Below are 72,089 nucleotides of genomic sequence, written 5' to 3' on the forward strand. Positions count from 1 at the left end.
ACCACCCCGAAGACGACGACGACCCCGGAGACGACGACCCTAGAGACAACGACCCTGGAGACGACGACCCTGAAGACCGAGAAGCAGAAGAACAAGAAGCTGCAGAACAAAGAGCAGAAGAACATTAAGCATAAGACTAAAAATCAGGGCAAAAGATATTATCTAAATTATAAGCAGAAGAAGACTAAGCAGTGTATGGCGGTAAGTCCGTTCCTCCTCGTGGTGCCCCTGGAAAAAGCCTGCTGCTGCAGGCCTAACTGAACGTGGACAAATCCTGTTGTAACTCTTTTGTGACAGGCAGAACGGAAGGTGTAATCTTCAAACTTTTATAGATAACTACTACAGGAATGCCTGTCACAAATAAGAATATGATGAAGAAGTAGAATATGAAGAAGAAGAATAGTTGAATAGAAAGAATATGAAGAATGTAACAAAAAAGAAAAATAGGTAGAAGATGAAGAAGAAGATGAAGAAGGTGAAGAAGTTGATGTAAAAGATGCTGCTGCTGAGGATGATGAAGAAGAAAGTGTCGGAGAAGTAAAAAAGAAGGTGAAGAACATGGAAGTAGTGAAACATCAATATCTGACAAAATATAAAAAAGCCTAACATAGTCAATATCTTTGTAACTCCGAACGTCTTTAAAAAAAATTAATTCCTGCTATTCCATTTGATTGGGCTAAACCTCTATGCCTTTAATGTCTCCGCCACCTCCCCCAATACATCCTACATTATTCTTAGTTGTTTTCCTTCATGTAGAATGAACCTACAAGGAAAGAAAGGGTTTATTTTAATTCCGATATTTTCGTCCCATTGACTTGCATTGGTATCGGGTATCGGTATCGGCGATATCCGATATTTTTTGAATATCGGCCGATCCAATCCGATACCGATACTTTTGGATATCGGAAGGTATCGCTCAACACTAGTTATTACCTCATAAAGGGACAGTGGTCAGAATTGTAAAAATGGCTGTCACTAAGGGGTTAAGTTTGTGGGTGTAAAGTGAAAAAAATTGGAAACGTTATCAGGGTATGAACACTTTTTCAAGGCACTGTAACACTCCATGTTTTTATTAATTTAATATCTTTCTCATCTCTATAAAGGTTGTGACTGACAGCCATCATAGGACTTGCTGGGACTTTTAGTACATCGCTTACAATAAACTGCATTTTTTTTTGTTTCTTTTTTTTCAATCAACTTTATTGTCCGCGCCTTGCACGAACACTCTGTGAACTTGTAGCATGACGGACATGCGCTCTACGTAGTGACGTCGCACGTACGTCTCAACGGGGGTCGAAGGGGAAGGAAGGACTCTCGGGCCTAGCGTTCGTTCAACATGAAGGAGATGTCAAAATAGGAAGATTATAGAGGAGCTGGCAGCGGGTGAGTGTCCGGCGGAGGCGGCCATAGGTAGTGTGTGAGCGGGTGCCGGGTGTTGGTGTATATGGGGGTGGTCGTCGGGCGGCTCCAGTAATGTATGTTATGGACGGCACAGAAGTACAGGCTGCTGCTGCCCCTAGCGACCAATCAGATCGAGGCTTTCATGTTTCTAAGGCAGGTTTGAAAATGAAAGAAGGGTTCTGATTGGTTGTTGTGCTCCTGTAGTGATCAGTTCTGCATGGTCACACCTGAGAGATGCTCCTGGCCCTGTCAGTCCTCCCTGCAGCTGTTGTAGACTGAATGCAGTCTATTGTTCTCTGGTATCATCTACATTTTCAGAAGTGGAAGTAGGCAGTGTATATTGTTCCTCCTGTCCCTGACGGTGTGATGTGTTCTGGCTATTAGCAGCTTGTCATCTGTTCTGTAGTCCTAGAAGATGTCACATTTAGGGTCAGTGGCCCTTTAACCCCTTGATGCCCATCCTCTTTTGGGCTGTTGACGTGGCTGTATAGGACTTTGTTTTACACAGGAGGATTTGTAGTATTAATTGTGCTACTGTTTGAGGGAACTGGGCTGGTTCAGTCACCGCTCTGACTGTAGAGAGCATCTGCTGTAACCGTGCCCCGACCCTGACTGACAGCCACCTGTCCTGGCACCGGCTGTCAGTAGACGGCTGACAGTATACTCAAAACACTGACTAAACCAGCATCGGTGCAGCCCCCATGACTGAAACCAAAACGCTGCTGGGGGAATAAAGTTAATTTTCTCTCTGCATCCTTCGACTACTTGCAGGCGCCAGCCGCTTCACAACACTATTAACCTTCAGATTAACCCCATAGCTGCAGGTTAATAGCATTTTTTCTGCTGAAAGGATCCCTTTAATGTTTTTTGTTGTGAGATTAAGAACTTTATTTTTTGTTTTTTAATTCTATACACATTTCACAATAAATAACCTAATAATGGAAGGTTTCTGTTTTTAGCTAACACTTGGGAAGAAGGGTCCCTATTTTATTTTATTTTTTTAAATAATTTATCACCTTAGAGTTGATGTGAGTCTATTTGCCACGTCCATCCATCTATTTGTGCCACAGTCGCTGAACAGCAGCCCTGAGAACCACCTCTTGCCTCATGGCATCCGCTGCTCTCATTACGATTAGCTGCCCTGGTGCGACATTATTGCTGCGGCGTGATGCACATGTGTCGTCGCGCCAGGCCGGGTAATTAAAAGAGGAACTCAGGATGCAGTCAGGTAGGAGGTGATTCTCATGGCTCTCGCACAGCAGCCACAGATTACTGATGAAACAAGCACTGCAAATCAATTCGATCCAGCTCTAGTGTCTTTCCAATCATGTCTATGAGACTGACAGAACTGTTCTCTCCTTCAGTCTCATAGAAGTGAATGCCAAAGTTCACATTTAAACCTCACTCTTTTTGTCGCAGCTGGGGTCTTAAAAGCTGTGTAGGTACCCTCCCTCTATCATGTCCACATGCATTAAAAAGGTACAATGGCTTAAAAAGTTGCTGTACCAAGATTGAAAGTTATCTCCTAGCCATAGGATTTGGGATGGTTTTTTGATCACTGAGTTCCGACTCCTGGAATACCTACTAATCCCAAGAATGAGTGGAGATCGGGTTTACACATCTACACTCCATTCATTGTCCATGGGACAAGGCCAGATCAGATACAGCGTTCTTTTTCGGGATTAGTGGGGGGTCCCTGCGGGCTGACCATTAACAATCAGTAAGTTATCATCCATCCTTGAGAATAGGTGATGAATTTACTAACAGTGCTTGCACTTTGCGCTTATCCTGTCAGGGCTTGCATCCAAATCACCCTGCAAAACAAGTTTTGGACGTATGTGCAGACTGGGCCATAGACTATAATGATGCTGGCAGAGCGATCGTGGGATCTAATGTGCATCATTTTAGGGCGTGTACGCCTACTAGAGATGGACAGACACCCAGATGCAGTCTACTACGTCTGAGTGTCTGTCTGCAGTACCTTCCTACCAAGACTTGCATCTGCCGAGGTGAAACTGTGGACCCTGTAAAACTTACAAAATGTTTGCACCGATGCCTGAGTAGCTGCTTTACAGAGCTGTCGATGCCTGATGATGAGCCGCCCAGGAATCTCCCACCGCTCGCATGGAGTGCGCCCTAATCCTAAATGAGGCCACCATTGCCTCAGCCCTTTATGCCTTGCCTTGATCTAGCGGGCAATGGTCGCTTTAGAAGAAGCCTGACCCTTACAAGGGCCTTCTGATATAATAACCAAGGAATTAGAACCCCATGAATGAGGCAGTGCCCGATAAATAGTACCATACGGCTCTAACAACGTCCTAGCTATACAGAGCCTTCTCAATATGATGAGATGCTGCAGGATAAAAGGGAAGGTAAAATAGTATCTTCATTAAAGGTGAAAACTAGAGACCACCTTCGGGAGAAAAGAAGGAACTGGCATCAACACTACCTTATCCTGATGAAGAATAAGGTAAGGAGCGTGACAAGACAGAGCTGCAAGCTCTGAGACCCTCCTAATAGAAGTGATGGCTATAAGGAAAGCTACCTTTATAAGACAGAAAAAGTGTAGATACCTCTCTGTTAGGCTCAAAAGGTGGAGACTGAAGAGCTTTCAACACAGGATTTAGATCCCAAGGATCTGGGGGGGGGTTCTATTGGGAGGCCTAACGAGCATCACCACCCCCTGGAGAAAAATTTGAACTTGGGTTTTAGATTCCCAATCCCTCTGAAACAGAATAGCCAGGGCAGACACTTGACCCTTGAGGGAGTTAAGCGCCTGCCCTGCCTACAATCCAGACTGTAAGAAGGAGAGCAGCGCTAGCAAACAAGAAGACATTGGCGAAGTACTGGTATACTCTCACCAACATAGATAAGCCCTCCAAGTGCTATGGTAGACTCGCAATGAGGATGGCTTCTGAGCTCTTATCATAGTCTGGGTGACTGATTCAGACAGACCTGCTGACTTCAAAATCATGGCTTCAACAGCCACGCCGTCAAATTGAGTGCCCGTAAATTCGGATGGCAGAATGGACTCAGGACTTGATTCTGAGCGCTGGTCGAAGAAAATTCCTTGAGGAGGGGTCAAGGACCTAGGCGCCCCCTGTGAAGGTGACCTGAACGAGGGAGGTAACCCAAAGCCATCTGGAACGCCTTCATGACCGGCCATATTGGTTCGGTGTGAACCCGAAGCCATCTGGAACGCCTTCATGACTGGCCATATTGGTTCGATGTGAACCCGAAGCCATCTGGAACGCCTTCATGACTGGCCATATTCGTTTGGTGTGAACCCGAAGCCATCTGGAACGCCTTCATGGCCGGCCATATTGGTTCGGTGTGGCTGGAGGATCCGATTTACTGTCAGCAGTGATCGGAGTTCCTGGGGTGCTAGTAGTCACTAGCAATCGTTCCACAACTGTAACCAGCGTTTTGGGAACCCTGGTTAATTCAGACACAGACTGAGCTAAATCACGAGCCCAGTCAGGAGGGGCCATATTTTTCTCAGATGTCATAGAGGTCACGGGGGTGGCTACCAGCAATGAAGCAGGAGGGGTACAGGCGGCACAATAGGCCACAGACCGACCGGTAGAAAACTCACAATTACAAGTCACACAAGTATAATAAGTGACCAGTGCAGACTGTGCTAATGGGCGTACACGATCCTCTCTAAACTCAGACATTATGAGTGATGGAGAAAAGACAGAAAATAGAAGACTCCATAAAACTTAGTGCTTAGTATCGGCCCCCAGAAGCCAACAGCCTACCACATCCACGTTGCAGGAATCTGTTCTTCCTGTGAGTTTGCTATCTCACAAGGAGAAAGACGCGGAGGTTCTTCTGGGCCCCACACCACTGAAAAAGTGCCGTATCGAAACCAGGAAGAGGATGGGGCAGAGCCAGAGGGGGGGGGGGGACCCGGCATGCCTGGACGCTGCCATTAATTTGTCTGAAAGCCATCCGCACTGTTAGGCCAGCAGTAACACGGCTATCGATTGGCTAGAAAAGTCCCTCCTGATGATTGTCTGGAAACATTCTGCTAGCCAATTGGACGAGCGCTCCTACAGCTACACAGGTTTTCGGCCTGCCTGCTTGAACCGTGCCAGCACCAACAGCATCCTGCCTGCTACCACCCGGCCCACAGAGAGGGACCGAGACGCCCACAAATACACAGGTAGCCGCACTGTACTTCTCCAGCCCACCAACCTGTTTAACCTCACCCAGATAAGGCCAAGGGGAGCTCACATAGACAAGTAGAACAGTCAGCTTCAGCACCTGGCCCCGCGCAGTGACCGTTCCCTTCTCTCCCCTGAAGCCGTACAGCCTTTGGTAACTACCACCCCAAAAAAAGGCATAGAGGTGAGGTAGGAGTGGAGGGCTGAGGAAGGCGTGAAGAAAGGGCTCATGACAGGGTTATAATTACCTGTCCTGAAGATCTGGATCCCTTTACCTTCTGCTCGATGCATGATGGCTATATGGGGCGGCGGTGAAGATCTAGTTGGCTTACGGACCTCCTCCCTAGCACCTTACTACCGGCAGTGTTAAGGTACGTTGGTCCGGCCATATTGACGCAAGAGTATACGGACTGAACCGTAATTGCCTGTACTCTCCGTTACTACGGGGGTGAAACAGACTGCACAGTTACACTCTTGTTACCCAGAGACATTCATCTGAAAAGCAAAAAAACAAAATGATTATCGTCTAACCTAAGACAGGTCTGAGACAGCCCTTGCTTCCAACTTGCACTACTAAACTGAGGAAGCCTGACTCCAGCAGGCGAGGGATAATCTGCTGGGGAGGAGATAATTTTATTTATATGCAATAGTAGTGGCAGTAGACTATCTACATGGTTTTGTTTCCCAATGAGACAAACGGGAAATCGGACGTGTGAATGAGGCCTTACTCATTCTGCTACTTGTATATATTTTTTTTAAATGCTGATACATAAATCTTATACTTTTTTTTTTTTTTTTTTCCTGTTTTATAGGTTCTCCTATCCCGAAATACATTGGTGCAGGCTATTCTTTTACACGATGGAGCTGCCTAACTACAGCAGACAGCTCCTACAGCAGGTTTACACCTTGTGCAAAGAGCAGCAGTTTTGTGATTGCACAATATTTGTCGGCTCCTTACATTTCCGCGCTCACAAACTTGTCCTTTCCGCTGCGAGTTTGCTCTTTAAATCCCTACTGGAAACGACTGAAACCATCTCTATAGATGCCTCAGTCGTCACCCCCGATGAGTTCTCCCTGCTCCTAGAGATGATGTACTCAGGAAAGTTACCACCAGGGAAGCACAACTTGACGAAAATTATCTCCGTGGCCGACAGCCTTCAGATGTTCGACGTGGCTGTAAGCTGTAAAAACCTCCTGACCGAACTGATGAATCACTCTACCCAGAGCCAGAAGAAAGAAGTACCAGTCCAGCCATTAACCTTGGTTAAGGCCGATATTAAACCCACTGTCCCCAGGAATAATATAGCAAGTGAAACCATTGCTATTGAAAAGAAGTTGTCCCCCATGAGTGCGGAAAGTTCCTCCGTCCTATTAGCTCAGGCGCAGCAACAAGTGAGCAAAACTCCAAGTCCCACTTTGCTTACCAAGAAGTTGGACGCCAACAGCAATCTGCAGCCTGCATACCTGACCTTACCTGATGGCTCCACAGAACAAGACTTGCACGATCATACGGTGGAGGAGAGTTTTATGGAGTCCTCTAGTACAGATAGGACTCTATCCCCAACACAGATAAATCCAGAACCTTTATTCATGGAACCCGATGATATTTCAAGTCCTGAAAAACCTGCAGTCAGAACAAGTGACCCCTTCGTAGATGAGATCTGCCAACAGCAATCGTCAGAGGAAGAAGCTGCTGATCAAGAGGTGGATGCCGACCCTGTAGCTACAGTTCACAATGCCATGTCCTGGGGCTCAGCACAAGATGGTAAAGCAGCTACGGAGGAGACTGCGGAGCCCGCTGCCAAGAAAAGAAGACTCGATGATACCGGTAATCTTATGACCTATTTACACATTCAGGGTGTATTCATATGTGACGGTCATCTAACAGAATGACGGTTTATAGGGTCCATAGGACAGTGTTTATATCTCCGATAGTTGGTTTAATTATCTTTTAATGGTGTGTTTCCATCTCATAGGATGCTTGATATCATCTGATCCTGAGAATGACGGGGACACAGATCTGGTTTAACACTGTGTTCCGCTATAACGTTTCTTTGCACAGCAATTCTCTCAGGCTCCTGACTGCAGAGAAACGGTAGCAAATAAATGAGGCCAGACATTGGTCCCTGCACAGCACGCTGCTCGTGAGCGCCGCTGCGCAGTGATACACTGCAAATGGGGTGTAACACTGGGTCGTCATTCAACTTTCTTCAATCCCAAGATTTTGGAGACCACAGAGGTGTAATCCCCACCAACCATTAAAGGGAACTTGTCACCTGAATTTGGCGGGACCGGTTTTCGGTCATATGGGCGGGGTTTTCGGGTGTTTGATTCACCCTTTCCTTAGTGCATGCGCACTAATGCTTTTCGGCTTTGCCCGCAGTTGGGCAAAGCATACTGCGCGTACGCAAGGCAAGATTGCCTTGTGCAGGCGTGTACTACGGAGGACAGAGCATGAACTTCAATCCAATATTACGGCCAGCATGCAGCCAGCGGGTAAGGAAAGGGTGAATCAAACACCCGAAAACCCCGCCCATATGACCGAAAACCGGTCCTGCCAAATTCAGGTGACAGGTTCCCAGGTACTTAATTGCACTTTATAAGATGTAAATGCTTTATCATGACATCTGCTGAGCCCACCAACCTTCAGCAATAAGCTAATACCGCCAGCGTGTAGTTGTGGCTGGTCATAATAGCAGTTTTGCTTGTCGGCCATTCATATGAATGAATGGTAATGTAGTATTTTCAAGTGGTTCTCTAGGCCCTGAGTTAAGCCTTCCCACCTCCGTGTTGGTGACGTCCATATGCAAGTTGTGTATCTAGTGTTCATATTGTACGAGCTTACTAAATTAGTCTCCTCGCTTACTTATTGCTTCCTGACTGTAAAAGGGGTTGTTCGGGATTTTAACATTGATAGCCTATCCTTAGGATAGATAATGTCTGATCGGTGGGAGTGCGACACCCTTTACCCCCCACTGGCCGGTGGCGGCAGCGGTGGACAGAACTGCTTAGTTACGGAGCTACGCAGCACAGTGGCCGCAGCCAGGTACTGCATATTCACCCCCTACAGATTTGAATAGGGGACAGATGTGCGGCTGAGCAATTCCGGCTCACACTGGGAACAACTGATCAGCGGAGGAGCCTGTTATCAGACCCCCATGGATCAGACATTGATGACCTATGCTAAGGATAGGCCATCGATTTTAAAGTCCCAGAAAACCCCTTTAATTTTGAGCCTGCTAAACTTGTGTTCATAAATAAGGTGGAGGGTGAGCTTTTTTTAAAAAAAAAAAAATTGAGACCGACTTACACAAGTATTTGTCTCGCGCTCCAATGCTTTCTGGTCCCTCGACAGTCCCCACTTACTGCAGCAGCAGTGATGTCCTGACTCAGGGACTTGTGACCACTTCAGTCAATCACTGGATGTAGGAGCAGTTGGCTGCAGCAGTCACACGTCCCTGAGATCAGGGCATCATTGCTGCAGCAGTAAGTAGTGCGGTCAGATAAACGGTGAAAAAATATATATTTAACAAAATTAACCCGTTGCGCATGTAGCAAGGAATTTCTATCTATGGGGAAAGTCCTGTTAGGCTATGTGCACAGTGCACACGTTGCGGATTTGCCTGCGGATTCGCAGCTGTTTTCCATGCGGTTTACAGTACCATGTAAACCTACTGAAAACCAAATCCACAGTGCCCATGGTGCGGAAAATACCGCTCGGAAACGCTGCATTGTATTTTCTGCAGCATGTCAATTCTTTGTGCTGATTCCACCTGCTCCTCAATAGGAATCCGCAGGTGGAATCCGCACAGAAACCACAGGAAATCAACTGTAAATCCGCAGGTAAAACGCAGTGCGTTTTACCTGCGGATTTTACAAAAAAATCCGCACACGAATCTGCAACGTGTGCACATAGCCTTATACTTGACAAATGGTTCATATCAGCTTGTTGCAAAATTCCCTTTAAAATATAAGCACGTTACGTCTCATTGAAACAAAATGTTGATATAGACAAAACTGGTGCAGAGAGGAATCTGAGTGCTACTGTGTTGTTAATTTGCAGGTTAGCTCCCAATGCTGCACTTTTTGGACTTTGAGGGCGCAGTCAGACATCCATGCAAACCAGTCCAAGATCGTAGCACAGTGCACGGACTGGCCACGGATCTCCTGACCCAAAGTGACTGTTGTGATTTATTTTTATGACGCTGTGACGCTCGAGTGAGGAGACCTGCAGCCAGTCTGTGCATTGTGGTCTGATATCGGACAGATTTGCACCCTGACCCGGAGTTTGGGGTGCCCCTTGGGAGAGGGAGAGGTCTGTTAGTACCTGTATCACATTTCTTGAAGTTGAAGTCTAAAGAAAGAAGTAACAATAACTGCTCATAAATGCATGTAACAAGCCGGTAACCACTTTTCTGATTGTCGTTTGCTGTTCATTAATCTGGACAACGTGTGTTTTGCATTTAGAAACTGAGAAAACTTCCGGTGAGTTGGATTTTCTTATCCGGTATGAAAGTATCTTCAGCGAGGCATTGTCAGACCCACAGAGCGTCCTAGAAAACCTAAGCAGGTGTCAAGAAATCAATGAGGCGGAGAAACAGGTGAGAGCCCCTATAGTCCACGTCCGGCACCCCCGAAGAGATGCGTGTGCACTTGTACATGATGGCGAAAACCACAGCCGAGATGAGTACGATAATTACAGGTTCTGATTTCTACCTGGGTAATATTGCAGCATTATTTCTTGGCTGCCAAGGGAAACCTTGCTGGATGATTTGTGCACATACCTGTTCATCCTTTCCACATTCATGCCTATTTTTTCCCTTGTTGCACAGTACAGTCTTGTACACTCTATGGGGTAATTTCATTAAGACTGCTGTTTTTTTGCATGAACAGCTTTATTCTTTCCCTCTATAACTTGTGGTTTCTACCTGCCGTGATAGAGAAGGTCAGTCTTCAGGGCCTGCACAGCGTAGGTGTATTATCAGCAGCCCCTGAAGTTTTGCTTTCTGCTCATGTGTTTTGCACTAAAGGCTGTGGTGGAGTGCTGTCAAGCTGAAGAAGGGAGCTCAACATTTGCAAAACTGTTGGAGAAGGTTAAAGACGGCCAGAGCATTGTTGTGGAGACCGTCCTGGCTTTACTCAAGTTGTGCCGAGACACCAATCCGAGCGTAAACGAAGCATTGCGTGAGAAAGAACCACAAGAAAAAGATTCGGAGGAAGAACAGTTAGTGGAAACTGGTAAGGAAATCATTGCCAAAAAGAATGTAAAACTTCTCATTCCAGCGACTTTTTACATTCATTGTCGGTTAGGTATCAGTAGTATATGATATGTGTTTCGTGAATGTAGTAAAATACGTACTGGTTGCTGTTGTCTGCCGTTTTCAGCTCTGCTGCATTTCCTTTCCGTTATCTTGTAACTGCAGTTTTGATTTGTTCCTCTCTTAATATAAGTTTATGAGGGCCTCCTTCTGAGTCCCAATTGATTTGCATTGATAAACGACTTCCGTCTGCCCAAACACTGGAGCGATTCGGCTCGTAACAACCGGGTGTGACATGATCCAGGAAAGGAGCAGAATAAATCTGAAAACTGCAGAATTCAGCCTCCCGGAAGGATTTTACTACACATGGAACATACATTACTGATAACTTTTGATGAAATGAAAAAAACAACAACTTAGGAGTGGTAATTTTATACTTCGATGTTCTCTTATAGGGAACCTGTCTGTAATATCATCTTTGCCACCCCCACACCTCAAAACCCGCATATATGGGCCTGCAGATCTGTGAAGTGTAAATCCATTAACACCATTATATCTGCTATCTGTTGCTGCATTCCTGGGTAATCAAGAGTATTCTTTTATATGCAAGTGCTTAACAGAGCACTTGAAGGGAACCTGTCATGTCAGTTAACGCTATTAACCTGTAGATTTAGGGTTAATCTGCATGTAAATGACGTTAGGAAGGTTTCCGGGTGTCGTGCCAAAATTGTGGCAACCGGTAGTTTGCTGTCAGGCAACGTGTCGGGGTATGCTTACAGCTGCCGCTCACAGTGCTGTCGGCACACCTGTATGACTGAAAGCCTTTCTAATACTGTTAACCAGCTGATTAACCCTTTATCAGCGAGATAATGGCGCTATTAAGGTACCGTCACACTTAGCGACGCTGCAGCGATATAGACAACGAGCCGATCGCTGTAGCGTTTTTGTTTAGGTCGCTGGGAAGCTGTCACACAGACAGCTCTCTCCAGCGACCAACGATCAGGGGAACGACTTCGGCATCGTTGAAACTGTCTTCAACGATGCCGAAGTCCCCCTGCAGCACCCGAGTAACCAGGGTAAACATCGGGTTACTAAGTGCAGGGCCGCGCTTAGTAACCCGATATTTACCCTGGTTACCATTGTAAAAGTTAAAAAAAAAAACAAAAACAGTACATACTCACCTTCTGATGTCTGTCACGTCCCCCGGCGTCCACAGGGTTACGCGCTGCTGCTCAGAGCTTCCTGCACTGAATGTGTCAGCACCGGCAGTAAAGCAGAGCACAGCGGTGACGTCTGTGGACGCCGGGGGACGTGACAGACATCAGAAGGTGAGTATGTACTGTTTTTGTTTTTTTTAACTTTTACAATGGTAACCAGGGTAAATATCGGGTTACTAAGCGCGGCCCTGCGCTTAGTAACCCGATATTTACCCTGGTTACAAGTGAACACATCGCTGGATCGGCGTCACACACGCCGATCCAGCGATGACAGCGGGTGATCAGCGACAAAATAAAGTTCTGGACTTCTAGCTCCGACCAACGATATCACAGCAGGATCCAGATCGCTGCTGCGTGTCAAACACAACGAGATCGCTATCCAGGACGCTGCAACGTCACGGATCGTCGTCGTCCTCGCTGCAAAGTCGCTTAGTGTGCAGGTACCTTTAGTCTCTGCCTCTCCAGATTGTTTTTGGCTCCGCACCAGCCTCTTTAGCTTGATTGATGGCTCACTGTCTGATTTCCTATCCTGGTGCCTGATGTCACAGTGAGCTATCAATCGGCTTAAAGCGGTTAGTGATGGCCAGGGAAACAGTCTCAGTGGCAGAGGATTCTTAAGTGCGCTCTCACACCCAGGGCGCTTGATGCATCATTTGCACATTAATAAAAGCAACAACTGTTTTCTCCTTAACGCAGCAACAAATAGAAAATATAAAGGCGTCAACGGATTTACATTTTAATGAGCAGCAGGCCCATATGTAGGGTTTTGTGGTGGTGTTCTTACTCTGATTCCCTTTAAAGTGATGATATATCGGTAGGATATCTGATTACTCTGTGATTAATGGGTATCCGGCCATGCAGATTTCTTACACACGTTGTTTCACACCTTCACCGTTTCCATTCCTGGGCTTGTTGTCAATAGGTGGGAACACTTTATAAACTTTATCAGACTGGATGCTTTGCACAGCTAAGACTTTTCTACACTTGTATTCCATTTAAGCAAAATAAATACAAAGTAAAATAATCCACATAGGAAATTCTCTAGTCATAAAGGCTTGTTATACTGTATCAGCGGATGTAAGTTGTATCCATACGAACCTCGACCTGTTTTGGTTTGCCAAGGTGAGAAACAGCTGTAGCAAAGCCTCAGCTATAGGGCTCATTTCCATATGCGAGGCACACGTCCGTATCTCGCATGTGGAAACCAAGCTCTGGCGCCGGCACTTTGGAGCGGAGCTGTGCAGCTCCATGTGTTCCTATGCGGCCGCACGCTCCGCTCTGGAGTGCCGGCTCCACAGCTTGGTTTCCACATGCGAGATACGGACGTGTGCCTTGCATGTGGAAATGAGCCCATATACTGGTTTCCAGTGGCTAAATGTAAATTGTGATCTTTCCAGTAGCTGAAATGAAGCCGAGATCTTGCAATTGAAATGAGGAGTAATATTGAAAAGTATTTTAGAAAGTTGCAGGACACTATACAACAATGAAGCTTTAATTTCCTGAAACTGAAACCCCGATTAGTAGCCTGCATACAGGTCTAGTATGATTTGTCTCCATATCTACAGAACTGGTGGAAAGAGAGAAAACCTTGTTTGATCTCCTGATGGAGCGCAGAGAAGAGCTGATACAGTGCATTACTGAGCTCAGCCCCATCATCGAGTGTCTGGATACGGCAGAGGAGGACTTCCTAACCAATATCGAGAGAAAGGTAATTGTTCCCACACAATGGAACAGCTTTGTCTTTTTCGGTTCTGCCAGTCTCAATGATATGCTTCCCTTGTACTGACAGGTGATCACAGACTGCTGTGAAAGCGGATCGCACAAGGAGGCCATGGATAAACTCTTGAGAAAAGCATCAGAGACCAAAACTTTGAGCCCTGATAGTCTGATCAAACTTCTACAAGCGGTGAGAGAAGCCTTTCCAGATCTGCACGCTCTGCTCGATATTCTGGAGCCGCACAGTAAAAAATCCACCTTTAAAGGTATGAAACCTTTTTATTGAGTTTTCCAGCCATAAACTCTCAGCACGTCCTTATAGCTGCACACTGTGAGGACATGCTGAGAGTTGAAGCTGCAGGTTCCAGACTGCGGCTTTTAATTGACAGACTTTTTATAGTATCCAAACAATTACAACTACATTAAGCCTCCATATAAAACCATTCAAAATCCAAATTTTTTGTTGTGGTTTTTTTACCATTTTAATACAATAGTTACAAATTTTCCCTCAAAATATAGTATTACTCTGTCGCCTCATTGGGGGACACAGGACCATGGGTGTTATGCTGCTGTCTACTAGGAGGCGACACTATGCATAATCTGAAAAAGATTAACTGTGGCTCCTCTGCAGTATACACCCCTGGACGGCATCAGCCTTCTCCAGTTTTTGCTTAGTGTCGCATAGGAGGCACACCTAAGTTTTTTTTGTTTTTTTTTTCTTTTACTCCGTTTTTTTCCGACGGATTACAGATGAAGAAAAGTGGGTCTCCTGTGAGACTCCCGGCATGGCTCTTTCCTCGGTCCCCTATTACGGGTTGCCCTGTTGATGTAGAGATGGCTATTCCCCATGTTGCTCCTTCCCCAGTCCCTCGGGTGCTGGTTCGAAGTCGAGACCCCCCCCCTCCTTCCCCAATTCCTTTTGGTTTCTGGGTTGAGGTCGAGGCGAGGATAAAGGCCCCTGAAGGTGACAACAGCACCCTCCCTAATCCCCCTCTGGGGGTATTAGGTTGAGATGCCTCAGGTAGGGCCTGTACAGGCAGCATTCTACAGCTCCCAGCAATGGGCCAGCATCCAGGGACCCCAGCCCAGCTGTGGGCTCCTGTTGGGGCCGGGGGGAGTGCAGGCAGGCATGGCACAGACAGACTCAGGGCTCCCTGCGCCCCTGTCTCTGCGGCAGCACCAGCTCTATACTGCCTCAGGGGGAAACCTCACTGGGCCCCCCTTCCGCTTACAGCCCCACCGCTATCCTGCCTTTAAATCCGGGGGGGTCCGGTTCAGATCCGACCCCCTCCCGGACTTTCGCGCCGGCCTGGAGCCCTTTCTGGGCATCAGGCATCTAATTTAGGCCCCGGCTTCGGTCTAGCTGAAGCCACCGCCTCCCCTCCACCCTCCGGCCTGCCCCCTAGATGACAAATATGACACTCTACAGTGTCATAGAAGGGGCGGATCGAGAGAGGGCGCATTTTTACACAGCTTTGCCGCCTTTTTCTCAGCTCTCCGCCCCCTTCTCTCCCTGCCTCTTCTCCTCGGCGGCCATTTCTACTGCAGCAAGGATTAACCCTGCATCTCCCGGTCAGCAGGACCAGGCCAGCCAGTCTCCGGGGGGCACAGGACTGTGGATCTTCGGCGCTGGACCTAGGGGCAAACTGGTGGGGTAAGATCACAGCTGGGTTGCTTTACTCGGCTGTGAATCCATATTCCCTATAAGGCTCCCCTATAGGGTTCTCTGCATAGCTACCCCTGTAACGTCCTTTGCATAGCAGCCCTTCTGCACTCTGTGCACTATGCCGGGCTCAAGGTCCAAGAGAACCAGGCAGGACTGCTATTATGCATTCTGCACAGCCTGCAGGACCGCTCTCCCCAGTGGCAGTATCTACCCACACTGCCAGGACTGCACTCAGACTACTGTGTCAGAGCCCCAAGAGGCCCCTGCCAATGCTTCGGTGTCTAATGCCACGCTGGAATGGGTCACTCAGATGTCACAATCTATGACGCAGTCTATAGATAACCTAACCTCCACATTGCTTCAGGCTCTGCAGTCATGCCTCAGCTATGACCGTTACCCAGCAAAGGGAGAGCTTGGCTCAGGGACAGGACGACCCTGGCACATCCACGTCTAAGTCAGGACGCAAGCGGACCCACAGTCCATCTACGTCATCCCATAGCACTCGGTCATCCCCTTCTAGGGAGAGACACCGTAGTTCCAGGTCAGCTAGACCGTCCCCTTCCGGGGACAGACAACGCAGATCTCCGCAATCCCCGACCAGAGAAGGCCTCCTCCCCAACTCACCCAGCAGGGGACGCCTCAGTGATACACAGGATTCGGAAGGCATCTGTGACTCAGACAAGGAAACGGAGGGGTCCCTGATCCCAATCCCCGCTAGCAATCCGGCGCTGGTTGAGGACTTAATCTCTTCCATCCATCGGGTGCTGGTCATTTCTGATCTGCCTCCAGAGGCCCCAGAACACAAGATTTCCTTTGAAGGACCTCTGAAGTCGCCTAAGGTTTTCTCTAACCACCGAGAGTTTACGGCGATCCTTAAAAAGCAGTTCTCACAGCCTGAGAAAAAATTTGCCATTTGCAAATATCTGGAGGCGAGGTACCCCTTCCCGCAGAAGGATACCAAGGAGTGGACAGACCCACCCGAAGTGGACCCCAGTCTCTAGGATAGCAGCACAGACCCTCCTTTCACTGCCAGATAGCTCAACCCTCAGGGACGCAGCAGACCGGCAGGTAGAACGCATGGCTCATTCAATTTTCGAGGCCGCAGGGGCATCCCTGGCTCCCGCGTTCGCTTCAGTTTGGGCTGCCAAGGCCATTCTGGCCTGGGCCAAAAATTTACAAGCTCTCCAAGCATCCGCTCCTGAGCTGTTGGACCAAGCGGTTCAAATAGCAGTCGTAGCAGATTACATGCTTCATGCAGCTCTGGATTCAGCAAGGGGTGTAGCAGTGATAGCATCAAACGCCATCACAATTCGACGTATCCTCTGGCTGCGGGAATGGAAAGCCGACGCAGCCTCAAAGAAGTCCCTCACGCACCTCCCCTACCTCAGTGGGCGTCTTTTCAGTGAACAGTTGGACACAATGATATCCAACGCCACCGGGGTAAGAGTACCTCTCTTCCCCAACTAAAACCTAAACGCACTTACAAGAAGCATAACCAAACTCGATTCTGATCCTTTTGGAATTCTTCGGGCTGGTCCGTCTCGCGTCCAGCACAAAATCGTAACCGTTCCCCACGCAGGGCCAACTCACGATAAACACAAAGGTCGGACAAGACCTGGCAGTCAAAAGCAGCCCAGTCTAAATCTAGAGGAGGAAAATCTCAGACTTTCTCCTCATCATGACTCACGGATCCCGGAAGACACCACACCCGTAGGCGGCCAACTTTTGCTCTTTCATCAAGTCTGGCTGCCTATTACAGAAGACAGGTGGGTCAGGGAACTAGTGTCTTCCGGATACAAAATAGACTTCACCTCCAACCCACCGGACTGATTCTTCCTCTCTGTCCCCCCCAAAACCACCAGCCAAGGCTCGTGCCTTCCGGAAAGCGGTCTCCTCGCCTTTTCAAGCAGGAGTCATAGTACCAGTCCCCATGGCCGAGCGCTTCCGAGGGTTCTACTCCAATCAATTCGTAGTTCCCAAGAAAGGAGGCAGCGTGTGGCCCATACTGCACCTAAAACAACTCAACAAATGCGTACGGGTCTGTCACTTCCGCATGGAGTCCCTTCGGTCCATTATTGCGTCCATGGAGAAGGGAGAATATCTCGCCTCCATAGACATACAAGACGCATACCTGCATATACCGATTGCACCTGCTCATCAGAGATTTCTCAGGTTCGCAATAGACCAGGACCACTACCAGTTCGTGGCTCTCCCGTTTGGACTCGCCACGGCTCCCAGAGTGTTTACCAAAGTCATGGCAGCCACCATGGACGTCCTGCACTCCAGAGGCATAGTAGTCGTTCCATACTTGGACGATCTACTCATCAAGGCTCCCACCTTCAAGGACTGCGAGCTCAGCGTCTCAATCACAATCGACACTGAGTCGCATGGGTTGGTTAGTCAACCTACAGAAGTCATCACCAACCCCGAGACAGTCTCTGACCTTCCTGGGAATGCTATTCAACACCTCCAGAGGTCTAGTGCTCCTTCCCAAGGACAAGGCACTGGCTCTCCGTCTAGTAGTTCGCACCCTCCTCCGCAAACCCCCTCGATCTCTCCGGTTTGCCGTGAAAGTCTTCGGCAGGATGGGGGCAGCAATAGAAGCCGTCCCATTTGCCCAGTTTCGTCTCAGGCCTCTCCAACTAGCCATCCCCAAGTCCTGGGACAAGAACCCTTTCTCTCTCGACAGGGAGTTCCGGCTAATGTCGTCAACCAAGAGGTCCCTGCACTGGTGGCTCAAGCCAACCTCGGTAGCAAAGGGGAAATCCTTTCTCACAGGTCATTGGAAAGTTCTGACCACCGATGCGAGCCTGACGGGTTGGGGTGCAGTGCCCCTACACCACAGGGCACAAGGCAAGTGGTCTCCAGTGGAAGCGACCATGCCCATCAACATCCTGGAAATTCATGCCATCCTCCTGGCATCGAGGGCTTTTCATCACTTACTGGCAGCCTCTCACATCAGAATACCGTCGGACAATGCCACGGCTGTGGCATATGTGAATCACCAAGGGGGGACCCGCAGTACCCAGGCGATGCGAGAAGTGTCACATATCCTCCACTGGGCGGAGGACACAGGGTCGGTTCTCTCAGCGGTCCACATTCCAGGTGTGGACAACTGGGAAGCAGACTTCCTCAGCCGACAAGAAATAGACTCGGGAGAGTGGTCTCTCCATCCCGAAATTTTTCGCCAGATCTGCCATCGCTGGGGGACCCCAGATGTGGACCTAATGGCATCCCACTTCAATGCCAAGGTCTCCAACTTCATGGCCAGAACACACGATCCGCGGTCGCTCGGAGCAGACGCTCTGGTTCAGGACTGGACCCAGTTCCAGCTTCTGTACATTTTTCCACTTCTCCCCCTGATATCCAGAGTGGTGAGGAAGATCAAACAAGAGGGAGTTCCAACCATCCTAATTGCACCGGACTGGCCCAGACGTACATGGTACGCCGACATCGTACAACTTACAGCAGACGCCCCCTGGCGTATCCCTGACCGCCACGATCTTCTATCACAAGGCCCGTTCTACCACCAGAACTCAGGGGCTCTCAATTTGACGGCGTGGCCCTTGAGACCTGGGTTCTAACCCAGGCAGGGCTCTCGCCAGATGTCATTGGAACCATGATCGGGGCACAGAAGCCAGCCTCTGCCAAGACTTATTACCGTACCTGGAAAGCTTTCTTTACCTGGTGCGAATCTTGTGGCCAGACCCCACTCCCTTATTCCCTACCCAAAGTACTTGGTTTTCTCCAATCGGGTCTGGAGGCCAGGCTGTTATTGGGCTCGCTTAAGAGCCAGGTGTCAGCCCTCTCAGTGCTTTTTCAAAGGCGCATTGCTACCAAGCCGCAAGTAAGGACTTTTCTACAGGGGGTTTCCCGATTTGGTTCCCCCCTACAGACGACCACTAGAAACGTGGGACCTCAACCTGGTCCTGACAGCATTGCAGGAACCACCCCTCGAACCCCTTAAGGAGGTCCCACTCCGCCTTCTCTCCCAGAAGGTGGTTTTCCTGGTGGTAATCACCTCGCTACGCAGGGTGTCTGAACTGACAGCACTCTCCTGCAAACGGCCCTTCCTGGCCTTTCACCAGGACGAGGTAGTTCTTCGTACGGTCCCATCCTTCCTTCCGAAGGTTGTGTCCAACTTCCACCTCAACGAGGAAATTTCACTACCATCCCTTTGTCCGGTTCATAGAGTGGAGAAGGCTCTGCATACGCTTGACCTCGTCAGGGCATTGCGTATATACGTGTCTAGGACTGCGTCCTTCCGGAGGTCTGTTTCTCTTTTCCTTCTTCCGGAAGGTGGCCACAAGGGTCTACCAGCTTCCAAAGCTACCCTTGCCAGGTGGATCAAATCCACCATGCAAGAGGCCTACCGCCTTAAGAATTCTCCTCTTCCAGCCGGTATTATGGCACACTCTACACGGGCGGTAGGGGCCTCCTGGGCCATTCGGCACCAGGCTTCGGCACAACAAGTGTGTAAGACGGCACTTGGACTAGCCTACACACGTTTACTAAACACTACAGGGTTCATACCCAGTCCTCAGCAGACGCGAGTCTGGGTAGATGTGTTCTGCAGGCGGCGGTGCCCTAAGTATAGGGGCCTGTCTGCACATTATTCGTCCATTGCTTCCCACCCAGGGACTGCTTTAGGACGTCCCATGGTCCTGTGTCCCCCAATGAGGCGACAGAGTAAAGGAGATTTTTGTGTACTCACCGTAAAATCTCTTTCTCTTAACCTCTAATTGGGGGACACATCTCCCATCCTGTTGCCCTTTCCGGGCCGTTGTAACTGTTGAGTTCTCATATTGTTTTCTTGAGCTCGTACATAGTTGCCTTCTTACAGGCATAATTATGTTATTCATTTTACGTTCCTCCTACTGCTTTTGCACAAAACTGGAGAAGGCTGATGCCGTCCAGGGGTGTATACTGCAGAGGCGGAGCCACAGTTAATCTTTTTCAGATTATGCATAGTGTCACCTCCTAGTGGACAGCAGCATAACACCCATGGTCCTGTGTCCCCCAATTAGAGGCTAAGAGAAAGAGATTTTACGGTGAGTACACAAAAATCTCCTTTTTACAGCATTGTCAGCAGACAATTAAACGTGTTACAGAACCTGGAATGAGAGGAGGAATAAACTAAAGCACAAAGTTGAAAACCTGATCATGAAGGGGTTAAATATAATTCGATGTCTTGTGATTTTTCACAGTACCGAAATTGTAGCTAAAAACCTAAGTCATCTTAATTATAAGATTTGGGATTTTTTTTTATGTAAACTGGTTTTACTCTGCTTGTTTTAGGCAAGATGAGCATGGCCGACTACGGGGCAGAGCTGCTGAAGCAATATCAGGAAAATTTATCCGAAGTAGTTAATGTTGCCGATTTGATTCTCGGCTCACTGTCATCAGCAAGTAACATAACAGATTTTGAAAAAGAGGTGCGACGACGTCCAAAATAATAAGTCTTGTGTGTATTTGTCCAATCAAAGGCTGCGAAACTCCAGTGCATTTTCTGGCACTTGTATTTTGTCTGGAGACGGCAGAGGGGCTGTGCTGGTGTGATGGTGCTCTCTCCATCCATTAGTATTCTGTCCACATCATCAGGACAGAAAGCACAGAGTATTTCTCTTATAGTGGAGGGGAACCAGCACCGTCCTTGCCCATGGGAATTCTCACTTGTAATCCTGACGGCACTTCAGTCTACTGTAGGTTTCTAATTAATAAAATCTTTGCAGATTGTGCCCAGGCTATTGAATGGCAACGGTGTAAACATGCACTGGTTTAGGCTCTGTGCACACATTGGCACCATTGTATAAAAGGTATACCACATGGTATAAGATAGCTGTACATTCCTGAATAGATGATACAACGCTATGCCAATATATGCCACCCTGTCAGAGGCCTATAAAGAAACTTCATTTTGACTTGACCTCCTTCTCCTAATCTGAAAGTAACGAAAAAGCATATTCAATATCTCTTCATTCATAAATGTCCACTCTATCAAAATGTAAAATTAATTAAAGGGGTTTAACACAACTAGGACAACCCCTTCTCGATCTTAATGTTTGGCCCCAATGAAATAAAAAAGCCTATACTCTCCTCTCGTGCCGGCGCCATTCCAGCGGGGTCGGCACGCACGGTCCCGGGCCTCTCGTGTGGTGTTGACACATGACGTTGGCGTCTAATCAGCACTGGCGTCACTGTCCTCACCTTTTGTCCAATTGAACGGTGAGAAAGTCCAGGCTGCGGCTGATCTCCTACTTCCTCTTCATGTTCGATTCGTATGACGGTGGAGACAGTGACGCCAGCGCTAATTGGGCGTCGGAGTCACGTGTCATACAACCGCACGAGAGCCCCAGGACCGCGAGTGCTGACTGCGACAGCACAGAAGGTGAGTATAGGCTTTTTTAATTTTTTCCGTGGCCGGACATTTAGATGTAGAAGGGGTTGTCCTATTAGTGGACAAACCCTTCAACCCATACTGTAAAGTATTGCAGTTTTTCAGTCGTCTCACTTCCAAATAAGATGCAATAAAAAGCATTTACAACATCTTAGGTACATAGAACTAATACAGAATTTTTGTAAAAAAAAGGCTGTAGATATTTAAGATTTCTGTAATCATACTGACCTGTAGAGCCAAAATTTACTGCTTTAAGGGGTTAAAAGTGAAGCTTTCAAGCCTTTATGAGCGCATCTTCTGTTTCAGGTGGTGGACAATATTGTGAGAAAGAACTGCAGCACTCGTGTCTTCAGCATACTGGTGTCTTGTGCGTGTGAAGAGCAAACGTTATCCATTGGAGCCGTCTGGCAGCTGCTGTTGGCGATGCAGGAGTTAAGCCCGGCAGTGAGGTCTCTGATGGACGAGATCCGTAAAGAACCGGGAGCTGATGTCTTCTTCCACAGCGGTAGGAAGAGTCCAATGCAATGCATGGCAGTAAATGCTCAGAGTAGCGCACCTGTCCCTGGTCAACACATGTCCAGAAGTTTGTTTTTTTTTGGCTTTTGTTTGTTTTCTCCCTAGGATCATTGTATTTTTTTCCTCCACAGTGATGAACAGAGAGAATGAGTTGGCTGAGATTTTGGTGCGCCACAGCGAATTAATAGCCCAAACTTTCAGACACTGCGATGTCCTCAGCTTTGTGTCACCCAACGATGAGGGTCTGAACGACTTGGTAAAACAGGTAAACGCTTGTCTGGTAATCGCTGTTATATTGTGTTTCTGTAGCGTTCCCTATTCACTTCTTTATGACCTGAATTATAATTGTGATCCCATCTCTGCAGTGAGGAGAGAAGTGAAGGGATACTCCTGATATACTGGTGTATTTCAGGCTGATTATAACCCATTCGGACTAGGGAGACTTTTGTCTCTGATCACATGTGCGTTGTTTCGTTCCCTCAAAGCTTCCGGTATAATGAAATCACATAGAGTGAAGTCATCTAACTTCGCTTTCTTACACCATCTTCCTATGTGGAAAAATACAGCGCTTTTTCTGTAACGAACCGCTCTGTACTCTCCTTCCCTGGATCCACCGTTGAGTCTCCTCTGCTGCTCCTGTTGTCTGGCATTGGCCGAGGCGTTGACATTTTAGTAAGCTGTGGCCTGCACAATTCTGTAGCCCAGCTCCTATTTAAGTGAATAGCCAAAATATCCAAGAATGACCACTATGCAGCGAACAGAGCTGGGCAGCTCCCACCCCATTCATTCTTCACATCCAGCCTCTGCCAGAGCTGAATACAGCAGCTTGGTGAAGGACCCCCGCCGCTCTTATATTGCTCACCTAGAAAACCTGCCTTAAGGTAAGTTATCAATACCTTAAGGCTACAAAAACATTTATTTGACCTATTTTGTAACCATCTAGGGTGACCACTATACAAAGGATTAGAAGGTTTGTCCTGTGCCCACTCGGTTCTAACGTCCCATCTGCACATACCTGATTGGCAGGTGATGTGTCAGGGCTGCACACATGAGCGATACCTGCTAACTGCTGTGTAGTATTTATCCTCTTACTTTCTGTTCTTTTAGATGTTAAACATTCCTCAGCAGAATGATAATGAGGATCTGTCTGCAAAGCTGCTCCTGAGTTCTGCTCTGCAGCACACGGTGTCTTGTCTGAAGTTCTGCCAGCTGCTCTGCATCCTCCAGGACTCTACCGCCGACTTACAGCCATTAATGAAAGAGTTGGAAGATCTTGGTGAGTGCTTTATATTGCTGTGTATTGTCCTTCCTATCACCTGCAACCAAAAGGAAAAAAAAAAGGCAAAATACTCACATTTTAATTACTCAACTGCTGAGTAAAAAATGTTTTTGTCTTATCCAAGTTTTTTTTTTCATCTTGAGCCTTAAGAAAAACAGAAGCAGACAGCTGATTTTCTCCTTCGCCTTATTGGGGGACACAGACCAGCAGACATCTGATTATTGCGCCACAGGCAGCACGAATCAGAGTCTGGCTCCGTCATTTCAGCCGTGTTTGATTCACACTGAAGTGCCACCAAGTTTCAGAGAAAACACCGTTTAAAAAAGCCGTTCAGGGACCATGTCACTCAGGCAACTAGTGCAAGAGGTCAGTCCCCAGCAACTTCTCCCTATCCCATTCCCAATGGCTGACAAGTCTTTACCTTTGTATGTGTATATAAGGAGAGATCTGTCAGTCCAGGGGATTCGGGTGATTCGCGTCTTGACACGGAGTACCCCTGTTAATGTAAAATTTGGTGAAGGAAAAAAATTGGGAAGTCCAATACGTCTGAGTGTCCACCTCCAGTAGATATACACTCCCGAAAATGATGCTGGCACCATTATAAGTCTCTGGTCCCGTCGGCGCATACGTCCGAATCCCGTTTTGAGGGGGTTGGGATGTGGACCCGATGGAGCCAGTGATTGGGTGCCTAAATGCAATGTGAACGCATACTTAGCCTGGGAAATCTATGTAAATACTTTTATGCCTAAAAATACAAAAGTATTCTGGTAGTGACGCCTTATCACTCCTAGTATCCTTTTGCATAAAAGTATTTACAAAAACTGTTTATAGAAGAAAGCCACCATGATTTCTTCTAGACTCCCTTTAATTTCCTTCCTCCTGTTATTACTTTATCATTTTAGGTAAATTTCTTTCTTTTAAGGTTTTCAGGTGGACGGCAAGTGCAGTTTCCTGAGCGCTATGAAGTGGGGGGTAAACGACGAATGTCAGCTAGAACCTATAGAAGAGATCGGCGACCGAAACGAAGAGGAAGATGAACCGAAAGATGATGAGAATGACGAAGATGATTCTGAAAAAGAGAGAGCAGAGTTCGCTCAAGAAAGGGGCTCAAAAAAGAGTTTTATTTGCAAATCCTGCGACAAAATCTTCCTGTTCCGCTGCCGTCTGGAGGTGCACATGAAGCGCTGCCGAATGGCAAAAAGAAATCCCCTGCAGTGCAAAGACTGCAACGTGGTGCAGGCCTCCAAGAGGGAGCTGGACCAGCACCGGGAGGAAGCGCACGGCTGTCTGATGTCCCGGAATAGCAAAGGGAAAAAGAAAATGCTGGTGACGTGTGACATCTGCGGGAAAGAATTTGCTCATCCATCAGGTAATAATTGTTTGTATAAGTCATAATAGTAAATGTCCAGTATATGAATCCACATGCATAGAGGAGTTGTAATTATATGAAGTAGAATGTCAGATAATTTTTGAAGAAATGTTCTTTTCTCCTTCGCCTCATTGGGGGACACAGACCGTGGGTGTATGCTGCTGCCACTAGGAGGCTGACCCTAAGTGATACAAAAAAAGTGATCTCCTCCCCTGCAGTATACACCCTCCTGCTGGCTCTCAGCTAACCAGTTCTTGCTTAGTGTCCGTAGGAGGCACACGGACTGGTCTGCTATTCAGACCCCAAAAACTCTTTAGTCTTTACCTTTACAACGGAAGAAGGGGGCGACGGATTATTTCATGTTCCGATCTCCCCGAACCAACAACAGGCGAGCACGGGAGTTTCACCTCTCTGTATCCTCTCCTGCGACGTGGGAGCCACTGCCTGAGCTGATTCTAGGGGAGACGGGCCCCTTCAAGGGCACCGATCTCCCCCCTCCCTTATCAGACGAGCACTGGAGTGTCACCTCCAGTATCCTCTTCTGCAGCCAGGCCTATTGCCGGACATCAGCCCTGACCACCAGGTTTTACCCTCTGCTGTTCAGAGGCACTATTCAGCGTGGTGTCCGAGCAGCCCCCACTGCACCACCACTATTAAGAGCGGATGGTACAGGGAGGCGGATGGTTCCTCTCCACCTCCAAAGGGACGATGGATTGAGGACTTTTCTTTATCCCTGCACCGTCCAAACAGCAGCAACTGCACAGCATCTTTTTCTACCTTCTGTCCTGCTGAGCAAAGCTGCATACTGGGGTAAGTGCCGGGACTCGAGCGGTTGGAGGGCTCTGTGCAACCGGCGGTTTTTGTTTTCCCTCGTTTTTCCTCGTTCGGCGCCAGCTGGCTTCAAAAATTTAGCCCCCGGCTTCGGGTTTGTGTAGTCCGCAACCTGGAACTCTGCCCATGCTAGGCCGCACTTCAGGCTCCGCCCCCCCATTCAGGCGCCTCTCATTCAGGACGAGAACTCTATTCTCAGGGGCCATCTTCATCCACCTGCCATCTCCAGACACGAGCTCATCCGGAAGTGGCTGCTGCATCACACCGGCGGTAATTCAGCGCTGAAGACAGCGCTATTCCAGACAGGGGACTCAGAATCTCGGTAAGGAGAATCCTCCCTCCGCACCCCTCCCCCGCACGCACCCCGGCAGCATAAAGGGACTAGCGTTCCCTGTTTTTAATACCTAAGACCTGTAATTTCTGGTAGTCCAGCAAGCTCTGGTCTTAAAGGCACGGGTTTTAAGGGTACATGACCGCATTCCCTGGTCTTAAAGACGCATGCCCAGTAGTCGCAGGGCTTATAGGTATATGTCCAGCTTTCCCTGGCTTTGTAAAAACACATGACCAGCATTCCCTGGTCTTAAGGGTTCCCTAGTTTAAAAGGGGCACATTACCAGCATTCTCTGCTCTTTAAGTCATGACCAGCCAGAAGCCGGTCACCTTTCCAAGAGTACTTAATTCAAATTAGCTCAGGAGCCCTCCGCCACCGCCGATCCCAGCTCTTCCCAGAGTACCTAGTTCCTCTCAAGGGGCTTCACCTCTGGCGTAATCCTTGAAAAATGCCCCGGTCTTAAAGGCATATGACCAGCATGCCCTGGTCTTAAAGGCACATGACCAGTATGCCCTGGTCTTAAAGGCACATGACCAGTATACCCTGGTCTTAAAGGCACATGACCAGTATGCCCTGGTCTTAAAGGCACATGACCAGTAGGCCCTGGTTCTTAAAGGCACATGACCAGTAGGCCCTGCTTTTAACCCCTTCCCGACCTTTGACGCAGCGTATGCGTCATGAAAACCTGTGCCAATCCGACCTGTGACGCAGCATATGCGTCATGGTCGGATCGCTCTCCTGCAGGCCGGGTGAAAGGGTTAACTGTAATTTCACCCGACCTGCAGGGACAGGGGGAGTGGTACTTGAGCCCAGGGGGGGTGGCTTCGCCCCCCCGTGGCTACGATCGCTCTGATTGGCTGTTGAAAGTGACGTTTCACTTTCAATCAGAGCGATAGTACTATTTCACCAATGAAAATTGGTGAAATATTACAATCCAGCCATGGCTGATGCTGCAATAGCATCAGCCATGGCTGGAGATCGCGATCTGCCCCCCTCCACCGCCACCGATCTTGTCCCCACGGTCCTCCGTCCTGTAATTGCTGTCCTCCGCTCCCCTCCGTCCTCCTGTCCGCTCCCCCCGCTGTCCGATCCCTCCCCCCGCTGTCCGATTTCCCCCCCCCCCCCCCCCTCATACTTACCGACCTCCGGTGTCCCTCCCGGTGTCCGTCCGTGTGCTCCATGGGCGCCGCCATCTTCCAAAATGGCGGGCGCATGCGCAGTGCGCCCGCCGAATCTGCCGGCCATTTTGATCGCTGTGATAGGTTCTATCACAGCGATCAAAATAAAAAAATAATAAATAACAAAAATGGTGGGGAAAAATCTCACACGAATCCGCAACGTGGGCACATAGCCTTAGGGTTAGGGTTGGAATTAGAGTTAGGGTTGGAATTAGGGCTAGGGTTGGAAATAGGGTTAAGATTAGGCTGTGGTTAGGGTTATGGTTAGGGTCAGGGGTGTGTTGGGGATAGGGTTGGGTTAGGGTTGGGATTAGGGTTAGGGGTGGGTTGGGGTTATGATTAGGGGTGTGTTGGGGTTAGGGTTGTGATTAGGGTTATGGCTAGAGTTGGGGTTAGGGTTAGGGGTGTGTTGGGGTTAGTGTTGGCGTTAGAATTGAGGGGTTTCCACTGTTTAGGCACACCAGGGGTCTCCAAACGCAACATGGCGCCACCATTGATTCCAGTCAATCTTGTATTCAAAAAGTCAAATGGTGCTCCCTCCCTTCCGAGCACCGACGTGCGCCCAAAATAGTGGTTTACCCCCACATATGGGGTAACAGCATGCTCAGGACAAACTGGGCAACAATTATTGGGGTCCAATTTCTCCTGCTACTCTTGTGAAAATAAAAAATTGCTTGCTAAAACATAATTTTTGAGGAAAGAAAAATGATTTTTTATTTTCACGGCTCTGCGTTGTAAACTTCTGTGAAGCACTTGGGGGTTCAAAGTGCTCACCACATATCTAGATAAGTTCCTTGGGGGGTCTAGTTTCCACAATGGAGTCACTTGTTGGGGGTTTCTACTGTTTAGGCACATCAGAGGCTCTGCAAACGCAACGTGACGCCCGCAGACCATTACATCAAAGTCTGCATTTCAAAAGTCACTACTTCCCTTCCGAGCCCCGACGTGTGCCCAAACAGTGGTTTACCCCCACATATGGGGTATCAGTGTACTCAGGACAAACTGCGCAACAACTTTTGGGGTCCAATTTCTACTGTTACTTTTGTGAAAATAAAAAATTGTGGGCTAAAAAATAATTTTTGAGGAAATAATAAAAATTATTTTTTATTTTCACGGCTCTGCGTTATAAACTTCTGTGAAGCACTTGGGGGTTTAAAGTGGTCACCGCACATCTATATTAGTTCCATGGGAGGTCTAGTTTCCAAAATGGGGTCACAAGTGGGGAAGTTCCAATGTTTAGGCACACAGGGGCTCTCCAAACGCGACATGGTGTCCGCTAACGATTGGAGCTAATTTTTCATTCAAAAAGTCAAATGGCGCTCCTTCCCTTCCGAGCCCTGCCGTGTGCCCAAACAGTGGTTTACCCCCACATGTGAGCTATCAGTGTACTCAGGAGAAATTGCCCAATAAATTTTAGGATCCATTTTATCCTGTTGCCCATGTGAAAATGAACAAATTGAGGCTAAAAGAAATTTTTTGTGAAAAAAAAAAAAAAAAAGTACTTTTTCATTTTTACGGATCAATTTGTGAAGCACCTTGGGGTTCAAAGTGCTCACTATGCATCTAGGTGAGCTCCTTGGGGGGTCTAGTTTCCAAAATGGGGTTACTTGTGGGGGAGCTCCAATGTTTAGGCACACGGGGGCTCTCCAAACGCGACATGGTGTCCGCTAAAGATTGGAGCCAATTTTTCATTGAAAAAGTCAAATGGCGCTCCTTCCCTTCCGAGCCCTGTCGTGCGCCCAAACAGTGGTCCCCCCCCCACATATGGGGTATCAGCGTACTCAGGACAAATTGTACAATAACTTTTGGGGTCCAGTTTCTCTTTTTACCCTTGGGAAAATAAAAAATTTGTTGCTAAAACATCATTTTTGTGACTAAAAAGTTAAATGTTCATTTTTTCCTTCCATGTTGCTTCTGCTGCTGTGAAGCACCTGAAGGGTTAATAAACTTCTTGAATGTGGTTTTGAGCACCTTGAGGGGTGCTGTTTTTAGAATGGTGTCACTTTGGGGTATTTTCAGCCATATATACCCCTCAAACTGACTTCAAATGTGAGGTGGTCCCTAAAAAAAATGGTTTTGCAAATTTCGTTGTAAAAATGAGAAATCGCTGGTCAAATTTTAACCCTTATAACTTCCTAGCAAAAAAAAATTTTGTTTCCAAAATTGTGCTGATGTAAAGTAGACATGTGGGAAATGTTATTTATTAACTATTTTGTGTCACTTAACTCTCTCATTTAACAGAATAAAAATTAAAAATTTGAAAATTGCGAAATTTTCAAAATTTTAGCCAAATTTCCATTTTTTTCACAAATAAACGCAAAAATTATCGACCTAAACTTACCACTAACGTGAATCCCAATACGTCACGAAAAAACAATCTCAGAACCGCTAGGATCCGTTGAAGCGTTCCTTAGTTATTACCTCATAAAGGGACACTGGTCAGAATTTCAAAAAACGGCCAGGTCATTAAGGTCAAAATAGGCTGGGTCATGAAGGGGTTAAAGGCACATTAACAGTATGCCCTCCTCCTAAAGGCACAAGACCAGTATTCCCTGGTCTTAAAGGCGCACGACCAGTATTCCCTAGTCTTAAACGCGCATGACCAGTATTCACTGGTCTTAAGGGCACATGATCAATCCGAAGCTGGTCACCCTAACTGAGCTCTGGAGCCCTCCGCCCCTCAGTGGACTTTGTCACTAACCGCAACCCATGGTTTCTCTGACCAAGAGATTGAATCCCTCTGTGAACCCTCTGTGGCTCAGAGTGCTCGCAGGACCGATATACATGGTTCCTCTCCTACAATGGGAGCCGTCGGCTAGCAGGGGCTGCAAGTATTCTAGAAAAACGTACAGGCGTCTAGAAAACGGAAGTTTCATTTCCTGATCTCTCCCCTATGATTTGTTGAGAACAACGCTCTGAGTATGGATCGGATATTGCCTTGGATTGCCAGTGCTTCAGAAAAAGAGAGACTCGCCTATTTATATCATCAACAAATTGACGAGCGATTCACTGGACAGAAGCCTCTACGTGGGATGCCATACCTGGTCTGATTTTAAGGGCAACGGGTCCTTTAAAGGGCACCGATTCCCCCCCCCCCCCCCACACACACACACACACACCATCAACAGACGAACACATGCAGTGTCGCCTCCATGTATCCTCTTCTGCATCCAGGCCTAACGCCAGACAACCTGCCCTGTCCACCCGGAGACCTGAACTCTGTGGATGTACAGAGGCACCCCTTTTTGGCATCCGAGCACCCCCTTTGTATCACCACTATTTAGCGGATTATGCAAGAAAGCGGACGATTCCTCTCCACGTCCCTGTTAAGAGGATGGTGGATCGAGGGTTCCTAATTTTCTACTCTGCACGACGATGGCAAAAGACGGTTTTTCCCTGACATGCTGGATGCAGCCCCGCATTCTGCCACTTGGCAGACTAACCGGGTAGAATTTCTTGTGGTATACCTACCAGTATCCCTGCCCGATGTATCATCAATTAAAATACCACAGACGGTCGGATAGCAAGTCTGGTTCGTTCCGTCATGTGGCTTCGGGTTCAGCGCTCTACCCTTCCTTAGCCGCCACATGGGTTGCTTGACCAATAGTCTCCTGGTCAGAGACCTTAACTACTTCAATTCACACAAGTAACCTTTCCCCAAAGACAGTACAGCTGGCCAATCAAATCTTCTGAGCGGGAGACTAACAAGGGATCGTATCTTTTCTACAGACCCAACCAGCAGTGGAAGCGTTGTCCAGGACAGTCTAGATCTAAGGGATCTTGGTTCCAAAAAGGGGGAATGAAAAGTAAGACCATTCCTGGACCTCAAACTTCTAACAACCTTTGACAAGGTCCTCCTTTTTCAGATGGAGTTCCTCCGCTCAGCCATTACTTCAACAGAAAAAGGTGGAGTTTCTGGCATCCATCGACATTTGGGATTCTTACCCTCACATTTCTATTTTTCCCCTCTACAATAATCCCTTCGCCTTTCCATTTGCGAACAGCATTTTCAAGTCACGACTTTGCCCTTCGGCCTGGCTACCGCACCAGAGTGGTCGCAAGGGTCATGGCTGTTGTCATGTGCCTCTTGCACCCTAGAAGCATGGTCGTCCTGCCCTATTTGGTCGACTTTCTAGCTGCTCTTCCAGGACTACTCTGAGTCGTCTATATCACTTGCAATACCCTCTCACTTGGGCTAGCAGCTAAACTTAGACAAGTTTTTCCTCATTTCCAGCCCAGCAGATCCTTTTTGAGGATGATCCTGCACAAGAAGGATGGTAATTCTCTCTTGAGTCAAGGTCGTGGCCCTTCAACAGGGAGCTCGTGCACTTGATCACTCATTCCCTCGGTTCATTCAATTCGCTAGGAGGGTTCTGAGGAAAAAGACGACAATGGAAGCAGTTTCTTTTGCTCCTCTTGTTTTCAGCAAGTCAATCAGGCTTTCAAAGGGTAGTCTCTGAGCTCCTTCCTCATCCAGAGCCTTCTCCTGGTCCAATGGTTATTAGGGAATACCAATGCCAGTCTTCTTCTCCCGATCATTGCTCTGGGGACCTGAACGGTACGGCTAATCCTACAGCTGGTCCACTGCCTTCAGGCGGGTCAACCATCCGCCTTCAATTGGATAATGCCACGGCTGTGCCATACGTCAACCATCTAGCAGGTACCCACAGTCAAGCGCCATGGCTGAGGTACCTCGCAGTCTCTGATGGGCCGAGATCTATCATTCGGGGATTTCAGCAGTACATAACCCTGGAGTAGAACACTGGGCGGCAGACCTATTCAGCCATCAGGGTTTCTCTTCAAGTGAGTGGGAACTTCACTCGGAAGTCTTCCATCAGATCTGCCTTCACTGGAGTACTCCAGATGTAGGTCGGATGGCGTCCAAACTGAACACCAATGTACTCCAGGTCATGGTTTGGCCTCGAGATCCAAGACCATCGCAGTGCATGCTCTGTTCTTTCATGGTACCAATTTCCATAACCCCTCTTCCACTACTTCTGAGATCTTTTTGGAAGCAGAAAGGGCCCCAGTGATCCCCGGGAGACCCGCACTGACTATGTCAGGTTTTCTCGCTTGCAGTACTAGTATTTTTCCGTCTTATTGTGACAAAACTGCAAATATGGACTTTCTCGCAGGGAGTCTTCACCTGTAGTTCTTCCCTACCGCGTACCGTTAGATCTGTGGGACCTTAATGGTCCTGGGGATCTTACAGTAGACTCCTTTTTTGATCCGGACAGACTTTACTATCAGGGAAGGTCGCTCCCATTTTTTCTCTGCGTTCTTGTCATCCTGATGAGTCTTCAGAGCTCGCCGCTCTGTTCTTTCAGACTTTTTTCCTTATTACCATCAAGGCAAGGTTGCCCTAAGGCCATCCCCTTCCCTCGTTCGTTACCAAGGTGGTATTGTATTCCCACTGTTGCAGGGGCATCGTCCTTCTCTCATCTCTTTCGGCTCCAATCCACAAAACGGAATGGGTTCTCCATAATCTGGAAGAAGTGAGTGCTCCGAGTGGGTACGTATCGAGGACGGCGTCCTTCCGAAGGTTGGACACTTTACTTGGGCTTCTCGATGGTAAGTAGGCTTCCTGACTGTCACAGGAAGGGTTTAGCCGTTTCATCAGCCATCTTAGCCTGGTGGATTCTTTTCACCATCCAGGAGTCCTTCCGTGCTAGATGTCAGCCTATCTCCCTGTCTGAGGGCTCTAGGCACCAGATGTCGGCAAGCACGGCCGCAAGCTTGCAAATTCCTCCAGTCCGCATGCATTCTTGAAGCACTATAATACCCACACTTCCACAGATGTGAGTCTGGGCAGGCAGACTCTGCAGGCTGCGGTGGCGCACTTGTAAGTAGCGGTTACACAGCCTGATCTGATGTCACCACCCAGGGACTGCTTTGGGACGTCCCACGGTCTGTGTCCCCCAATGAGGCGAAGGAGAAATAAGGATTTTTGTGTACTCACCGTAAAATCCTTTTCTCCGAGCCATTCATTGGGGGACACAGCTCCCTCCCTATTATTAGTTTGTGCTTGTTTTATAATTTGACATGCTATACTCTCATATATAATGTGACATGCTATATGCTCATATGTTGTTATTGATCTCCTACTGCTTTTGCACCAAACTGGTTAGCTGAGAGCCAGCAGGAGGGTGTATACTGCAGGGGAGGAGCTAACTTTCTTTGTATCACTTAGTGTCAGCCTCCTAGTGGCAGCAGCATACACCCACGGTCTGTGTCCCCCAATGAATGGCTCGGAGAAAAGGATTTTACGGTGAGTACACAAAAATCCTTATTTGTTGTTGGACCTCATTCACATATCCAGTTTTTTATTGATTGAACATGGACCCGTTTTAGTACATGCGTTTTTTTGTAGTGCTAGGGTCCGCAAAGAAAATAATAGGAACTGTGTCCATCTTTGAGCCAAGTCACTGATCAAACTCTCCAATGCCAGTCAATGTGTCTGTGAAAAAAAAAAAAAAAAAGTACACAGATGCCATTAGTTTGTTTAATGGCTAGGGGAAGCTTAAGTTTTTTTTTATTATTATTTAATTTTTTTTTTGCATATGTGAAAAACTAATTGTTAAAAATGGATGAAAATCTGATCAACACAGTAATGAAACTCTGTTCGTTGGAAAACTGCCAATCGAATAAGGCTTTAACTCTGATATGATGGTTCTGTTATGTTATTGAAAACCTTGTCATATCACGAGGGGCTGTAGTCTTGAAGAAGCACTGTTCCCAAGATCTGTTTCTCAAATTGCAGAGGAGCTGTATCGTAATCACACATTCCAGTGATCTGCCGAAACAGGGCTGTGATATGAACAGAAATAATGTGCAGTCACTCAGCAAGGAGATTTATTTCCTCTCGTGTCACAGCCCTTGTCCTCATCTCCGTTTACAATCCTCTGACAGTCGAGACACAGGTCTCGGGAGCTGTCTTTCTTCAGATGGCAGCCTCTTTTGACACGTGACTTGGACAGGCTGTAGTTTATATAACATGACGAGAGACATTTTATTACCTTTTTGGAGAATCCCCTTTAATTGCAAAAGCAGCAGAATTTAGCTTTAGAGAGAAATTGAGGGGAAAAAAAAACCAGCCGCTGTAACCTGATAGCAGTACATGAAAAGTAAAGGAAAGTGTGTCCAAAAATATTCAACTTTGGATTCTGTTCAGATAAATGAGGTAAATCACAGACCAGTCGTGTCCTCATGAAGTGCTGCAGTCCCCCTGCAGTATAATTGAAAATAGTGCTGTCTTATCCGCTAAACAGGTGATGTTCAGTAAATGGTAACCTGCTATTCCTCAGGGCTTCAGTACCATAAACGGACAGAGCATTTTGACGAGAAGCCGTTCTCCTGTGAGGACTGTGGCGCCAAGTTTGCGGCAAACTCCACTCTGAAGAATCATCAGCGGCTGCACACGGGAGAGCGCCCCTTTGTGTGCAAGCACTGTCACATGACGTTCACCCAGGCCGCCGCACTTTCCTACCACACTAAGAAGAAGCATTCTGAAGGTATGATACCGGCCGGCCTGTTTACAGGCACATACAATGTCTTCTGTGGCTGTCTAGGTATGCTGGGAGTTGTAGTGTAACTGGAGAGGGCTCTGTGTGATTGAACAGAATACCGCAATTTTCCTGATTTACCACAAGGTGGCGCTGCTGCCGATGAATGAAGGAGCGCACGTCTGTCTTCTAACATTGCTCTGTCCTTCCATCCCAGGTAAAATGTACGTCTGCCAGTATTGCGATGCCGTATTTGCACAATCTATCGAGCTGACGAGACACGTGAGAACTCACACAGGAGATAAGCCGTACGTCTGCCGTGAATGTGGGAAAGGATTCAGCCAAGCCAATGGGCTCAGTATACACCTACGGACCTTCCATAGTAAGCTTCATTCATTCATTATAATCTCTTTAAGATGGGTTTTAATCTGCTGTTTCTTTGAACGTTTGTTGGAGCATTATGAGTTGTAGACTTCTCATGCCATTATTGTATGAGGTTGCCTTGTATTTTGACATTTGTTGTATATATGGATCTTTTCAGACATTGAAGATCCGTACGACTGTCAGAAATGCCGAATGAGTTTTCCTACATTAGAAGAGAACAGACAGCACATCCAGATAGTACATTCCAAGGAATACCACCCCTGCCCGTCCTGCGAAAAGATATTCAGCGCCCCTTCTCTACTAGAGCGCCACATAGTCACCCACGTGGGAGGAAAACCGTACAACTGTGAGATCTGCGACAAAGCCTACCAGGTGAGTGATCCAAGGCTCTCGCCGGATGCCTGCCACTATCACCAGGTTCTCTCCTGTAATGCTGTCGCCTTCACTTTCACAGCAACTCTCTGGCCTGTGGTACCACAACCGCACCCATCATCCAGATCTGTTTGCTGCGCAGAATCATCGTTCTTCCAAGTTCTCGTCCGCTCAGTGCAGCTCCTGCGACAAGGTCTTTGCCAACTCGTCTACTGTGCAGAACCTCACGAAGATCGAACATCCCGGCGAGTGCGTGAACGGTAAGGAAATATTCTAGATTATAACCTGTGCTGGGGTCTCTCATTCCTTTGTGAGAAAGAGGTGGTTGTGAACTTGTGCAAACAACTTCTCCAAGCGCTGTGAGAATTATGAGGGGAAGATTTCGGGACCCCAGCTCTCATCACCTGGATCCCCAGCGATCATGTATTTACGATCTATCCCGTGGATAGGTGATTAATGTTGATTACAAAACAACCCCCTTTAATGTCCTTGGGCAGCATTTACATATATTACATGTCTGTTTCCCCTGAAAATACCATTGCTGCAGCTTCTTTTCTTACAACACTGTGTTGTACTGCTCCTCTTGGTATTGTTCCTGGAAATGCATGAATTGACTGACAACTTGGATCTACCATTCTCCGTGTCAGTGGGGCGTCCTTGTACTCCAATCAGTGCTGACAGTGTCCAATGGTCGGGGGTATGGTAATAGTAATGGCAGGCAGGCAGACTAAAAGAGGAACAGAACAATGTTGATTTGTAGTAAAACATGCACAACTCTTCTTATATGGGCAATACAAGCGTTTACTAGTGCAGACAAACGATAATGGGTCCATTATAAAGAGCTCCAGTGACGTGTGGAACATATAGAATTAGAGTAACCTGAAGTCTTTGGCATACTGTCCCTTTTCAGATAATAAGGCTTATGAATGTGAGAAGTGTCAGCAGATTTACCCGTCATCGGCTGCATTGCAAGTGCATATCAAGTGCAAGCACTCAGGTAAGTGGTTATGTGAGCACTTCATGTATACAGGAACCCCCAAGCACTGGGAAAATGGCCATGAATAGGGAGAAACCTGTTCAAAATCCCTTACTTGTCCGTGTAATACTGCCACATCGAGAAGGGAGAATCTGTCGCCACATCATCATTATAGGTCACCCTAACCTTCTGCTAATGGTGATGTTGCCTCTATCACTTTTAATGTCTGTACACAAGTATTAATAGTACATTACAGACTGTAACTATGCTGACCCGCAGAGCAAACTTTCCACGTATCTTTTACCGCAAAGTGAGCATTATACAAATAACACCCTAAAAAAAAATAACAAAAAAAAAAAAAAGGGACAACAAAATTGCTATTTATTTATTTTTTGGAGAGAGGAGGGTACGATTCCACCCCAGTTGCAAAGAATGGTATCATTCAAATAATGGGGGAATAAACTACCCATGTGTGACTGTATTGACGGAAGAATAAAAAAATATGGCTCTTGGAAGAAGAGGAGTTAAATAGCAAGCAGTTGTTGGAGGGACTTCGAAGGGAGAGGATCCAAGCTGGGATGGATGGTCTATGGAGTTTTGGAGATCGGTTGCCGGCTGGAGCGATATCCATGAGCTACGGTGATGATTTCCATCGTCTGGAGGAACATAGGCTGTGACTGCACACTATACCGGCTGGCGATACCAAAAGCTGTGGACCAACAAAAGTTATGAGACAGTGGGTATCGCATGGTATGGGGCCAGTAGAACTACCGATCTCAGATTAGGAACTTGTGGTCTGAGGATATTGTATGTTGGTCATCTACCTGGATTTGTTGTACAACCATGGATGTATGAAATAACAATTAGTTGCATCGTTTTAAAAAGAAAAATGGGGAAAAAGGGTTTAAATCAAGGTAGAGAGATTAGAAAATCTGATGGATTTATATCTATCTCTAATAATCCTTCTCCTTATCAGGGACCCAGCCATTCCAGTGTCTTTACTGCAGCGAGTGTTTCCAGTTCCCGGGTGCCCTGCAGCACCACGTGGCCACCGACCACTTCAACGAGACGGAGAACACATTTGGTTGCGACCTCTGCGGAGAGCTCTTCACGTCGCAGACTCAGCTAGAGAAACACTATGAAACGGACCACCCTGACATTGTACTGGCGGAAGCTCAGGCAGCAAATACGCAAGTTGTGCAGGTACTTCTTATATATTTTTTTTCCCTTTGCATACAATATGAGTAATGGGATCCATTAGACAGGAGTGTTTGCACCTTAAGTAACCGCTCGCTGTCTGCCTTCTGCAGGTTATCCAGACGGAGGATCAAGTAGCAGCAGGAGAGCAAGTAATAACCTTAGACGAGTCACAACTGGCAGGTTCTCAGGTGATCGTGGCTCTACCAGACTCGCAGAGCAGCCAAGCCGCTGGCACAGAACTAGTGGCCGTCAGCATGGAAGATTTGTTTGATGGAACAGTCACGCTCATATGTGGCGATGCCGTCCCCGGAGTGACGCAGAGAACTTCGAGCTAATCCTGACTTGCCTTCATCACGGACTAATTATTAGTAATCTATAGCTTTTTTTTTTTTTAAACCAATTCTAAGTTTCATGTGTTCATTTCATGATTTTATTTCAGTTCTTACACACCCGGCTCGCTCGCCTCTGCTTTTTTCTTATTTATTTTCTTCCGTTGTGCATCTTTTGCTGATTTATTAATTCCCCTTTGCTGTCTAGGGTCTGGGCACATTGGCCGCAAGTACAACTAATGTTCATTACAGGAGTTGCATGCGGTGTCTGATGATAATACAGCGATAGCCGAGAGAACCCTGATCCGGACATCCACTCATTTTACCTAATTGCAATGCTGAAAGCTCCCAAGAAGGAGAATTCCTTGTAAATGCAGAGCTACTTTGGTTACAAACTTACATGCCGTCTGCTGTCACGCTTGCTCAATCCTTACAGCGAGCACTCCACATGCTGTCAGGTTTGTCCAGTGCCAAAAAGTGACCGCAAATATACAATTTTGTATATTTCTTGCCACATTCCAACTAGACATGCTCAGCCTCGCTCAGTTCTTTTGTATTGAGCTATGCTGCGCACGTCTAGTCAGCATGTGACCACATGTATCCAAATCAAATACTTGCGATCACGTGACCCCCCTGCTGTCACTGGCAAATGGAGAATTCTGACTGTGAGCAGCCTGACTTTCACCAGAAGCCCCCACTACCCCTTGTAAGTTCAGCCTATTAACCAGCAGCTTTAGCCTGCACCTTCTTAAAGGAAATGTTTTGATTAGGGCATATGGACGTCATAGAGGAGGTCTCCTAGATCAGTTCCAGCTATAGAATACTTGTTATGGTCATGTATTTATTTTAATGCATCTTATTTCTTTGCAAGGCCACTATATAATGGCACACAACGAGCAGACACCTAAAGCTTTCTGCGGTGCATCTGATAAGAGTAATTGTCCAGATCGGATATCCCATGGGTGACATCTAGCTCACAGCACGATAAATGTACAGCACAGGAACTGCACCATTGCCAGCGAGTGTCAGCTGTAGGGTACTGACTACTCCAGTTGCCAGTACTGGAGATATCTCCCGTCCTGACTTTTTAACCCCTGAGATACTGTGGTTAGCAGTTAAAATGGCATCTAAGAAGTTATACCCAGAAGGCTTTCTCTGCCCCTCCTCGGACTCCCCTTCATTGTGATTGTGGGAAGGCAATAGATTTCCTTGATGCATTGAAGTCGAGTGACCAATGTCTGCCATCTTTGCCTTCCTATTAAACCTTGCGAAAGGCAGGTTTACGCCAGTAGCCATGATCACTTCAATTTAGAAACCGAGAATTATACCAGCAACCAAACAATTGCTTGGTGCGAACCCTTAATTGGGGTGTTAAAGGGAACATGTCATTGTGATAATGGTATCTGATCTGCCGGCAGGATGTTATAGATGTCATTAAAATTCCTTGTCTTTGTATACATAGGAGTCCTGTGGGCGGTCCTACTAGTGACTGACAGTCTTCCCTTTATGACTGCATGATAGCTGTCAATCACTAAGTAGACCCACTCAACTTGTATTGAATAGGACTGCCCACTCGACTCGTATTGATTAGGACCGCCCACTCGACTCTTATTGATTAGGACCGCCCACTCGACTCGTATTGATTAGGACCGCCCACTCGACTCGTATTGATTAGGACCGCCCACTCGACTCGTATTGATTAGGACCGCCCACTCGACTCGTATTGATTAGGACCGCCCACTCGACTCGTATTGATTAGGACCGCCCACTCGACTCGTATGCATACAAACACCCAGGATTTCAGTGAATAACATACAAGTTATGCTAAATTTTTTCCTGCAATCCTTTACATCATTCTCAGCTCCTCCTCTACAGCATGGTGTCCACAGATCTGATGCATATAAAATGTGACAGGATCCCTTTAATTAAAAAAAGCCTCATTTTTCCCATTACTAACTAATGCAGCATCCATAAAAACCTGCGCTTCAGAAGTAATGTGCTGTTTGTTTGCACTGCTATTAGCGTGAAGAATTCCTGAAATACTGTTTGCTTTTTCCTGGTCATCCTGCCTCTTAACAACCTGAATAAAAAGTAATCATAAACAAATTGGGGCTGCTCTGGACCCAAACCACTGGTAATATGAAAATGTGGGGAAATCGTAAAGGTAAGTATAAGGTTTTTTTTGTTTGTTTGTTTGTTTGTTTTTAACAACGTGAGCCCGTGAGAAAAATTATTCTTAATGCTACATTCACACAGTCTGTGATTCAATGACCGGCTGTGGGTCTCCTTACCCATAGGATGTCAAGTTCAGGTTAGGACCCCCGCAGCCAATCCTTAATCAGACCATGATAAACAGACGTGGGAATGAACGTAAAGGTTACTTATCCCTTTAATGCATTTGTGATTTGGAGCTCTGTATAAGCTAATCTGACTCCCGTGCCATTAATTGGCACAGAATTGATTAAAGCATAACCGTTGTTTTTCTTTTTATTCCCTAAATCAATAATGCACATGAAAATAAGCAACTTTGCAATATATCTTATCAAAGAAATCTTTTTTTCTCCCCGTTTTTTTTCTTACACTCTCAATTCTTGGATACAAACTGTAGTCAATGGAGACAAATTTTTTCCATTACTAAGATAGATGACAGTTGGTGCTCATAAAGTTCTATGGAGAAGGGAGGAGCTAGAGGCAGAGACCGACATTCTGCTGAAAGTTCTTCTGAAATGACAATTCTCCATTGAACTTTATAAGCTCCAACTCCTCTATCTCAGTAATGAAAAAATCTTGTCTTCACTGAACACAGATTTTAACCATGTACTGAGAATGAATGATCAATCCAGGAGGAGAAACAAGCAGCGTCCTGGAGGAGAAACAAGCAGATCTCTCTGATAAGATATGTTACAAAGTTGCTTATTTTCACGTGTACTATTGATTTATACAATAAAAATTAAAACGACAGTTACTCTTTAAAGCAAAATCAGTTCTGTGCAGGAGTCGCTCCTTGCCTGCGTCACTCAGATTTTTTTTTTAAACTCTAAAGTGCAATGAGAAAAAATAAAAGCTTAGGTTCACATGTCATTCTATGCATATACTCAGACGTAGCTGTACTATGGACTGACATTGAGAACTGCCCCCTCCCCATACACCTTAGACTAAAATCTACCTACCCTGCAGACATCGACGGGATCGGCCTCATGTATAATCTTTACGGGGGGCCTCCAGGTAAAGTCAGGGAGAGAAGCCTCCGCCCTGTTGAATTTTACCATAAGCCGCTGCCACGGATTATTTAATCTGCGCCTCTTACAGAAAACATTGAGGCGCTCAGCCAAGCATTCCTGTATCTGGAGTAGAAGGATGATGTTTCAGCCGATTAATGTGTTTGGTAAGGACTTTTAAGTCTGAACAGGAAGGAGCGCGATACTAAAAGTGGGAAGGTGTAGATAACGGTGCTAATGTAGCAGAATCCGGGCAATGGCGAACGTTTCTACACTTCTAAATCTCTATTGTTTCTTCCTGTGGAAGAACTCTGCAAAAAATAAAAACTTTCTAGCTACAAATTCAGGTTTTTAAATGTTCACAAGCCGTTATTGTATTGAGCGCAATATCGGAGAGATTTTATCAATCAGAAAAAGTGTCCATATAAAGTGTATATCCTCGTGTATCACTCACGTCGCTGCCAGAGAAAAATTATTTAAATTGCTTAAGAAAAGAGACCTCTGTTAATCTAACAACACAGATTCCACGCACAGATTGTGTTTTCCCCTTTAGAAGTTATTGCTATTTTCTGTGTCGTTTGTATATTAGAATGAGATTATACAGAGTCATCTTTATAAGTAATAAACTTTTTAACGTAAAGGTGTTTGCTTTCTTTGGTAACAGATTTGGAAGCTTTTTCTTTTGTATGACGTGCCTTTGCTGCGGTTTCAGGCTCCCTACAATTAGCACGCTTAGTGGACACTCTGGAGATCAGGGGCGTATCTAGAGTCCAGTGGGCCACGATGCAAAATTTGGACCTGGGGCCCTATCCGCATGTTAGTCAGATGTATGGACCCTTGTAGCTTTGTAGATCCTATAAAAATGTGTTGCCACTCTCCAACCACCTAATGTAATAATATCCTCAATCCTGTACTAATGTCCCCCATCCTGGGCCCCTTCCTGGTATAATGTCTCTAATCCTTGCCTCCTTCCAGGTACAATGTTCCCATCTTGTAATGTTCCCCATCCTGGGCCCCTTCATAAGTGTAATGTCCTACATCCTGGGCAACAGAAATCGCTGAACCATTAAGTTGAGCACGTGGGCCAGGCCTGGTACATGTGCGAGTTTGCCAAGCTTCAGAGCCACCACCAGGTTACAGCCATTATCACACACAACCATGCCTGGTTGTATGTTCAACGGCGAAAGCCACAGCTCTGTCTGGTCTGTTATACCTTTCCATAACTGTCCAGCGGTGTGCTGTTTGTCACCTAAACAAATTAGTTTCAGTACAGCCTGTTGCCGCTTCACCGTGGCAGTTCTGCAGTGCTTTCAACTTGGGACTAGTGATGAGCGAGTATACTCGTTACTCGAGATTTCCCGAGCATGCTCAGGTGATCTCCGAGTATTTGGATGTGCTCGGAGATAAAGTTTCAGTCGCCGTAGCTGCATGATTTGCGGCTGCTAGACAGCCTGAATACACGTGGGGATTGCCTGTTTGGAAATCCCCACATGTATTCAGGCTGTCTAGCAGCTGCAAAACATGCAGCTACGGCAACAGAAACTAATTCTCCGAGCACATCCAAATACTCAGATCACCCGAGCATGCTCGGGAAATCTCTATTAACGAGTATACTCTCTCATCACTACTTGCGACTGATATAGACGACATGCTCCAAGATGAGAATTCAGAGATGGAGGGGGTGGAAGACCCGCAATCCTCAGTTTCGGTAGCACGTGTGCCGTCCCAGGGTCTGACTCTGTAACAGCCTCCAGAAGGTTCACCACTGAGCGTAAAGTAGGGGAAATGTAGCATCCCTGGCTAGAAGCACTTGTCCACGTGTTGATTGTTAAGTGGACCTTCCCAGTAACTGCATTGTTCAGGGCACCAGTGATTTTATGGGCCACATGCTGGTGTAAGATGGACACAGCACATCGGTAAAAAAAAAAAAATTGCGCCTAGGAACTGAGAACCAAGGGACAGCCACTGCCATGAGGTTTTGGAAAGCCTCAGCATCCACAAGCCTAAACTGCAACATTTCCAGGCCAAGTGCCATACGGGGGGGAAACACCTAACAGGTGGCTCTTGCTCAAAATCTTGAGAAGGTAAACATGCAGCCCTCGCTCAGCATCTTGAGAGGATAAACAGGCGACCCTCGCTCAGCATCTTGAGAGGATAAACAGGCGACCCTCGCTCAAAATCTTTGCGGTGTAAACAGACGGGCCTTTCTCAAAATCTTGAGAGAGTAAACAAGTGTCCCTTACTCAAAATATTAAGAGGGTAAACAGGCAGCCTTTGCGCCAAATTTTTTAAAGGGCAAGCAGTCGACCTTTGCTCAAAATATTGAGAGGGAAAACAGGCAGCTCTCACTCGAAATATTGAGAGGGTAAACAGGCGGCCCTTGTTTCAGATCTTTAGAAGGTAAACGGGCAACCTTAGATCAAAATATTGAGAGGGTAAACAGGTGGGCCTTGCCAAAAATCTTTACAGGGTGTACATGCGACCCTCGCTCTTAGTTTTTCCAAGGTGTGTATGATTCCCTCCTTCATACGGGATGTTTATGAGGCCTACCTCTACACTTCACAAGGTTTACCAGTCTGAGTCCCACTCCTTATAAATGGGAAAATGTTTTCTGAGGCCCTCCTCTACGTTCTTGCATTGCCTACATAGGCTTTGTGAGTTTGAGTTCCTTCTTCATAAATTAAACAGGATGTGTCTGACCATGTCTCTCACACCACATCCCAGATAAGGTAGTAAAATATTAAAATGACATTTAGTGTAGTTCTATTTCTCCCTCTACGATGTCATCTACTGTGGCCATAGGGAAATATGGTGCGAGATGGCCCGGCTAGTAAGACTGTTCACACTTTGAACATACAACAAAGCCATCTCTCAAACCTGGAGAGGGTAACACGTAGCCATCAAGACGTGCTTAAACAATATTATTTAAAATCAATAATTTATTGTTTAAGCATATAAAACCATACAGGATGAATCTTTAAAAAGGTGCCTCAAACGAAAATAAAAGGGTTGGACAGCTCAAATAATGGATATCACAGTACATGAATTGAAGAAATATTGAATATTATTTGCCAATTTCGAGTTACTGATAATTTATCTCAGATGTAAAGAGAGGTTATGGCTGAATAAAGTGTAATTGAAGTAGAGGAAATTTCCAAGTTGATTACTGAATAATTCATGGAGCTGCATCTAGTACCCTTAAAATTTCATAGTGCCATTCAAATTGATTGCTTATATACTTTAGACGGCTACACATAGTGCCATCCAAATTAGTATCATCAAAATTGACATAGTTCATACATCTACTTACAGCTATCGAAATACATTACTCTATAATTAATAGAGCTACACATAAAATTATCAATACTACCAGTTAAACAAATACAGTATGATTCAATCAATAAGATCCCCCTTATCCTGATCCCTCTCTAAATGCAAGGATAACACCATGAAAGGGTTAGCTCAAAGCTATACTCTACTGGACAAACAAACCAGCCAGACAACAAGATTATGGAAAATAAACATCTTATCTGTGTATACAAGCTGCCAGGCTGGTAAATAAGAAAAGACTCCATGTTGGCTCCCCCAACGCACGTTTTGCCTTGCTTCTACCTGGCAAAAATTGAAGTGCTGAATAACTTCTTTAACTAAACTTTATGTACAAAATATACCCTGGAAGATTTCCAACTAAATGCAAAAATGTAGTCTTCACCCCTTCAGTACCTGCCAATTTTCCGCTTTTTTTTTTTTTTTTCCATTTTCGTTTTTTCCTCCCCTTCTTTCAAGAGCCATAACTTTATTTTTCTGGCTATATAGACATATGAAGACTTGTTTTTTTGCAAGATGAGTTGCACTTTTGAGTGACACCATTCATTTTATCACATAGCGTAGCGGAAAAGGGGGAAAAAAATTAAAGTTTGTTGAAATTGCAAAAAAAGTACAAATCCACAATTTTGGGGGGCATATTTTATTTACCATGTTCGCTATATGGTAAAACTCACCTGATAATATGATTCCCCAGGTCATTACAAGTATGCAGTGTGTGTCATATGCGAGGATCGATATGTATCCCCCAGGATGCAGACGGAGTTCTATTAGATCCGCTGAAGTGCCTTGTGGTCACAGAATGACGCCTGTGAATCACGGCAAAATAAAAGTAAGCACGGAATTGGTCAAGCTATTTGGCCTGGGCATTGTTGAGGAAAAGCTGGTATGGGCTTTTATTTCTGAAGCGGACTGCAGGAAGGAAGTGGGGCCGGTCCGTTTCCGCCAGGCCAGGTCTTGCAAGTGGCCTATGGCTACAGATTGCAGTTTGAGAGAAAAACCCTGCAGGAAGGATTTGGGTGTGTCAGCTTGTTCTTGCAAGCAGGCAGAGCAGACAGCCCTGCAGAGCATTACCTATGTGAGGCAACACAGGGCCAAGTGGAGCCAAGAAACGTGGCACCCTCTGTATACACAGCGGTGCTGTAGCCCACAGCAACCGGTCACTGACTGTCTTTGTTTTTCCGGCTGTGTTCCGGAGGATCCATTTTACTTTTTCTGTTTGTGAATACGCTGTACATTAAAGGAGACTTTATTTGGAACTTTTGCTGGGTTACTGCCTTCTCACTGCACAGCGAGGGCACCGCTGCACTACAGCAGATACCAAACATGTATTGTTCTTTGTTTTTTTTGTTTTGTTTAAAATGTTAAAAAATTCAGAAATTAATTTAAAAAAAATTAAAAAAAAACATGCTTTTGCCACCATTTTCAAAGCTTTTACATTTTTTGACATCTCTGGCTGGGCAATAGATTATTTTTTGTGCACTGAGCTGACATTTTTTTACTGATACCATTTTGGGGTACATACGATGTTTTGATCTTCTCTTCTTGCAATGTTTATGTTATGTATATACAATGTATATATATATATGTGTGTGTGTGTGTGTGTGTGTGTGCGCGCGTGCGTGCGTGCGTGCAGTGGACTACATATAGATTTATTGTGTCACTGGCAATAATGTAACATCTGTCTTGAAAAGCTGTATGTCGCACCCAGGTGTAAATATGTATTTTCCTGGGACAAGTAGAATTCTGTCTCCAATCTCACCAGGGGGTCCTGCTGGAAGCAAAGAAGAAAGGTGACATTTGACACCTCCTAGCTCTTGGAAGAGAGACGTTAATTATGGCCTGATAGTATCTCTGTGAGAGCTGTTACACAAAGGATCTCAAGAGAAAATAATATATTCATTGGGGGCGCGGCCGTGGTCCAATCAAAAACCAAGCAATTATATTAACCTGTGGGGCTGGTCTAGAAACCTGACCTCCATACCAAAGCTATAAATTAGACCTGTATACAGAGAAACATGTTCACATAATGGGGGCGGCCGAGCTGGTGTGATCCAACCTACATTCATCCTACCCTCAGGGAGCAGAAAGCAGACTACCAAGTTAGATGATTTCTGTAAGTTTTCTCCTGTTATACTGTTTTGCATAAGTTGTATGCAGGGCCGTATTTAGAGTTTCTGCTGCCCTAGGCACTTTTAGTGCTGCCTCCCCCTTTGGTGAGTATGACACTATCGGCAATGACTTTGCTATAAATCGCTGATGTGAAAGGAGCCTTTTGCAGCAGATCTGGCAGTTTTTCCGCATCTGCCGTGTAACGGATCACTTATGGCAACACTGCGTTCGGCCTCATTCATTCCCTATGGGACTTGTGGACATGTGCAGCACTTGCGGTTTTGCCGCGATCCGGCAAATGCGGTACTTGCAGCAATGGAAAAAAACACTGCTAGCAGTGTTTTTTTGTGTCATCGCAAGTACAAAACCGCAATTGCCACACATGTCAGCAAGTAGCCATCCCTACCTGTCCCTGCACCTTGCTAGCTCATCCCTAACCATCCCACTCTGACCTAAAACTACACTATAAAGCTTTAGAAAAACAATTAACTGACATATTCCTATGATAATGAGGCTACGGCGTAGACTAGGACGGGCAGTCTCCGGGTCTCCATTTTCTTTGTACACACCCTCAGTCCCTGCCTCACTGCCTGTGCACAGACATCCCTCCACCGGACCCGGTAATCACCGCTCGCAGTAGCATACCGTCAGAGGTGTATTTAGGTTTTCTGGCACCAGGGGCAAGAATTTATTTTGGTGCCCCCCCTCCGCCAAGGACATATGCGATTTGCACACTCAGTCATGTACCCACAAGCTCCTCTCCCTAATGCTCTCAATGTTCAGTTGCAGCGCCCCAGCGTCCTGGTCGTTGCAGTACTGTCGCTCCGCCACTAAGGGGAGTGATGGTACGTCTGATTGCACTAAAAGAGTTCACCTTGCAGGTATCACAGACACACATTACACTTCACACTCCGGCCGCCAGGGGGAGCAAAAGGTCCTATCTACTAGGCCACTCCTGACACTTGGGTAAAACTGGGGGTTGGATAGGAAGTCAGGAAGAAAGTAGCTGAGGAGTGCTCGAGAGAGGACCTGTCAGGGGTGGGATCCTGACAGAGCCCTAGAAAAGGACAGATCGTTACGGAGCTGTGCCTGTGCCTTATAGCGGCAGACTCCTAAGAAAGGACACGAAGCGAAGCATATTGTAGAGAAGTGAGAAACGGGATCACAGCACAAGGGAGAGAGAACCAGAAGGAGTCGTGCCCCAAGATCAGCAGCATCCTTCTGAGGTGCGTAGCCGGCGGCCGGAACGCCGAGGAAGTAAGAGACTACGCATTACTTTGAACTACGGCCGGGCAGTTAACTTTAGGTTGGCTGTCTCACCTTTACACCTAACGAAGACAATGGAGGCAATTGTGGGAGAGGGGCGTCTCTAGGGTCCCTATAAAATAACTCCAGGCCTACCCCCGTCATACGGGTGCGTCCTATCCATATCATCTGGGGGATGGAGAGAAAGAACAGAAACATACACGACAGTTGTGAGGACTATCCCGTGGTGCTCAGCAGGGAGGTACTACAACACACATGCGCTAGTAGGAAGGACACTGATTTCCACCTGTAAAGGGAACTCTGGATGTGCCTTCGGACCGGCCGGTCTCAGCCAGCCCTATTAGCAGTGCTCTGGATTGCGGATGCTGAAGCCTCAGTAAAGAGGTAAAGAGACTGCAACCCTGTGTCCTCGTTATTTACTGCGACCTACACCTACACCTTTTATTGGGCGCCCCTTAGCAGGACCACGGACCGGGTCGGGCCACCGTGACATCCTCAGAACCGAGAGACCCGGTACCGAGTTCCCCATCGTCCTGTGTATGGGGGCCGCTCCACAGTGAAAAACTGAGAGAAGCGGGAGGAGAAGCTCGTCACAGGACCATGAGTATGAAAATCGCATGTGAGTGAAGTGTCCATGTGACGACCACTGGAACCTGCATAGCTGAATCCTGACATCGCAGCTTCTGAATTCTCACAGCTAATGCACTGCACACTTTTAGGATTCTCCCTTGCCGGTGCACAGTCATGTCAGCATAAGCATGTGATTTGTATACTTCTGACCACATTCCGACTAGACGTAACCGGCATTGACTGAGGCCACACATGTCTAGTCAGCATGTGACCGCATTAATGTAAATCCCCAGCAAGAGAGAATCCTGACAGCGTGCAGTGCGCACTGTGAGAATTCAGAAGTCTGCAGTCACAAAGAATGACTGCAGACTCATCACAAACCTGGACATCCCCTTTAATGCTCCTAACATAAATAAAAACATGAGTTAGTTAGTATCACAAATAACATTTACATCTAGGTACCTTATAGGTGACGTTGCCTCTGGAACAGTTCTCTTTTTCTTCATCTTGTCCAGATCCCATGACGAGTTTTCTCATCCACAGCTGTCTCTGCAGACTTCCATCTTCTCCCTTCTTTTGCAGAAAATCTCCACATGATGCCCTTAAAGATACAAGTGTCATTATAATGCTCCTGAATAAAAAATTGCCCCTCACTATATTGTCTGCACAAAATATGACCCCCACACTGTCCCTCTTATGGTACATATTCTTCACACTGACCTCTCCTTTCTATACCGGCCCCCTCTTCACACTGTCCTCTTACACTGTGTCCCCCATATAGGGCCTACTATTTATACTCCATATTTATACTCCATCCTCCCACCCTGCGTGCATGGCTCCCCCATCCTCCCACCCTGCGTGCATGGCTCCCCCATCCTCCCACCCTGCGTGCATGGCTCCTGTTGTGAACTCTGTTTTTGGGCTCCCTCTTGTGGTCACAAGTGGTACTGTGTGAGTGCTGTCTTTGGGCTCCCTCTGGTGGCTCTTTGTGTCATTCTGCAGGTCTGAGGCTGGTTCAGCTGTCTCGTTATCTGTTAGCTGGTTTCCTATTTAGCTCACCTGGACTTTCAGTGGTTGCCTGCTGTCGATGTATTCAGTGCTATTTTGATCTCTCCTGAATCCCTTCATTATCAGTCTCGCCAAGAGAAGCTAAGTTTCTGTTTGGTTATTTTTTGCTTATCAGTGTTCAATATGTTTCTTGGTTATTTATTTGTTCTTGTCCAGCTTGCTAATATGTGATTTCCTTGCTTGCTGGTAGCTCTAGGGGGCTGAGTTTCTCCCCTCACACCGTTAGTTGGTGTGGGGGTTCTTGTATTCTCAGCGTGGATATTTTGTATAGGGTTTTTTACTGACCGCACAGTTCCCTGCCTGTCTTCTGCTATCTAGTATTAGTGGGCCTCATTTGCTGAATCTGTTTTCATTTCTACGTTTTGTATTTTCCCCTTACCTCACCGTTATTATTTGTTGGGGGCTTCCTATATCTTTGGGGTCATTTCTCTGAGGCAAGTGAGGTCTTACTTTCTCTATAGGGGTAGCAAGTTTCTCAGGCTGCGTCGAGACATCCAGGAATTTAGGCACGTTCACCGGCTACCTTTAGTGTGTTTGTTAGGATCAGGTTTTTCAGTCAGTCCAGTTACCACCTCCCTAGAGCTCGTTCTATGTTCAGTAACTTAGCTAATTCATTCTGTGATCCTCAGCCACTAAGGATCATAACAGTACAGCAGGCCGCCCCCACACCATTGGCTGAGAATAAGCCTCAGTATTGGACTCAAGTGACCATGTGCATGACTCCTGTACATCAGGAGGTGATTCGCTTTCTTGTGCTGCATAATTTGCATGATGTTGTCGTTTTGGGTCTGCCATGGCTGCAGGCTCATAATCCAGTTTTGGATTGGAAAGCTATGTCTGTTTCAAGTTGGGGTTGCCAGGGGATTCATGGCGATGCTCCTTTGGTGTCAATTGCTTCTTCCACTCCTTCTGAGGTCCCTGAGTTTTTGTCGGACTACCAGGATGTATTTGATGAGCCCAGATCCGGTGCCCTGCCTCCTCACAGGGATTGTGATTGTGCTATAAATTTGATTCCTGGTAGTAAGTTCCCTAAGGGACGACTTTTTAATTTGTCTGTACCAGAACATGCCGCGATGCGGAGTTATATAAAGGAGTCTTTAGAGAAGGGACATATTCGCCCGTCCTCCTCCCCTCTTGGTGCAGGATTCTTTTTTGTGGCCAAGAAGGATGGTTCTCTGAGACCTTGTATAGATTATCGTCTTCTAAATAAAATCACGGTCAAATTTCAGTATCCTTTGCCATTATTATCTGATCTGTTTGCTCGGATTAAGGGGTCCAGTTGGTTCACCAAGATAGATCTTCGTGGTGCGTATAACCTTGTGCGTATTAAGCAGGGGGATGAATGGAAAACAGCATTTAATACGCCCGAAGGCCATTTTGAGTACTTGGTGATGCCTTTTGGACTCTCTAATGCTCCTTCTGTGTTCCAGTCCTTCATGCATGACATCTTCCGAGAATATCTGGATAAATTTATGATTGTGTATCTGGATGACATTTTGGTCTTTTCTGAGGACTGGGAGTCCCATGTGAAGCAGGTCAGGATGGTATTTCAGGTCCTGCGTGCTAATCCCTTATTTGTGAAGGGCTCAAAATGTCTCTTCGGAGTACAGAAGGTTTCCTTTTTGGGTTTTATTTTTTCTCCTTCTACTATTGAGATGGACCCAGTCAAGGTCCAGGCTATTCATGACTGGACTCAGCCTACATCTGTTAAGAGTTTTCAGAAGTTCTTGGGTTTTGCTAATTTTTACCGTCGCTTCATTGCTAATTTTTCTGGCGTGGTTAAACCCTTGACGGATTTGACCAAGAAGGGTTCTGATGTGACTAATTGGTCTCCTGCGGCCGTGGAAGCCTTTCGGGAGCTGAAGCGCCGGTTTTCTTCGGCTCCAGTTTTGTGTCAGCCTGATGTCTCTCTTCCTTTTCAGGTCGAGGTTGATGCTTCTGAGATTGGAGCAGGGGCTGTTTTGTCGCAGAGAAGCTCTGATTGCTCTGTGATGAAACCTTGTGCTTTCTTTTCAAGAAAGTTTTCACCTGCCATAGCGGAATTATGCTGTTGGTAATCGGGAGTTGTTGACTATGAAGTGGGCATTTGAGGAGTGGCGACATTGGCTCGAGGGAGCTAAGCATCGTGTGGTGGTCTTGACTGATCACAAAAATCTGATTTATCTCGAGTCTGCCAAGCGGCTGAATCCTAGACAGGCTCGTTGGTCGTTGTTTTTCTCCCGTTTCGATTTCGTGGTCTCGTACCTGCCTGGTTCGAAGAACGTGAAGGCTGATGCTCTTTCTAGGAGTTTTGTGCCTGACTCTCCGGGAGTTTCAGAGCCGGCTGGTATCCTCAGAGAGGGAGTGATTTTGTCTGCCATTTCCCCAGATTTGCGACGAGTGCTGCAGAAATTTCAGGCGGATAGACCTGACCATTGCCCACCAGAGAGACTGTTTGTCCCAGATAGATGGACCAGCAGAGTTATTTCCGAGGTTCATTCTTCGGTGTTGGCAGGCCATCCTGGGATTTTTGGTACCAGAGATTTGGTGGCTAGGTCCTTCTGGTGGCCTTCCTTGTCGCGGGATGTGCGTTCCTTTGTGCAGTCCTGTGGGATTTGTGCTCGGGCTAAGCCTTGCTGTTCTCGTGCCAGCGGTTTGCTTTTGCCTTTGCCTGTCCCGAAGAGGCCTTGGACGCACATTTCCATGGATTTTATTTCGGATCTTCCAGTCTCTCAGAGAATGTCTGTCATCTGGGTGGTGTGTGATCGTTTTTCCAAAATGGTCCATTTGGTGCCCTTGCCTAAGTTGCCTTCCTCCTCCGATTTGGTTCCTCTATTTTTTCAGAATGTGGTTCGCTTGCATGGCATCCCTGAAAATATTGTGTCTGACAGAGGATCCCAGTTTGTGTCCAGATTTTGGCGGATTTTTTGTGCTAAGATGGGCATTGATTTGTCTTTTTCGTCGGCCTTCCATCCTCAGACGAATGGCCAAACCGAGCGAACTAATCAGACCTTGGAAACTTATTTAAGATGTTTTGTTTCTGCTGATCAGGATGATTGGGTGACTTTTTTGCCATTGGCCGAGTTTGCCCTTAATAATAGGGCTAGTTCTGCTACTTTGGTTTCGCCTTTTTTCTGCAATTCTGGTTTTCATCCTCGTTTCTCCTCGGGTCAGGTCGAGCCTTCTGACTGTCCTGGGGTGGATTCTGTGGTGGATAGGTTGCAGCAGATTTGGAACCATGTGGTGGACAATTTGAAGTTGTCACAGGAGAAGGCTCAGCGCTTTGCCAACCGCCGTCGCGGTGTGGGTCCCCGACTTCGTGTTGGGGATTTGGTATGGCTGTCTTCTCGGTATGTTCCTATGAAGGTCTCCTCTCCTAAATTCAAGCCTCGCTTCATCGGTCCTTATAAGATTTTGGAAATCCTTAACCCGGTGTCATTTCGTTTGGACCTCCCAGTGTCGTTTGCCATTCATAACGTGTTCCATAGGTCTTTGTTGCGGAGGTATGTGGTGCCTGTGGTTCCTTCTGTTGAGCCCCCTGCCCCGGTGCTGGTTGAGGGCGAATTGGAGTACGTGGTGGGGAAGATCTTGGATTCTCGTGTTTCTAGACGGAGGCTTCAGTATTTGGTTAAGTGGAAGGGCTATGGTCAGGAGGTTAATTCCTGGGTTGTCGCCTCTGATGTTCATGCGGCCGATTTGGTTCGTGCCTTCCATGTGGCTCATCCTGATCGCCCTGGGGGTTTTGATGAGGGTTCGGTGACCCCTCCTCAAGGGGGGGTACTGTTGTGAACTCTGTTTTTGGGCTCCCTCTTGTGGTCACAAGTGGTACTGTGTGAGTGCTGTCTTTGGGCTCCCTCTGGTGGCTCTTTGTGTCATTCTGCAGGTCTGAGGCTGGTTCAGCTGTCTCGTTATCTGTTAGCTGGTTTCCTATTTAGCTCACCTGGACTTTCAGTGGTTGCCTGCTGTCGATGTATTCAGTGCTATTGTGATCTCTCCTGAATCCCTTCGTTATCAGTCTCGCCAAGAGAAGCTAAGTTTCTGTTTGGTTATTTTTTGCTCATCAGTGTTCAATATGTTTCTTGGTTATTTATTTGTTCTTGTCCAGCTTGCTAATATGTGATTTCCTTGCTTGCTGGTAGCTCTAGGGGGCTGAGTTTCTCCCCTCACACCGTTAGTTGGTGTGGGGGTTCTTGTATTCTCAGCGTGGATATTTTGTATAGGGTTTTTTACTGACCGCACAGTTCCCTGCCTGTCTTCTGCTATCTAGTATTAGTGGGCCTCATTTGCTGAATCTGTTTTCATTTCTACGTTTTGTATTTTCCCCTTACCTCACCGTTATTATTTGTTGGGGGCTTCCTATATCTTTGGGGTCATTTCTCTGAGGCAAGTGAGGTCTTACTTTCTCTATAGGGGTAGCAAGTTTCTCAGGCTGCGTCGAGACGTCCAGGAATTTAGGCACGTTCACCGGCTACCTTTAGTGTGTTTGTTAGGATCAGGTTTTGCGGTCAGTCCAGTTACCACCTCCCTAGAGCTCGTTCTATGTTCAGTAACTTAGCTAGTTCATTCTGTGATCCTCAGCCACTAAGGATCATAACAGGCTCCCCCATCCTCCCACCCTACGTGCATGGCTCCCCCATCCTCTCACCCTGCGTGCATGGCTCCCCCATCCTCTCACCCTGCGTGCATGGCTCCTCCATCCTCTCACCCTGCGTGCATGGCTCCCCCATCCTCCCACCCTGCGTGCATGGCTCCCCCATCCTCTCACTCTGCCTGCATGGCTCCCCCATTCTCCCATCCTGCGTGCATGGCTCCTCCATCCCCTCACCCTGCGTGCATGGCTACCCCATCCTCCCACCCTGCGTGCATGGCTCCCCCATTCTCCCACCCTGCGTGCATGGCTCCTCCATCCTCCCACCCTGCGTGCATGGCTCCCCCATCCTCTCACCCTGCGTGCATGGCTCCCTCATCCTCCCACCCTGCATGCATGGCTCCTCCATCCTCCCACACTGCGTGCATGGCTCCTCCATTCTCCCACCCTGCGTGTATGGCTCCCCCATCCTCCCACCCTGCGTGCATGGCTCCCCCATCCTCTCACCCTGCGTGCATGGCTCCTCCATCCTCCCACCCTGCGTGCATGGCTCCCCCATTCTCCCACTTTGCGTGCATGGCTCCTCCATCCTCCCACCCTGCGTGCATGGCTCCTCCATCCTCCCACCCTGCGTGCATGGCTCCTCCATCCTCCCACCCTGCATGCATGGCTCCCCCATTCTCCCACTTTGCGTGCATGGCTCCTCCATCCTCCCACCCTGCGTGCATGGCTCCTCCATCCTCCCACCCTGCGTGCATGGCTCCTCCATCCTCCCACCCTGCGTGCATGGCTCCCCCATCCTCCCACCCTGCGTGCATGGCTCCTCCATCCTCCCACCCTGCGTGCATGGCCTCCCCCAACCTCCCACCCTGCGTGCATGGCCTCCCCCAACCTCCCACCCTGCGTGCATGGCTCCTCCATCCTCCTCCCCTGTGTGCACGGCTGCCCCATCCTCCCCCCCGTCATACTCACCTTTCTCTCACCGCGCGGCGCAGAACTTCCCGGCATCTCTGCAGCATCTTCCTTCCTGTATGAGCAGTCACGTGGTACCGCTCATTAAGGTGATGAATATGTGCATATTCATCACCTTAATGAGCGGTACCACGTGACCGCTGAAGACAGGACGAGCTGCTGGCGCTGAGACGGAGTTGCAGCCACTGCTGGAGGAAGGTGAGTATGACGTCTTCAGGGAGGATGGGGGAAGGAGGGGAGGGAGGAGGGGGGCGGGCACTTGACCCCGGACTTTTATAAAAAAAAAAGAAAGAAAAAATAATAATAATCTTTATTTATATAGCGCCAACATATTCCGCAGCGCTTTACAGTTTAACAGTTTCAAACACAACAGTCATAGGTAACAACGTTAACAATACAGTAATAAAGCAAAATAAGACAAAAAAAACTTCGCTCAAGTGCGCCCCCCCGAATCCTGGCGCCCTAGGCACGTGCCCTCAAGTGCCTAGTGCCAAATACGGCCCTGGTTGTATGTCTTTTTATCATATTTTTATACCTTTTCTTACTGTAGCACTGAACCTTTTTTGTATTAAAGTATAAAACTTTAACAAGTTGAACCTTGAATGTTCTAAAAGAATCCATAGCCTAAGGTGTGTGAGCCTTATGAGTGGTAGACATTATTAGTACTAATATTTCCGGGACTCCGTGTATTCGGTGAGTGGTGGCAGCATGTATGAGCGGGTGTGTGGCCTGGGTCGGTGTGTGATGTATGCTCCCATTACAGCATAGGACAGAGGCTGAATGCTGGACTGAGAGTGGGGAGATAGATTAAACCTTGCAGGCACAACCCAAGCCACGTGCTGAGAGCGGGCACGTGACGAATTAGTGACACCACGGAGAAGAGATCTGTGACATACTGTGTTTAGTGACAAAGACCATTTTGACCTTAATGACCAAGCCAATTTTTACAATTCTGACCTCATTTTATAAGGTTATAGCTCTGGAATGCTTCAACTTATCCCACTCATTCTGAGATTGTTTTTTTCTCCTTCGCCACATTGGGGGATACAGTACTCTGGTGTATGCTGCTGCCACTAGGAGGCTGACACTAAGTAAATACAAAAAGGGTTAGCTCCTCTGCAGTATACACCACCCACTGGCTCCGGATAGAACCAGTTCAAGCTTAGTATCCGTAGGAGGCACACTAGGGTCTGTTATTCAGACCACACATTTTTATTTTTATATTTTTAACCTTTGGCGCAAGAGGAAGACTGGGGCGATGGACCCTTTCAAGGGGCTGATCTCCCCCCAAACATCAACAGGCAAGCACGGTGAGTGTTGCCTCCCCATACCCTCTCCAGCGATGTGGGATGCCACAGCCCTGTGAAATCCTAGGGGAACAAACCCTTACACAGATGCTCTCTTCCCATGGCGTCCGGCTGCCCCCTCTGCACCACCACTGTCAACGGTGCTGCATGGAGCTGGACGGTCCCTCTCCATCTCCCCATCAAAGGGGATGGTGGATCGAGGGTTCCTGCGCCGTCCCCCCGCTTACTACCTTCGCCAGACAGGACTCCATCCTCCAGCTTCAGCGGTGAGTTCTCGGCGGGGGGTGGGGGCTTCTGAGCGCATCGCGGGCCTGGCAGCTTCTCATGGCCAGGCTCAGCTAATTTAGCCCCTGACTTCGGCCTTAGCTAGGCCGCAGTTTGAAAAACTTCACCCACAGCATGCATCACGCCCAAAGCCCCGCCCACCGGTCTGGCGCTTCTCGTACACTGCGAGAAGCGCCCTCCTAATCTCGGCGGCCATCTTCAGCCCCTCTAATGCTGAAGGGATCACACCGCTACACCAGGGACAGCGCTGCTCCGCTGAGACACGGGCACAGGACTGTCATGAATCCCAATGGCTAGGGATAGCACAGGACAAGCAAAGTACAAATATATTACGGACGAGCTCTAGGGTGATGGAACCTGGGCTGACCGCTGCCCTACGCCTGACAAACGCAACTAGAGATAGCCAGGGAGCGTGCCTACGTTGGTTCTAGACGCCACGCACCAGCCTAAGAGCTAACTAGCACTGCAGAGAAAATAAAGACCTCACTTGCCTCCAGCGGAATGAACCCCAAAAGATATAGTTGCCCCCCACATGTATTGACGGTGAAATGAGAGGAAGGCACACACATAGAGATGATATATATAGTTTTAGCAAATTGAGGCCCGCTGTTAACTAGAAAGCAGAACGATACAAAAGGGGACTGAGCGGTCAGCAAAAAACCCTAATCAAAAAAACCATCCTGAGATTACAAGAACCCATGTGCCAACTCATGGCACATGGGGAGAACCTCAGTCCACTAGAGCTACCAGCTAGCATAGAGACATAATAAGCAAGCTGGACAAAAAACCAAACAACTGAAAATCAGCACTTAGCTTATCCTGAAAGATCTGGGAGCAGGTAGGCAGGAACCAAACAGAGCACATCTGAATACATTGATAGCCGGCAAGGGAAATGACAGAAAGGCCAGGTAAAATAGGAAACACCCAGCCACTGATGGACAGGTGGAAACCAAAGGCCGCAACCCACCAAAGTCACCCAGTACCAGCAGTAACCACCAGAGGGAGCCCACAAACAGAATCCACAACACAGGACCTGGGTAAGTGCTCTTCCACACTACCGCAGGTCCCCCCTTTTATATAGCCACACTGAGACAGCCAGCACACAAAGTGCTCTGCTAAAATTTCAGCCACACACAAAGTGCTCCGCTGATTTTTCAGCCAAAACATCCCTGCAGTACTTTTGGAGGTTAACAGGGTACAACATGTCTCTACCTAAAACCTCAAAAAAGTCTTCGAAAACACAGTGCTTTTCACTTCTTGCACTTCCTGTCAGGCTGCGCTACCAAGCGGTCATACTGCTCCGCTCTGTCATGTTTGTGACCTTAATGCACTCAAGAGCCCGCCAACGCGACCTAGCCCATGGTGACCAGTCCCCCTGAGTGGGTTTTGTCACTCTCGCAATCTATGGCTTCCTTGACTAAAGTAATTGAGTCCTTCCAGGAGCAGGACCACTAATCCGCCTGCCCAAGAAAATTCCCCTACAGCAAGGGAACCATCGGCCCGCGGTGGCCGTTCTCATTCAAGACACAAACGGGCATCTAGGAAGCGTGTACATAGCTCGTCTCCCCAGGCCCTCTGGTGCCTCGGCGTCCATTAGCCCTGCTTCCCGCTCTCCCTCTTCAGGCACCTATAGCGACCATGTCTCTGAACCTGAGTCTGATTGGCCCCTTGATCTAGAGTCGCCAGGTTATCAGACTACTGTAGATAGTCTCAATGAGGCCGTTAACCAGTCACTGCAGGTTGATGAGGAACCCGCAACTTCCCATACAGATAATGCGATGTCCTTCAAAAGAACCAAGCGTCCTCATAGGGTGTTTGCCAATCACCCGGAGTTCCAGGACATAGTTCGGCGACATAGGGAGCGTCCGGACAAACGCTTTGCAGGTCAGAGATCTCTGGAGTCAAGATATCCTTTCTCTCCTGACCTCCGCAAACAATGGACAGAATCCCCTCCAGTGGATCCTCCCGTTTGTCCTCCAAAACTCTTCTGTCCTTGCCGGACGGATCCTCCATCAAGGATCCCACAGATCGCCGGATTGACTGCCTCGCCCGTTCGGTTTTTGAGGTATCAGGCATGGCACTTTTCCCTCTTTTGCAGCTACCTGTGTAGCTAAAGACGTGACTTTTTGGGCAGATTCTCTGCATAAGGCCTTACGGAAGAGTGATCTCCCCTCCGAGATAGCGGAGTTGGCTAATCAAATTTCTTTGGCTGGTGATTACTTAGTGTGATACTTATGTGATATGAATGATGTATGTTTGATATTAGAAAGGTATCCAGATGGTAGGTAGGTGATCACGGGTCTTATTCCTTTTCAAAGTATTCAGTACAAAGTGTAAGAGACTGGGGATTTGACCGCTGAATGACCTCTCTGAGTACATGATGAGAACATGCAGAAGAATGTGAAAAACAACTCTATAGCGCTTGCGTAACACGAGTAGGGCACGAGCTGGAATGTTCACTGCGCAGGTGTAAAGCGTGAACAGCTCATATAACTATTACTTGTAGAGATTGTAGTGCACGTGACCAGATTTATATCTGGGAACAATTTGTATATAACCGAGGGAAATTCCACTGGCGGGGAGGGACATTCCAGGAGACTTATGGACGCATATCTTCTGTGATGGAGTTTTACGGGATATTTCCTCCTCGCCAATCGAGTCCCCCGATAGAGGAGTGATGCTACAATATCCGGTAATGTATTGATGCTTACTTTCTCTATGAATAGATGATGTATTGATCATGTAATGTTAGACTAGTGCTCCTTGAAAAAGCCACATCCAGGCGAAACGTGCGTTGGAGCTAGCAGGATACTATTGGGTATGGACTGTTTAATATTATAGGATATCTGCTCTATCCCATTCCCCTTTGCTTCTTTGATTTTCTGAATGCAGGCTTGCAAAACAGATGTTAGCTATGTGATATGGAACATATATTTTTTGCACTATTATGTCTATTTTTTTGTCTATAAACCCACTCCAATTATTGCACTAGGGGTTATTTGTATTGTTCTGTTGGTTTTCTTTTCCCCTTTTTTAATGTGTATTTTAATATCATTATAATAAAATTTATATTTTACCATATTGGTTTTCTACTTCTGTTGTTTCACCCCCTTTTTTTGAGGAGGTCATATGTTAATTCATTAATATCTCTGATTTTAATAGAATAAAATACTATTGTTTTACAGACCAAAAGACTTCTTGTCTCTTGCCTAATTAGCATATTAGTGAGCGCTACGTATTGTGAGGACCATAGGTCCTGAAAGGTATTGAATCGGTAAGACACTTAGTTAACGCTTCCCTGGATGCGGCTAATTGCTCTGCTCTTACAAAAACTTCAAACGCAGTGGCAATTAGAAAGGCACTATGCCTGAGGAACTGGTGAGCGAACCCTGCATCTAAAAAGTCCTTAACGTCCCTTCCCTATATCAGTGGCCACTTATTCGGTGAAAAGATGGACCAACTGATTTCAGATGCTACTGGAGGGAAGAGTAAATTCCTTCCCCAGCAGAGATTTAGGCAACCGATCCGCCGACAGCCGCAGGCTCGTTTTCGGTCATTTCGCAACAATTACGGGTGGTCCTCTATGGCCAGTTCCCGCGGTTCGGGGCATCGTGCTGTCAGAGGTCCACAGGCCTTGTACAAGCCCAACCACTCCTGGAGGGCCACCCCATGCATTCTTGATCTAGGGGATCCAGACCCCAAAGATCTTTAACTAAATGACTCGCAACCTTGTCCAGATGACACAAGTGTGGCGCCCCCACTGCCGCAGGGCCGAGGGGTACCCGGTACCGGGCCTCTGAGTCTCTGCTCTGGGGTTGTCACGGCGGCTAGGCCCCGGTCCGTGACCCTGCTGTGGGGCGCACAGTGAATAATAGGTGTGGATGATGGTAGTGGTGGTGCGGCGCAGTAAATAACGAGGACACCAGGTTGCAGTCTCTTTACCTCTTTACTGAAGATCTCTGAGTCCACAGTCCAGAATACGGTTCACCAGGCTGCGCAAGTCCGGCCGGTCCGATGGCACCTCCAGAGTTCTCCTCACAGGTGGAAATCGGTGCCTTCCTTCTAGCGCTATGTGTTGTGGTCCTTCCCTGCTGTGCTTACGGAAAGTCCCCACAACTGTTGTGTCTGTTTCTTAAGTTCCCTCACACTCGATTAAATGATGTTCTTCTAATCCTCTGTCCCTCCCTGTTGTTCTGGTTGGGACGGCACCCGTTTGACGGGTAGGCTCGGAGCTCTTCCGGGACCCTAGAGTCGCCCCTCTCCACAAGTTGCCCCCCAAGACTGCATAGGTGATTTGAGTTAGACAGCCCGCCTTAGACTGACTGTCCTGCCGCTGTTTAGAGTATTGCTTGAAGCTGAATGTTATGATACTCCCTCGGCGTTCCGGCTACCGGTAGTGCGCCTCAGTAGGATGTTGCTCCGGTCTTACAGCACGACTCCTACTGGTATTTCTCCTTTGCGTGATCTCGTTTCTCACTCAGCACAATCTATCTCTCTTCTAATCCTTTCTTGGGCACCGCCGCTACCCGGAGCAGGCACGGTCCCGTTACGTTCGTTCAAGTTGCCAAGCCTCTGTCAGGATCCCACCCCTGACAGAGACCCTACTGTATCTTCCCCTACAACACCCTCTGCCACAAGGTGTTGCCTGGTTCCAACCCAGTCAGCTTTCTGATCTAACTTCCTGCCTGACCCCCAGTTTACCCACTATGGTGGGGAGTGGCCTAATGAATAGCACCCTTAGCTCCCCCCGGAGGCCCAGCTGTGAAATGTATTGGTGTCTGTGATACCTGATCAGATGAACTCCTTCAGTGCCATCAGACGCACCATAGCTCCCCATAGTGGCGGAGCCACAGTACTGCAACGACCAGGACTCTGGGGCGCTGCACTCCCCCCTGGTTAAACACAGTACTCCGGGACTGGGAAGAAAACAACAATACAAGTTAGCAAAAAGACATACAGTTTGGTTGAGTGCAATAACAATAAGTATACTTGAACAGGCTTCCCTTTATGGGAGGTGAGGACACTTGAACGTTACAAACATGGTTAAATATCATAGCAACATGCTATAAATAACTCTTCTTACCCAACCGGGTATTCTACTAAGTGCAAAATTGTTGAACAATAATTTAACATTGCCTTTAAGGACATACACTCTAAATCCACTAAAGACCTTCCTATAATCACATTATAAGGTAATTTAACTTTTTCATTCTCCTTCTTTAAATCTGCAGGACCGCCTGTCCTATCGGCACCAGACCTTCTGCCTCTCCTTTCTGTTACAGGACCGCCCCGTTCAGCCAGAGCCTACTGCCTTTTCAACTACTATACACAGTATAGAACATAACATTACTTTCAGTTTAAGAGCACTGAGCCATCTCTGCATGACTCCTATGAGGACTCAGGGTTTACCTTCTATCCTAACTTTCTATCAACATTATCAAAACATTTTCTATTGAACATTAAACCTTCTCATTATCTTTCTCTCTATCATGCATGCTGGGCACCACGTCTATCCCTACGGGCCCACTGCATCCTTCTTCTATCTTTCACCTTTTCCTTCTCAGAGAACATCATCAGTATTTCTTTACAATTAACTAATTAAATACATATAACTTTCTCATGTAAACATTATCATCACTTTCTTTGGTCAAGACATTATTGCTATTTGTCTTAAAGCAATATCACCATTTACGCGCACAAATGAACATCCCCTTTAAGAGGGGACCAAGTCTCTATGAGGTAGCATATCTTCTCAAGCTACCAGTCCATACTCAGCAAAGGTTCCAGTGTGGTATCTTCACAAAGAGTCCTTTTTGAAGTAAAACCAGTAGGGAGCGCCTTTAATAAGGTGCAAACTATGTACAAGAAGTTCGGATCATGCACTGTTCATGATTTCAGCAGTTCTTTTCAACTAACAACTTGTGCAGAACTTTGGAAAAAACAACAAAAACAAAACAATAGGGATCCCAGGTCCACAGAAGGATCCCCTTAAGAGTTAACCCTAGACGGGTTCAGCAGCAAAAATCAGGAAACAAACAGTTAAAAAACTATGTACATCTTTAAAGCATTATGCTTACTCGTTCTTCGGGGAAGAAGGTGGTTTCCTCCCGGGCCTCACCAGACCAACGGGTCGTCCGGCCGGTTCAAGGATCGGGTCCCGCCCCAACAACAACAGGATCCCTCGCCGGGATGTTCTTTTCACCGAAGCTCCGGCACGCCCCCAAGGTGCATGGTGAGTCCGGGTATTCCGCTGTTCTTCAGGGCCAGGTTCAGCGGCTTTTTCGGTAGGAGATTTATCCTCCGGTGCTCCGGCAGCGGCTTGTAGTGCGACGCACCGCTGGATGCCCCGCGCCATCCAGCCGGCCTCTCCCGTGGCTCTCCTCCATCTGGTATAAGTTACCGCGTCACCCGGCTCTAGGTCGCGAGGGAATCTTCCTTCGCAGGGCTCCACCTCCTCCCGGTCCACATGGACTTGTAGCGGCTCTCCAATCTCTTGTATAACCCCGCGTCCATATTGAGGGTTGAAGGAGACCACTACACCCCAGTGGGACAAGGGGGGCTCCGCGACGGTGGTTAAATCAACCTGGGTTGCAGGTTGTGGTCGGGCTCGCCATGCAGCCATCAGGCGCCGCAGGTGTTCGGCCTCAGGCATGAGCTTCAGGCCCTGTATTTGCAGCGCACTTTCAGCCGCGACCGGGTTGGGAGGAGCAGGGGACACTGGAGACAAGCAGACCTCCGTGGGCTGGCCCAGCCGGGCGATCACGCGGGCATCGGCCTCCAGGCGGGCAGCGATCCGCCGGGCTTCGGCCGCGGCCATACACTCTTCCGACGGCGGCCGGGGAGGTCGGCCCATCGTTGGCTCTGTAAGGGTCAGCTCTCGCAGTGACGGCGTACCCTGGGCCACCTCGGGCTGTCCAGCCTCTCTCCGGGTTCGACCATTCCCGTGCGGTGCCTCCGGCATCGCCATCTTTGTCTCCTCTCCAATGTCTTCTTCCCGCGGTCTCTTTCGTGGGCGGCCCCGTCTCCATGGTCTCCACCCTCCAAACAGGATCAGGAGGCGGACCTCAGCTGTTGACGGACACGTCCTCAGGACACAGAAATATTTAGACTGGGCGGCCATTGCTGTTCGCGCTCTCCAGCTTGCCTACGCCCAATTCACGCCCCTCCTCTTCTCCTGCGCTCTCCTCAGCGCTGCAATGGCGGTGGATTTTGGCGGCAAATGGCGTAGCACACAGTCTCTCAATAAAGTACAGTACAAGCACGTCAAATCACAGTTCCAAGGCACACATGACCTGATTCTTCAGGCTTAAGTAGATCCTGTTCGTGACGCCAAGTTGTGGTGCCCCCACTGCCGCAGGGCCGAGGGGTACCCAGTACCGGGCCTCTGAGTCTCTGCTCTGGGGTTGTCACGGCGGCTAGGCCCCGGTCCGTGACCCTGCCGTGGGGCGCACAGTGAATAATAGGTGTGGATGATGGTAGTGGTGGTGCGGCGCAGTAAATAACGAGGACGCCAGGTTGCAGTCTCTTTACCTCTTTACTGAAGATCTCTGAGTCCACAGTCCAGAATACGGTTCACCAGGCTGCGCAAGTCCGGCCGGTCCGATGGCACCTCCAGAGTTCTCCTCACAGGTGGAAATCGGTGCCTTCCTTCTAGCGCTATGTGTTGTGGTCCTTCCCTGCTGTGCTTACGGAAAGTCCCCACAACTGTTGTGTCTGTTTCTTAAGTTCCCTCACACTCGATTAAATGATGTTCTTCTAATCCTTCGTCCCTCCCTGTTGTTCTGGTTGGGACGGCACCCGTTTGACGGGGAAGCTCGGAGCTCTTCCGGGACCCTAGAGTCGCCCCTCTCCACAAGTTGCCCCCCAAGACTGCATAGGTGATTTGAGTTAGACAGCCCGCCTTAGACTGACTGTCCTGCCGCTGTTTAGAGTATTGCTTGAAGCTGAATGTTATAATACTCCCTCGGCGTTCCGGCCACCGGTAGTGCGCCTCAGTAGGATGTTGCTCCGGTCTTACAGCACGACTCCTACTGGTATTTCTCCTTTGCGTGATCTCGTTTCTCACTCAGCACAATCTATCTCTCTTCTAATCCTTTCTTGGGCACCGCCGCTACCCGGAGCAGGCACGGTCCCGTTACGTTCGTTCAAGTTGCCAAGCCTCTGTCAGGATCCCACCCCTGACAGAGACCCTACTGTATCTTCCCCTACAACACCCTCTGCCACAAGGTGTTGCCTGGTTCCAACCCAGTCAGCTTTCTGATCTAACTTCCTGCCTGACCCCCAGTTTACCCACTATGGTGGGGAGTGGCCTAATGAATAGCACCCTTAGCTCCCCCCGGAGGCCCAGCTGTGAAATGTATTGGTGTCTGTGATACCTGATCAGATGAACTCCTTCAGTGCCATCAGACGCACCATAGCTCCCCATAGTGGCGGAGCCACAGTACTGCAACGACCAGGACTCTGGGGCGCTGCACAAGCAGAGTAGGCGGCCGCCTTCTCCTGTTTCGCCATATCTGGCTTGCAGTCATTTATGACGAGTGGGTCAGGGATCTGGTGTCCTTTGGATACAAAATCGAATTTTCTTCCCCCCCCACCCGTTTTTTGCTTCCCAGCCTCCCAAAGCAGGAACGCAAGCTCAAGCTTTTTTCCAGGCCATCGAGTCACTTCGCCGAGACGGGATCATTATCTCGGTCCCAGAGAACGAAAGGTTCCGGGACTTTTATTCAAATCTGTTCATGGTCCCCAGGAACGATGGATCAGTCCCCATCCTGGATCTAAAGCTCTTAAACAGATTTGTCAAAGTCCGACATTTCAGGATAGAGTCCCTCTGTTCCATCATCGCCTCGATGGAGCAGGGTGAGTTCTTAGCCTCCATCGACATTGGGGATGCGTATCTTCACATCCCAATCTTCCCGCCTCACCAAAGGTTCCTTCGCTTCGCTGTCTGTGGGGAACATTTTCAGTTCACGGCCTTACCTTTCGGCCTCGCCACCGCCCCCAGAGTTTTCACAAAGGTCATGGCAGCGTGTTGTGAATTTGGTTTCTGGGCTCCCCCGGTGGTTTCTGGTGGTACTGCACTTATGTGCTTCATCTCCTCTGTTCACCTGTTTCCATCAGGATGTGGGAGTTGTCTATTTAGCCTTGCTCCTCAGTCATTTCTATGCCGGCCAACAATGTTACCAGAAGCCTTTCTGTTGCATGTTCCTGCTCCTAGACTACTATCAGCTAAGTTGGACTTGTAGTCCTAAGTTTGTTTTGCATTTTTGTTCCAGTTCTCTGTGTTTGAATATTTCTGAGGCTGGAAGCTCTTGTGAGCTGAAATTGCCACTCTGGTGTCATGAGTTGATATTAGAGTCTTAAAGTAATTTCAGGATGGTGTTTTGAAAGGGTTTTCAGCTGACTGTGTAGTTCCCTTTTCTGTCTTCCTACTATCTAGTAAGCGGACCTCAATTTGCTAAACCTATCTTCATACTTCGTATGTCAATTTCCTCTAAAATCACCGACATTATATGTGGGGGCTACTGTCTGCCTTTTGGGGAAAATTTCTCTAGAGGTAAGCCAGGTCTGTATTTTCCTCTGCTAGGGTCAGTCAGTTCTCCGGCTGGCGCTGGGCGTCTAGGGATAAAACGTAGGCACGCTACCCGGCCACTGTTAGTTGTGCGGTAGGTTTAGCTCACAGTCAGCTCGAGTTCCCGTCTTCCAAGAGCTAGTCCTTTTGTATGCTTTACTACGGTCTCTTGCCATTGAGAACCATGACAGTTTGGCCGGCCAAGGGTTAAAATAATTGGCAGAAGAAAGGAGAGAAAAGAAGTCTGCAGAAATTTTTTTTTTTTTTCCTGAGTTTGCTCATTAGTTGATTCACTAGCATCTCTGCTTACTGCAGCCTTCGTCTCTCTCTCCTTCTAATCCTTGAATGGTTCTGATTTCACCTGATTAATATGGATCCTCAGAGTTTAGCTACAGGTTTGGATAATCTCGCTGGGAAGGTTCAAAGTTTACAGGATTTTGTTATTCATGCTCCTATATCTGAACCTAGAATTCCTTTACCTGAATTTTTCTCCGGGGATAGATCTCGCTTCCAGAATTTCAAACATAATTGCAAATTATTTTTGTCTCTGAGATCTCGCTCCGCTGGAGATCCTGCACAGCAGGTCAGGATTGTAATTTCCTTGCTCCGGGGCGACCCTCAGGACTGGGCATTTGCTTTGACACCAGGGGATCCTGCGTTGCTCAATGTGGATGCGTTTTTCCTGGCTTTGGGGTTGCTTTATGAGGAACCTCATTTAGAGATTCAGGCTGAAAAAGCCTTAATGGCCCTGTCTCAAGGGCAAGATGAGGCTGAAATATACTGCCAAAAATTTCGTAAGTGGTCTGTGCTTACTCAGTGGAATGAGTGCGCCCTGGCGGCGAATTTCAGAGAGGGTCTCTCTGATGCCATTAAGGATGTTATGGTGGGGTTCCCTGTGCCTACAGGTCTGAATGAGTCCATGACAATGGCTATTCAGATTGATCGGCGTTTGCAGGAGTGCAAACCTGTGCACCATTTGGCGGTGTCTACTGAGAAGGCGCCAGAGATTATGCAATATGATAGAATTCTGTCCAGAAGCGAACGACAGAATTTTAGGCGAAAAAATGGGTTATGCTTCTATTGTGGTGATTCAACTCATGTTATATCAGCATGCTCTAAACGTACTAAGAAGGTTGATAAGTCTGTTTCAATTGGCACTTTACAGTCTAAGTTTATTCTATCTGTGACCCTGATTTGCTCTTTATCGTCTATTACTGCGGACGCCTATGTCGACTCTGGCGCCGCTTTGAGTCTTATGGATTGGTCCTTTGCCAAACGCTGTGGGTTTGATTTAGAGCCTCTGGAAGTTTCTATACCTCTGAAGGGTATTGACTCCACGCCATTGGCTAGTAATAAACCACAATACTGGACACAAGTAACTATGCGTATTAATCCGGATCACCAGGAGATTATTCGCTTCCTTGTGTTGTATAATCTACATGATGTGTTGGTGCTTGGATTGCCATGGCTGCAATCTCATAACCCAGTCCTCGACTGGAAAGCAATGTCTGTGTTAAGCTGGGGATGTCAGGGGACTCATGGGGACGTACCTTTGGTTTCCATTTCGTCATCTATTCCCTCAGAGATTCCGGAATTTTTATCTGATTATCGTGACGTTTTTGAGGAGCCTAAAATTGGTTCACTACCTCCGCACAGAGAGTGCGATTGTACTATAGATCTGATTCCGGGCAGTAAGTTTCCAAAGGGTCGTTTATTTAATCTATCTGTGCCTGAACATGCTGCCATGCGGGAATATATTAAGGAGTCCTTGGAAAAGGGACATATTCGTCCTTCGTCATCTCCCTTAGGAGCCGGTTTTTTCTTTGTATCTAAAAAAGATGGCTCTTTGAGGCCGTGTATTGATTATCGGCTTTTGAATAAAATCACGGTTAAATATCAGTATCCTTTGCCACTGCTTACTGATTTGTTTGCTCGAATAAAGGGGGCCAAGTGGTTCTCTAAGATTGATCTTCGTGGGGCGTATAATTTAGTGCGAATTAAGCAGGGGGATGAGTGGAAAACCGCATTTAATACGCCTGAGGGCCATTTTGAGTATTTAGTAATGCCTTTTGGTCTTTCAAATGCCCCTTCAGTCTTTCAGTCCTTTATGCATGACATTTTCTGTGAATATTTGGATAAATTTTTGATTGTGTATCTGGATGATATTTTGATTTTTTCGGATGACTGGGACTCTCATGTCCAACAGGTCAGGAGGGTTTTTCAGGTTTTGCGCTCTAATTCCTTGTGTGTAAAGGGTTCTAAGTGCGTTTTTGGGGTTCAAAAGATTTCGTTTTTGGGGTACATTTTTTCCCCCTCTTCCATTGAGATGGACCCTGTCAAGGTTCAGGCTATTTGTGATTGGACGCAACCCTCTTCTCTTAAGAGCCTTCAGAAGTTTTTGGGCTTTGCTAATTTTTATCGTCGATTTATAACTGGTTTTTCTGATGTCGCTAAACCGTTGACTGATTTGACTAAGAAGGGTGCTGATGTTGCTGAATGGTCCCCTGCGGCTGTGGAGGCCTTTCGGGAGCTTAAGCGCCGCTTTTCTTCCGCCCCTGTATTGCGTCATCCTGATGTTACTCTTCCTTTTCAGGTTGAGGTCGACGCTTCAGAAATCGGAGCTGGGGCGGTTTTGTCGCAGAAAAGTTCCGACTGCTCCGTGATGAGGCCTTGTGCGTTCTTTTCTCGTAAGTTTTCGCCCGCTGAGCGAAATTATGATATTGGTAATCGGGAGCTCTTGGCTATGAAGTGGGCTTTTGAGGAGTGGCGTCATTGGCTTGAGGGGGCTAGACATCAGGTGGTGGTATTGACCGACCACAAGAATTTGATTTATCTTGAGTCCGCCAGGCGCCTGAATCCTAGACAGGCGCGCTGGTCGTTATTTTTCTCTCGGTTTAATTTTGTGGTTTCTTACCTACCGGGTTCTAAAAATGTGAAGGCGGATGCCCTTTCTAGGAGTTTTGAGCCTGATTCCCCTGGTAATTCTGAACCTACAGGTATCCTTAAGGATGGAGTGATATTATCTGCTGTTTCCCCAGATTTGCGACGGGTCTTGCAGGAGTTTCAGGCGGATAGACCTGATCGTTGCCCGCCTGGTAGATTGTTTGTTCCTGATGATTGGACCAGTAGAGTCATCTCGGAGGTCCATTCTTCTGCGTTAGCAGGTCATCCTGGAATCTTTGGTACCAGGGATTTGGTGGCTAGGTCCTTCTGGTGGCCTTCCCTGTCGCGAGATGTGCGAGGTTTTGTGCAGTCTTGTGATGTTTGTGCTCGGGCCAAGCCTTGTTGTTCTCGGGCTAGTGGATTGTTGTTATCCTTGCCTATTCCGAAGAGGCCTTGGACTCACATCTCCATGGATTTTATTTCTGATCTCCCTGTTTCTCAGAAGATGTCTGTCATCTGGGTGGTTTGTGACCGTTTTTCTAAGATGGTCCATTTGGTTCCCTTGCCTAAATTGCCTTCCTCATCCGAGCTGGTTCCTCTGTTTTTTCAAAATGTGGTGCGCTTGCATGGTATTCCGGAGAATATCGTTTCTGACAGGGGAACCCAATTCGTGTCTAGATTTTGGCGAGCGTTCTGTGCTAGGATGGGCATTGATTTGTCTTTTTCGTCTGCTTTCCACCCTCAGACTAATGGCCAGACCGAGCGAACTAATCAGACCTTGGAGACTTATTTGAGGTGTTTTGTGTCTGCGGATCAGGATGATTGGGTTGCCTTTTTGCCCTTGGCGGAGTTTGCCCTCAATAATCGGGCTAGTTCTGCCACCTTGGTTTCTCCTTTCTTCTGTAATTCGGGGTTTCATCCTCGTTTCTCTTCCGGTCAGGTGGAGTCTTCGGATTGTCCTGGAGTGGATGCTGTGGTGGAGAGGTTGCATCAGATTTGGGGGCATGTGGTGGACAATTTGAAGTTGTCCCAGGAGAAGACTCAGCATTTTGCCAACCGCCGTCGTCGTGTTGGTCCTCGTCTTTGTGTTGGGGACTTGGTGTGGTTATCTTCTCGTTTTGTCCCTATGAAGGTTTCTTCTCCTAAGTTTAAGCCTCGGTTCATCGGCCCGTACAAGATATTGGAGATTCTTAACCCTGTGTCCTTTCGTTTGGACCTCCCTGCATCTTTTTCTATTCATAATGTCTTCCATCGGTCATTGTTGCGCAGGTATGAGGTACCGGTTGTGCCTTCCGTTGAGCCTCCTGCTCCGGTGTTGGTTGAGGGTGAGTTGGAGTACGCTGTCGAGAAGATCTTGGACTCCCGTGTTTCCAGACGGAGACTTCAGTATCTGGTCAAGTGGAAGGGCTACGGTCAGGAGGATAACTCTTGGGTTACAGCCTCTGATGTTCATGCCTCCGATTTGGTCCGTGCCTTTCATAGGGCTCATCCTGATCGCCCTGGTGGTTCTGGTGAGGGTTCGGTGCCCCCTCCTTGAGGGGGGGTACTGTTGTGAATTTGGTTTCTGGGCTCCCCCGGTGGTTTCTGGTGGTACTGCACTTATGTGCTTCATCTCCTCTGTTCACCTGTTTCCATCAGGATGTGGGAGTTGTCTATTTAGCCTTGCTCCTCAGTCATTTCTATGCCGGCCAACAATGTTACCAGAAGCCTTTCTGTTGTATGTTCCTGCTCCTAGACTACTATCAGCTAAGTTGGACTTGTAGTCCTAAGTTTGTTTTGCATTTTTGTTCCAGTTCTCTGTGTTTGAATATTTCTGAGGCTGGAAGCTCTTGTGAGCTGAAATTGCCACTCTGGTGTCATGAGTTGATATTAGAGTCTTAAAGTAATTTCAGGATGGTGTTTTGAAAGGGTTTTCAGCTGACTGTGTAGTTCCCTTTTCTGTCTTCCTACTATCTAGTAAGCGGACCTCAATTTGCTAAACCTATCTTCATACTTCGTATGTCAATTTCCTCTAAAATCACCGACATTATATGTGGGGGCTACTGTCTGCCTTTTGGGGAAAATTTCTCTAGAGGTAAGCCAGGTCTGTATTTTCCTCTGCTAGGGTCAGTCAGTTCTCCGGCTGGCGCTGGGCGTCTAGGGATAAAACGTAGGCACGCTACCCGGCCACTGTTAGTTGTGCGGTAGGTTTAGCTCACAGTCAGCTCGAGTTCCCATCTTCCAAGAGCTAGTCCTTTTGTATGCTTAACTACGGTCTCTTGCCATTGAGAACCATGACAGCAGCGGTTATGGCCATCCTACACTCTCAGGGTCTAGTCGTGCTCCCCTATCTAGACGATTTACTGGTCAAAGGCCCATCTTTCCAAGCCTGCGAGGAGTGTGTCTGCATTTCTTTGGATACTTTTTTTCGGCTAGGCAGGTTGATCAACTTAAAAATTCATCTCCTGTCCCAGCTCAGCAGATCTCCTTCCTGGGCATGACTCTGGACACTTCCCGAGGGTTGGTGCTTCTCCCTTGGGACAAGGTCCTAGCTCTTCAACAGGGGGTCCGGACGCTCCGTCAACCATCTCCCTGTTCCATCCGTTTCGGCATGAGGATTCTCAGGAAGATGGTGGCCGCAATGGAGGCAATTCCATTTGCGCAACTGCATTTTCGTCACCTTCAGCACGCACTGTTGGATGCATGGGACAAGAGTCCCTTTTCCCTCGACCAACCGTGTCCACTGACCCCTCGAGTCATGCAGGCATTCCAATGGTGGACGCTCCGGGCCTCCCTTCTCCAATGGAAGTCCTTCCTCCCAGTCCATTGGCTGGTAGTCACTACCGATGCCAGCCTCCTTGGCTGGGGATCTGTTTTTC

General features: G+C 47.5%; 1 protein-coding gene across 1 annotated transcript; it reads left to right on the forward strand.

Moving 5' to 3' along the window:
* Positions 1-1,253: 1,253 nt before the first annotated feature.
* On the forward strand, positions 1,254-38,389 carry ZBTB40 (zinc finger and BTB domain containing 40). Its single transcript, XM_077250191.1, has 18 exons — positions 1,254-1,383; positions 6,383-7,398; positions 10,038-10,171; positions 10,601-10,808; positions 13,611-13,753; positions 13,835-14,027; positions 20,726-20,862; positions 22,131-22,329; positions 22,472-22,605; positions 23,448-23,616; positions 24,542-24,988; positions 34,633-34,839; positions 35,048-35,212; positions 35,372-35,586; positions 35,669-35,846; positions 36,497-36,583; positions 37,539-37,765; positions 37,873-38,389. The coding sequence occupies exons 2-18, from the start codon at positions 6,429-6,431 to the stop codon at positions 38,095-38,097; spliced, it is 4,038 nt and encodes a 1,345-aa protein (XP_077106306.1). The 5' UTR covers positions 1,254-1,383; positions 6,383-6,428; the 3' UTR covers positions 38,098-38,389.
* Positions 38,390-72,089: the final 33,700 nt, after the last annotated feature.

Source organism: Ranitomeya variabilis, chromosome 4 (assembly GCF_051348905.1).
Source record: "Ranitomeya variabilis isolate aRanVar5 chromosome 4, aRanVar5.hap1, whole genome shotgun sequence".
In the NCBI taxonomy this organism is placed as follows: Eukaryota; Metazoa; Chordata; class Amphibia; order Anura; family Dendrobatidae; genus Ranitomeya; species Ranitomeya variabilis.

Excerpts from the sequence above, each read along its gene's own strand:
- ZBTB40 (XM_077250191.1), top strand. The coding sequence starts at position 6,429 with ATGGAGCTGCCTAACTACAGCAGACAGCTCCTACAGCAGGTTTACACC. Across the intron at positions 23,617-24,541 it reads GAAAGAGTTGGAAGATCTTG|GTTTTCAGGTGGACGGCAAG; the intron begins GTGAGTGCTTTA and ends CTTTCTTTTAAG. Across the intron at positions 37,766-37,872 it reads CAAATACGCAAGTTGTGCAG|GTTATCCAGACGGAGGATCA; the intron begins GTACTTCTTATA and ends TGCCTTCTGCAG.